The sequence below is a fragment of the Pezoporus wallicus genome, unplaced genomic scaffold, assembly GCF_028554395.1.
Source record: "Pezoporus wallicus isolate ANWC-B61680 ecotype Strahan unplaced genomic scaffold, APGP_CSIRO_Pwel_v1 scaffold_2584, whole genome shotgun sequence".
In the NCBI taxonomy this organism is placed as follows: Eukaryota; Metazoa; Chordata; class Aves; order Psittaciformes; family Psittacidae; genus Pezoporus; species Pezoporus wallicus.
In genome coordinates, this window is record NW_026642851.1 from 11,450,697 (window position 1) to 11,511,644 (window position 60,948).

The 60,948-nt window shown below is 42.5% G+C and overlaps 2 protein-coding genes across 2 annotated transcripts; one reads left to right on the top strand and one right to left on the bottom strand.

The window, feature by feature from the left end:
• Window positions 1-16,049: 16,049 nt before the first annotated feature.
• MAP3K8 (mitogen-activated protein kinase kinase kinase 8) lies at window positions 16,050-32,883 on the bottom strand. The gene is made up of 8 exons (XM_057432676.1): window positions 32,591-32,883; window positions 31,308-31,668; window positions 28,365-28,529; window positions 26,617-26,878; window positions 24,072-24,178; window positions 19,751-19,903; window positions 18,919-19,165; window positions 16,050-17,431 (listed from the first exon to the last, which is right to left on the bottom strand). The coding sequence occupies exons 2-8, from the start codon at window positions 31,641-31,643 to the stop codon at window positions 17,298-17,300; spliced, it is 1,404 nt and encodes a 467-aa protein (XP_057288659.1). The 5' UTR covers window positions 31,644-31,668; window positions 32,591-32,883; the 3' UTR covers window positions 16,050-17,297.
• Window positions 32,884-38,800: 5,917 nt separating this feature from the next.
• Window positions 38,801-52,662, top strand: MTPAP (mitochondrial poly(A) polymerase). The gene is made up of 9 exons (XM_057432640.1): window positions 38,801-38,987; window positions 41,328-41,500; window positions 42,042-42,275; window positions 42,613-42,837; window positions 46,595-46,806; window positions 48,711-48,937; window positions 50,155-50,247; window positions 50,347-50,420; window positions 51,787-52,662. Exons 1-9 carry the CDS (start codon window positions 38,816-38,818, stop codon window positions 52,123-52,125), a joined length of 1,749 nt encoding a protein of 582 aa, XP_057288623.1. The 5' UTR covers window positions 38,801-38,815; the 3' UTR covers window positions 52,126-52,662.
• The last annotated feature ends 8,286 nt before the right edge of the window (window positions 52,663-60,948 follow it).

Here is a 60,948-nt window from a genome sequence, read left to right on the forward strand (position 1 = left end):
GCTCAGCAGCACTGCAGCAGAAAGCTCTCCAGTTCCCTATCCCAGCGTGTTCACTGCCAAATTTATTCAGTCTTATTGTGAGATCGTTTTAAACTCAGATCCAGTCCCAGGCAGGAGCGAGATGGAGACGTGCTGTCCATGGGGATGGGAACAAGTGCCTGGGGCAGGGCAAAGAACCTCTTGTTCCAGCTTTGCAGCCTGGATCTGCTTGCATGACTCTACCTGTGCAAACCAAACCAGGCGAGGTGACAACCTGTGGCTGCTGCACAGCTGAGTGGAAGAACAGTGCCAATGAGATAGGGATGCTGTTGGGTTGGGGTTTTCTTTCATATATGTTTTATTTTTCATCTTGTGAATCTGGATCCTCCTGCTCCTACTGCACAAATAACTTTGTCATCTCTTAAAGGTTTTCTATTTAAGAAAATTCAGCTACAGTAGATGAAATTTGGTGAATTGACAAGTGCTTACCATTTTCTAATGAGAAGCTTAATGAGTTTAGTTTTGCCTAGCAGACATTGGCATGCTGTATAGTTCATGTCTCTCCTCTGGATCACATTAATTCTTGCACCTGATTACTTTGAAGGTTTGTTCTATATTTTGGGGCAGTAAAGCTGGAGTGCTCATAAAATGCTTGTAACACCAAGTTACTGGGACATTTATATTCCTAATATAGCCTGTGAAAGGGCGATCACACTCTGCTTGGGGATTTAAGCTGAGCATCACTGAAATCCTGTCCCTGTGTAGGTGAACACTGGTTAATGGTCCCTGGGGTAACTGATGGTTGCCAGCAGAAGAAAGAGTGACAAGGTGGCAGGCACTGTGCCCACTGGTAGCACATAACCCCTGTGTCCTCACAGCCATTGGTGCAGGCTCAAGGCACGGTTTGGACACAGGAAAGCAGGGATCTGGTTCAATGTGAGACCAACCCGCCAGTCCACCGAGGAAAAGTGGTTGCAATAGCCTTGCTTTCAGCTGGTCTGAAAATCCCTATCCCCTTTTTATCCGTATCCCCCTTTCCAGGGGATGAGACACAGGTCCCAGCCGTGCAGCTCCTGAACATATGGCTCTCGAAGGGGGCATCACTAGGTGGCGATAGAAGTTTTCAAACCGAGCTGGAGTACCCTTAGGATTTGGCCAAGGCCAAGGGATGTGGACCGAGCTTTAACTCCCCAAAACAGCTCTTGGCACAGGAGGAATGAAGCTGACTGTGGTATCACTGGGCCTGGAATCCACTAGATCTGTAAAAAGTCAGTCAGGGAGAGCAGGAAAGAGCTTAAATATTGGTTTAGAACTGCCCTGCACAGTGCCAGAATGATATCCTAACTTTCCCCTCCTATACATAACCCTGTGGGGCAGAAACTACAGCTTGGGCTGATGGTGGTCCTCTTTTAGACCCAGCCATCCCCTCCTTTCCCTCCTAGATGGGAATAAGACACATCATGCTACACCTACCTTTGTTTCAAGGCAAGAATCCAGCGTACTGGGCTGGAAATGCAGAGGCAGTTGCACAGCTGGAGGACCGCTGTCTGCCAGTGGGGCAATGCATACCCTTACGTCCCATTTCTCCTGCTGCAGTTCCTGAGCGTGGCTGAGTTATCTAAGTTTAGTCAACAGACCAGAATAATAACACTGAGGTACCCAGAGCAGCATTTGTCACATCATCCAGGAATAAAAGTGTCTGGGCTCACTCCCAGGCTGCATCACCCTGCCTTCTCACCAGCCAGACATCCCCATCCCCACAGCACTGCCCTGGCACACCTCCATCCTGTGCTCAGGCTGAGGTGGAATTTAATTCTATGCAAAAAGGGTAAGAAGGAAGAAATAAAAGACATAAAAAGAGGAAAGGCCAAGAAAAATTGTACTTAACTTTATGTAGAATAAAAGTCTTCTGCAAGGAAGTTGCTTGCTATTCTGTGTATTAAGCTACTCCCTGAGGAAGCTGTGGGAGGCATATCTCCCTATTACATGCTGCAAACATGATTAACTTGTTTTTCTGTATAAATGACCTCTGTGATTCAGTGTTGTGAGGCAAGCTGCTCAGAGTTTCACTTCCAGCTGAATTTAAAACAGGGGTTGAGCAAATTGTTGGTGTTTTCTGGCCCATGATGCAAAATTGTTAAGTCAGAAAAGAGTTAATTATCGAAACCACTTTGCAGTATTACTGAAGTTTCCAAAGCCAAGAATGTCTGTTTCTCAAGTGTTTCTGTTTGCCCTCTGCTCTGCTGCTGCTTGCTGTGCTCTGCTAGGGGAGCAGAGATGGCATCCCAAATGTAATGGCATCCCTGTGCCTCAGAGCAGGAACAGCAGAATCTTTTAGGACACTGAATCTTGTCCCCTGCTCCCCATAGCACATAATCTTCAACCTCATCTTCATGGGCTTGCAGGGACATATTCTGACAGGCTTTACATGTGCCCTTCAGTGCCCCAGATTTCCCCAATGACTCACGAAACGACACACCTCACTCAGGTCGCTTCTGGGAGTCAAGGATGAATGTATGCCCAGGCAGGGCCTGGTGGCCTCTCTGTAGCATGAAAATGAGTCCTCCCAGTGCCAGGGTGAAACCAAGGGCAAAATCACTTTGTCATGGGCTTCACATTCTCATAGCACCCTCTAAATGCCATGTCTATTTCACATAACCTGCAGCCCCACATCATGCAGTGAGGGTCTGGATGAAATTGAACCCTGTGAGATAGAAAGAAGAGGCCATTGTCTAGATGACAGACTTTTGGTTTCTATTAACTCTCAGTGAGAGGGCAGAGCATTTATCTGCACGGCCTTCCAAGTTTTCATCTCTCAATGGCTTTGTGAGCAGGAAAGCGCAGATGGGCACCAAGGCATCAAGAGCAGGAGTGACTCACCTGGGAGCCTGCAGCAGAGGAGGGAGTTTCACCAGGGCTGCACCCCCACACCAGCACCTGAACCACCTTTACAGTCATTTCCAGGAATAAGAGTCTCTCAGTGGAGCTGAAAGCAGAGAAGATTATTGCAAACACTGCTCAACCACTGCAAGGCTCAGTAGGCTGGACACTGACCTGCAGCACCCCGGGGAAATGCATGGGTGAGCATCTGCACTGCAGGGCAGACAACCTGGCATGTGCCATGTCAGCCTGGCATGATACCAGGTTTTTATCAGCACGGCTTTGGGTAAGGTTGGTGATCACAGATGACAGCCCCAACAGTGGCTCTGTTTTTCCCCATGAGTGGAAACCCAAACCACATACCCTCTCTACCCTCTGTCACTGTTCACAAACCAGGTGTTTTTCATGCTGTCAGACTGAGAGAGTTTTATGTTTTTTTCTGGTACCATTTCTCATTTCTCTTGGCAATCCAAGTGTGTTAGCACTCACCAAGCATCTAATTGGGATGTAGTTAATTGTTAGAAATCCTAGAATATTACAGAAGCCATTTAAAGCTCATTCCTGTGTTTCTAAGGTGATGTTTTGGAAAGAGAATAAAACCATGTTGCATCCTTCCCAGCACACTGCTTGAACTGGTAACAGGAGCTGAAAGGCAGGAGCAACATGAGAGGGGAGCAGGAAGAGGCACAGCCCAGTGGTGTGAGGACTGGCTGTGCAAGAGGAGCCATTGGTGGGGAAGCACGGAGGAGAGAGATGGCAAAGCCCTGGAGGCGCATCTGGAGTGGCTGCAAGAGCAAAGGGCTACCACTAAAGGCTAGGGATGGTGTAGCAAAAATTCACCCAACAGCTGGGATGGGCTCTTGCCAAGGCCAAGGATGTTATGGGGCACTCCCCATGGTGGCAAGAAGGTCAGGATTGCACCACCTGCTTCTCCTATCAGTGTAAACTGCTCACCAACCCCTGTTTACCCTGACACAACTCCGGCTGAGGTAGCAAGCAGTTTTCTGTGAAGACAAAGGGCTTGGGATCAAATGCCCCCCTTTCTGCTCTCTGCAAGGGGGATTTCCCTGGGAATTCCTCCCTGCAGGACACGTGCACCTGGAAAAAGGGAAAAGAAATTTCCCACAGATTCCAAAGCTGTGTTTTGGCCATTCATAGTCAATGTCAGGGATTCATATTTCATGTCTGTATCTGGATGGACAGCCTGCAGCCAGGCTGGAGGCAGATAACCTGGTCCTCACTCCTTGCCCTGGCAGAAATAACTGCAGTCACATCAGCTTCTTCCCTCCAGGCTCCACCAAAAGCTCAGACTGACCTGGGAAGTTTCAGCATTTTTTCCATTGGAAGTCCAAAGGAGTAAGTGTAATTCTCTTTCTCCCATCACTACCGTTTTTGTGTGTAGAGCTTCTGGTTTCCAGTTACCACTGAAAGCAGAAGCGAAAAGCAGCAAATAAAGCTGTTCTCAGGGTAATTCAAGTTCAAGCAAAGTCAGGAGGTTTTGGAAACAGAACAGGGGTGTTACGAGATAATTTGGTTTGTGCTTAGCTAAAGGAAACCCAAATTCTGACGCTTGCATATCTGTGTGAACCAGCCACATACTTTCTCCTCCTTCTGAAATACCCACTTTATGCCAGCATCCACAGCTCAGTTCCAGCTTTGCCAAGCAGAAGATATTAATGGGTAATAACGTTTTGCTGTTCAGTTAGAATTCCTGTCTGAAGGGCTCAAAATAACTGCAAAACTTTAATTTTGCCAAAGCAAGAGCTGAGAAACAGCAGATCTTCTGAACACAAGGCCTTACTCTACTTGCCCAAGCTTGTGCTCTGAGATAGAGCCCAACTACCTTATTTCCTTAAGTAGGTGATATTTCTTCACATTTTCCTCAACAAAGGGCTATATTTTGATATAGGTAGCAATTGTTGCTTTTTCGTAGCAATGACACCAAGTGAAGATCCAAAACTGCAAAGATCATCTGAAAGCAGTGAAAACCTATAGGTTTTTCTTTTTTAGACCAAAATGACCATGAGCAGCAATTCATACTGGACTAGGTCAATACAGCTATAGCAGGCAATGGAAGATGCTTAAAGTGCAGGTGGTGTCCAATGGAGTTTTCCAGCCACAGAAGAGGAGTGAAAAGTCCTGGCTGCACAGTGACAACAAAGAGATGTTTTAAGTCTATAAGGATGATTTGAGGATGTGAGACCTGAGGGAGGCATTCACAGCATGAAATCTATGTGGCTGAAAGACTAACCTTTGGGGGCTGGATCTGGTTCAGATGATCTTAGTCAATGCTTCAAGTTTAAAAAACACCCCAAACAACAAAATGACAAAACTATGAAACTTAGATCTGGGCAGGGAATTGTTCTTGTAGCCTATGACCCATTGTCAGAGTAACCTCCCATTCAGCTCCAAGTTTCACCTATTGAAAAAGCTTTCTTTGCTGTTCCTAGTCTTACTGGACAGGAAGAGAAAAGTAAGATAGCGTAGGAGATACAGGAAGTCTAGAGGGCAGGAGAATGTGCATCAAGAAGAAAGGAAGTAGTGGTGCTGATAAGGACAGTTATTAAGGAAGCATTGCAGTAAATGGGAGAACTGTGCCTGTTTCCGCTAAGAAGCATGGTGATGTCAGACAGAAGGAATGAGCAAGAAAATCCCTCCAGAAACAAGCGGATCATATAGAACTGCAGGCAGTCCAGGTAATAAAATGGAGGAGCATCTTGATTTTCCAGTGAAAGAAATGAAAACGGCTAGTACAGAGGTAACAGCAGCAGGAATGTCATCTGGGTTTGTAGGGTCAATAACGAGCAGAAAAGAAAATAGCACCAGGAGAGGGAGTGGAAAGCCGGCCTCACTTTGGGAACGGCAAAGAAAACAATTATCTGTGTAAAAGTCAATCTGTTGAACTGTTGTAACAAAGTTCTAGCAGGGCAGTGTTAAGAATCTGTGATAAACTCCTTAAGGTCAAGTTTGCACTGTGATAGCATTCTCCAGAGAGGGGGTAACAATGACAGTTTTGGAGACCAGCAGGGTTTTTCCTCACAGACTTAGGAGCTAAGGTGCAGGCCAGCGTGTGACACCCCTTCCTTCTCCCCTGAACCAGAGATCTGCCTGCCATGTGATTGCGGCACACGTACCCACATTGGCCAGGTGTATGGGTGGGCAGTGCCATTTGCCAGCTCTGGATGCATGACAGATGCACATGGGTCACGTAGGACGGAAAAAACACAGAGCCCTTAGCAGCCTGAGCAGCAGGCAATGGTCTGACAGGGCAGTTCCCTGACCAGGTAAAGTGTGGACAAGGTTACAGGCTACATGTTATGCAAACCTCCACCAAGCAGAAGATGCAGACACTGTTTGGAGAAACACCCCTCAAGAGAAAGAAAAAGGTGTGGAAAGGCTCCATCCCTAATAGGATGATGTTAGTAGCTGAGTGAAGGTTTCAGGTGTAAGCAGGAGCCTATAGAGGCTGGGAAAAGAGACTGAGCAGCCGAGGTTGTATCTCAGAATGCCAGGGTAAAGTAAGAGCCATCACGAGGCAAGGCAAATCAGTAAAAGGACATCAAAACAAACACAAAAAGTATGTGTTAAATTAAGTGGTGAAAGACCTCACTGCAGGAACATTTCCTCTTTTGTGCAAGGTCTGCTGCATGATGCTGCAGTGCCCAGGGGTGTTGCAAAACCCTGCAGGATTGTAGACATTTTCCAAGACAGTGTTTTTACTGCATCCTCTTAGTTTCTCCTTAGTTCCAGTTTTTCTCCAGTTTCTAAGAAAGTCTGGGCATAAAGTAAAAATAGAGAGCCTTTAGACATGATCAAGGCTGGCATCAGCTGATGAGGTGCTGGACTTCAGTTCCTATGTCCTTTTTAGGATCTGGCTCCAGATGCCTTCCTCCTTTAAGCTTTCAGGAAATCCCCAAACTAGAAGGGCTGAAAATAAAACTATCTCTGGTACTTCCGTACCAGAGTACAGAAAGGCACCTGAAAATGTAACAGAAAAAGAGCTTTTCCCTATATTCAGTTAAGTCTGAAAGTGTTTTTTAAAGTAAACTGTCCCCACTGCTCGCTCATTCCTACACTGATCTCATGCACGAGGAAACATCAGCCTGAGACGGACTTTTCCAAGAAAGTTGTCGAGGGGGTGCAGAATGGAAATGTGGAAGCAGCCACTTGCAGTGGGGGTCACCTCCTTTTCCCTGCCTTGACATGGGTTCATGGTGCCTGAGGAGGGTTGGAGCGCAGGATGGCTGAGTCACGGGGAAGGCAGGCAGAACACCAACACCTTGGTGCCCAAGGGTGCTCGCTCCAGCTACCAGGAGGGCAACAACCAGCAGCAGGGAGGGAAAGGGACAAAGCCTGGGTCTCACTGGTCTGTACAGGAGAAGGCTGAGAGAGACTGCAGTGACGTAAAGACACTGGATGAGCCAGATGAAGTCATAGGCAGGGATGATGCTCCGAGGGTGGCTACCACCATGGGGGCATCGGATGGAGCCGAGGCAGCGGCCAGCTCCTGTGCCCTTCAGACGGAGCACTTCCCAGTGCTACCAGCAGGGACAGGAGAGGACCCTCTGCTGCCGGTGCCCCAGCCCCGGGGTGCTCACAGTGCCTACAATGCACAGCCCTGCTCTCTGTGGTCCTATTGCACTCCTGCTTGCCGCAGAAGTCCACGTAGCTCATGTCCCTGCGGCCAGTTTTCACAGCTGGTATCACTCAGCCGTGACATTCAGGCCTTCTCATGTTTCTTCATCCACCGCTCCCGTTCCTCCTGCTCCAGGGAGTAGGGAGGGGCAGAAGAACTGGGGGAGTTTCTGTGAGGAGTCCTTTAGCTTGTGTTATGCAGAAAGTTAGACAAGATGATAAATTATCCCTTTCACTTTTAAGGTTTTCTAAGGTTCTGAACTTTTAAGGGTTGGTTGTTTTTGGGTGTTGTTTTTGTGTTGGTTTTTGGTTGTTTTTTTTTTGTTCTCTTTAAGAGTTTAAGGTTTTCCTGTCTATCTCACACATCTGCTCTGTAACTTTTGCCTCACACTAGAGCTTTCCCCTCTGCAGAGCTGGTCTGCAGCAAGGTCTGATCCCTGGGGCATCTCCACCAACCCTGCAGGGGCTCCACAAAGCCTCGCTGTGGTAAGCACCTCAAAGGCTGGGGAACCACAGCAGAGAAAGGCACAATACAGACTGAATGCTGTTGCCAAAATGCCCAGCCCCAGCCGGCGGGGAGCCGCATTCCCTCCCGCAGCCCCAGGGGCCACAGCTTCCCTCGCCATGAGTGAGGCAGGCTGCCGGCTCTGCCTCGCATGTGGACGCGGTGCTCTGCAGACATGAGCTCTTCCTTCCCACGCCCTGTGAAAGGTGAGACGGGCTTCAGCCACAAATAAATAAACATCATACCGTGCTTGGCTCTCAACAGCAAGGAAATAGACTGAGGGCTCCAGCACACATGGCTGAGAAACCACCTACCAACAGGGAAGGTATGCTGTCCCTGGCAGCACGCCCGTACAGTCAGTGGCGTGACACCGGGAGTCAGCTATGCGCCAGGAGTGAGTCTGTGGGAGTTGTGGAGGTTGTGAATAATCCCGCGTGCACCACCCCGGGATGGAAAGCTACGTGAAGCTCATCACTAACAGCAACATAGCTCCTTAAATAAAGATGGGGAATGCCTGTTGTCCCAGCAGATGAGGGACAGACGTGCTCCGTATGGGGTTTCTGAAGTGCATGCCTGGCACTACACTACCAGCTGCTGAGGAGGAGGTGGAGATAATTGTAAGGACCCTGTTGTAAATGAGTAGCTCTGAGCTCAAGTGTCTGAGTGACAGGAGGCAGCTCAGCTGCCGTGGCTGGGGCTGGAGCAGGAGCAGGCTCCCTGAATGCAGGCAGCTTTCCTGTTTTGCTGGCTAGATATCTCCCTGTAGGCTGCGTGGGATTTGGGAAGATGCAAGGCTAGAGGTATGAAAGCATCAACCTAGCAAAGCTGAGAGCAGGGTGGCACAAACCAGACTTGTTCCTTTACATAGAGGACAGGAGGGGTTTGAACTCAGAAGCACCAGCCTGCTCAGCAAGGTGCAGCAAGAGAGCTGCTAGCTAGTGTCCTGCAAAACAGACAAGAGTGTGCTCAATAAAGGCCTGGAAGAGACTTATTTCAAAGAAGAAAGAAATCTGTGTGCATATTATGGATAAATGCACTAGTCAAATGAATACGGTCAGACTACATCCCGTGTTTCTGGTCAGCTTCTGCATCCCCAGTGTCCTTTTGGTGCATGCATCATCCTACGGCTTTGACTCATGAGTTGGCAGGAGAAATGCTCTGGATTTACTGTCTCATGTCCTGAGAGGAGACGGGTGGAAATAAACTTGACTCTGCTCTGTATTACAGCAATACCACAGGGCTCCTGCAGGAGATACACTGGGTGCCATGCTCAGCAACAGCCTGTGGGTAGCACAGGACCCATTCGCACAAGGATCAGCTTCTCCTAGTGCCCGACACCTGAGCCAGACCAGCACTGCCAGCACACTGGCTCAGGGCAAGCACAGTGTACAAGCCACCTCGGCTCTTCAGCACGTTTTGGTGACAGTGCAGCTATGCCAAGTATTGTCCTCTGCTAAACACTTGTACCCTTCCAGGCTTCCTGCCTGGCTCCTTTCCCAGAAAATTTTCCCTCTTGGGCTGGCAGGAGAGAGGAGAATAACCCTCATATGACAGCACTGGTGCTTAGGTTGACTTTTCTGCTCAGAAAGCCACTAAGGTCCTGGTAGTCCTTCTCCCAGTGACCTTAGAGGAGAGGGGCCAGAAAATGACCAGGAGGGGGGAAGCATGGGGGGCCAGTGCTTCACAGCACATCAGAAGTTGCTTGGATAGGGGAAACTTCATTCCATAGTTTCTCCCAGGCACAAGGAATAACCTGGAAGAGCTGCAGGGACAGAGAGTAAAAGATACTGTGTCATGAGAAGGTGGAAATTATAAGAGCCATTCCCAAGACCTTGCAAGCCTGGGAAGAGAGGTGAGGAAAGCAAGGAGAGGAAGAGGAAGGGTCCCATTGCTCGGGGACTCCAGGTAGAGGTGAGGGTGCAGGCAGATACGGAAGCGAAATAAGGTTTACCTTTTCGTGACTGCCTTTTCATGCACCGGCCTCTGCTCTTTCATCCAAAACGTGTGTCAGTGGGAAACAGGATGCAGGGGTGGCTCAGCCTTCTCCTGCCGCCCGCCACCCCTCAAGGTTCAATTCCACATGGAGCAGGAGGTATCTCTAATTGCAGGGTGGACTGAAAAGCCTTACTCAGTTATTTGTGTTGTCCCACTCAAACTTTAAAAACATGTCCCTCTATCTGTAAAAATACCAACTTAAAAAGGCAACTGACCTTATAAATCACTTGAAATCATGCATGCAATCTTATGCACCCAGTTGGTTTGATTGTGTTTTCAAAACTCTGGTCTAAAACTGTTATGTCACTGCAAGTGCATGACTTCAGAATAATCACAGCCTCACAAGACTTGGAAAAAGAGCACCCAGCCTGGAGTGTTACAAAGATGAGTCAGCCTCAACAGGCCAATGTTTAATAGCTGGACATGTTTCCCTGGTGTCTAACCTCTGCCTTATTTCATAATCTTTCAGGGGGAGAGGTGATGTTCCCTGAGATGACATTTGCAAATAGAACACAGACAATACCAGTCTGGAGAAGATGATCTGTCTTCATGGCTTCTGGTACTAATTGCTTCTGCAAGAAGCGTGACTCTCCCATGATGACTTTTCACCTACCAGCACTATGCAGTTCACTAAAACTACTTCTTAAATATAAATAAGACCTTTTCTGATTAAAAAGGCACAATGAAGTACTGTAATCATCATTACTGCAATATCTTGAAGAACAGTATCTACTGAAATATGAAGGCTGGGCATGCAAGCCATTAAAATCTAAGAGAAGGCAAATTCCAGCTTAAAACAGCTGGAGTTAGCTGAAGTTTGTAAGGAGCTGAAGTTTGCAAGGAGCACTACATTTCCTTGCCTAAATGTAGAATTTTCCTCCATTCCCCAGGCAGCTGGGGGATGCAAGGTCTCTATTGCTGATTGTCTCCAGCAGGCATACTTACCATGCTGGTTTCATCTCCTACATGTCCTAACAAGTGGTCTGGAGGCATGCATAGAAAGTGGCTCTTGCCCAAGAGCTGCTTATGGAGGGGTTTGGTGGGTGGTCCCTCCTGTCCTCTGGCATGCCGGAGCACAAGGTGTGCTGGAATGCCTGCTGACAGGCACATGAGCTAATTCTGGCTTCAGGTGTCTGAATGTGCATTGCTACCCAAGCGCCTGCCTGTTAAATTAGCGCTGGAAGTCACCCGCCGCTTCATCACGGGCGAAGGAATGCTTCTGGCCCCGCTTACTGACTCCACAGGGTGCAGGAGGAAACACCACGCCTCTCTGTGAGATGTGCACGCCCAGAGACACACCTTGGAGCCTCCTCCTTCCAGGTCATTTCTGAATTCTTGTAAAATCTGCACTTATTCATGTGTGCTACAGGGGAGGATGAGAGAAGATGCCACAGTTAATACTGGAGCCTTGCTGCAAGGCTGGAAAACACAACTAACTGGTGTAGTAGCTGCATAAGAATGCAGAAAGGGAGCCAGGTCTTCCTGAACATTTTTATCATTATTTGGGCCACTTCCCTTCCGTGAAATTTTGCTCTTTTGGCAAGATGAGCTATTGATGTGTTGCAGCCAAATACGTTCTCATATTTCTGGGGAGGAGTCAACCTAACTTCAAATGATACTCCTTGATTGCCTGAAAAGATCTTTTCTTATGCAGGAAATGGTTCAGTTTTCCCTGAAAATAACACAGTGTGCACATGAAAACGCCGATTGGCTAACTGCCTGAGACAGTGAAACTTGGGTCTCTGTTCTTTCAAAACCACGTACATTCAAAGCCACATGGATGCAGCATACGTGTCCCTCCACTACAGATCTGCAGGTTGAGCAGGGAGCCCGTTATACCAGAAATTATTGCACAGCATTTTCGGGCTATTTTTCATGCACATCCCTTAGTGGGAGCCTTTACTGGCATCCCTGGTGCCCTGGTATTGCCATCTCTGCATGCCAGAAGGCACAGCCATAGTCCTTACAGGGCTCACCTGGTGGATGCTCCAGGTGTCCAGGTTGTCTCTGGGTCACCAGGTGAATGGGAGCACAGCACCACTGGGCTGCTTGCATCCCTGCAGTGTGGCCATGCTCCTGGCCCTGCAGCAGGGTGTGCTGTGCACATGGTGACTTGCAGGGACCAGACAACATTGCATAGGGAGAGCAAAAGCTTATGGGATAGGTGGGAGGCCGGCATGGGTGATGAGGACACCAAGTTTGGCTTGGAAACTACTACCAGTATGGGCAAAAATAATGCACAACCGCTCAGTGGTTGAGGGAGTGTTTACAGCAATGGTGGATAAAGGATCCTGAAGCAGCACCTGTAGTGATGGTGTGGTACAGGCTTTTCTCAGGGTTAGCTCTCCCGTAAGCGTACATGTACCAGGACCATACACAGCAGCTCCTCCTCAGCTGCAGCTTAGACAAGCAAGGGGGGAGCTGTCAAAGGGAAAAGACAAGCAAGGGGGGAGCTGTCAAAAGGAAAAGACCTATCCTGGGAATTTATACACCAGTTTTGAAGACTTCCTCTTTGGAAAAACTGTGGGTTCCCTTTCTCTTCCCTTCTTCTTTTTTCTTTTTTCTTATCTTTTTTTCCTTTCATTTTCTCTTTTTTCTTCTTTTCTTTTTTCCCTTTTCCTTTCTCTTTTCTCCTTTTTTCTTTGTATTTTCTTTTTTTGTTTCTTTTCTCCTTTTATTTTCTTTTTTTGCCTTTCCTCTCCTTCTTTTTTTTTTCCTTTTTCTTTTTCTGGGGGGTGGGGGGCAAGAAGAAATGTTGACCTTGGCTTACTGTGAGCATGAGTCGAGAAGGCAGCCCCTTGCATTTGATAAGCTCCCAGGCTGCACACTGGTTCCCTGGCACTTGGACTATAGAGGGTTGACGGACACCTTCCTGCCAGCCCCTCCTCTGAGTCTCTGCACTCATCTTGCCAAGTCCCTCCCTGACTGTCTTTCATATCCATCCCTCACCCTTATTTGGGTGTGTACGACTTCAGCACGTGACTTGCTGTCATCATCACCAGGAGGGATTTTAAACTTTTCAAACCTCCATTTGTTTGACTTCTTCATGTTGGCAAAACTATAGTTGGTGTCATAGCGTGCAAGTGGGGCACGGTCCCTCTGTGCATGGACATCCTCCATCTGAAACTGACTCCTACTGGAACAAGGTTCACACCTGACACCAGATTTATGTGCGAACATGGCCCTGCTCTTGCATGTAGCTTTGACCAGGATCAGCTACACACACCCATTTTCTCTTGCACACCTCACTGTGGAGCATCGCCAGCCCTCCTCCGTGTGTCAGCCTCCCTCGTGACAAACCCACCTTGTCCTAGGCACGCTCAGATGGACCCTGCGTCTGTGCCACCCCAGTGAGTCACCGTGCCCCAGTATCGGTCAGCAGGGCTATGTCTGGTGGCCAACCAGTGCACCAGCATGAGTGCACCCATGGGACCATAATGAGCCACTCCCAAGGTCTGGCTGGATTTTTTGGGCGTTGCTGAGTTGGTCAGCACGCAGTGTTTATGAAGGACTTGTTTTCCCTTTGCCCAAATAATTAGCTTTGGATGGTGACAGTTTTAGGAATGGGCCTTGCTAGGCCTTTTCTGTAAGGAAAATAAAAGGATGTTTGGGATCCAAATAGCGCTTTGGTGGTGGTTTACTGGGAAGTCCTTCCTTCCTGGGCATGGCATGCAAAGCAAAGTGTAGAAAGCAAAGTCTTCACCCCAGCACTTCTCAACCAAACTGCTTGGTCTTCCCAGCTGCTGCAGAGGTCACACCTCTAGCATCCATTCCCCAGTTGCTTCTTTGATTCTGCCATTTAGCCAGAAGAGCAACACAACATTTTCCCCAAGGTCCCAACAAAGGGACTACAGCTTGGCCAAGGGCCTCCCTCCCCATCCTCACCAGCACCACACGCAGGGAATGTCTGACAGACTGCTCTGTACTTCTACTGCAGCTCCTCTCAAACTTCCATTTGGGTTTACAGGGAAGCTCATTTAACCTCCAGGCAATGAAACTTCTTCTGGTTGCTCTTCCCAGTCTCTTCTGTCCAATGACATTTTTGCAGGATTAGAAAAACAAGGGCCTGAGTTTAGGAGCTAAGAACCCTCCAGGGACCAGGCAGCGAGTGAAACCCTCTCTCTTGCAGGAGGCATGAGGGAGGATGGTAGCAGGGGGACAAAGAAGCAGCAGCTACAAGAAAATATGAAATAAAGAGACTTTGACTTCCCTGTCTGCCCCCATGTGTTTTCAAAGGCACGACCTAAACTGGACCTTCCTTCATGAACAGAGTGGGGAGCTCAGCACGTCTTCAATCTCCAGACCCTCTGTAGGCTGCTTACACCAGGAAGCCCTGCAGAGAAGCATGGTGGTGGGCTTAGTGTCAGGGTCACAGGGTGATCTGAGGACAGGAAACCTGCTAAGCCCAGCCCATGGGGAGGAAAGGCACCTCTAGCTCCCCCATTACATCAGTTACTGCAAGCAATGGGTTTCTCCACACACTTGTATTTTCCTTTGCCGTTAGCGCGACTCACAGTATTTCCCCAAGAGAAAACGAAACTACACACCAGAAACCACCAGAGACAAACCACTTGCAAAATCCCACAGTTTAGCACAGATCAGCCATTTCCCTGGGGCTTGTGCTGGCAGGGTTTTCCCCCCATCCCTTTTCATTCCTCCCACCTCTCCAGCCTCAATTGCCCCAATTACACAGCTGCTCAGGCGACCAGATCAGAAAAACAATCTTCCCCCATCCAGGTTATTTCTAACCCAGTTCATTGCCCTGACCTTGTTCCCCAAGCAGTGGCACAAACAGGTGAATTTACACAATGCAGGGATTAAGTACTGTAGGACACACTTGAGGGATGTGATATTCTCACATACGATTTATTGCTCCAGAGAGAAATCCTTGCTTAGCTGCAGCCTGAGGCTCACCTGAAAAATAGCCCTCAGCTGTTAGAAAGCTCACAGAGCTGGCAGCAATGCTTGGTGTTCAGTGTACCTGAACAGCTACTTGTTGATTGTGTACCAGTCCTCTGAAGTGGTATTAACATAAAGCCTCATACTGTTTAGGCCTGTGGATATACCTAGGAAGAGCTAGACTTGGCTGGTTCACTCAGCCGAAACTTATCACCCATATCTGGCAATACATAAACTGCAATTACGTAGATAACCTGGTCACTTATTGCATAGTGTGAAGATATATAACAGCCATATACTGAGAACGAGTATTAAACAGCAAGCCTGTCCCTATATGCAGGTTCCCATGCTGAATCATTTCACTGGGTGGGGGAGAGCAACATGGCATTAAAGCACAAAAAAATAAAAGAAGAAAAATTAGTGTAATATTTTTCAATGGTCAAAGCCCCATAGCAGCCTGTAGTTTCGACATGGATCTCATTGGGAGTATTTAGGCACTTGATAAGTATCTGGATAACATCCAGCCACTATATGGTGGGGATTATCAACTTCATTTTATAGAAGGGAAACTGGGGAAGAGATTTTAAACCCATCTCCAGTTACCTGAAATGCTGCATCTCACTAATTCTACAATCTCATTAAAGATCAAAAGCCATCAGCAAAACATCAGAAGATTGAACCCAGATCTCTCAGGGCAAAGGTGAGCATCCATACCATTTGGTCATGTTTTCTTTCAGTCAGCTACACTAAAAGTCTGATCCCCAAATATCCTGATCACTACAGCCAGTACAAAGAGGGTTCCCTACACAGCTCTCCTCAGAGTAGCTAGTTATCTAGAGATTTTGTACAAAGTACTGGAGCACGTAGGTTATTCCCAGCAGGATTTTTTTGCAGCAATTAACATCAGCACTGAAGTGCTGCATGCACACAACCACTGGTCAACATCCAGGTGGTCCAGAAGGAGTGTTGAGGTCTGAGAAAGAGACCTCAGAAACACTTACCTGTCACCAAAGTCCAAAATCCATCAACACTGACCTTCATGTAACTCCTCAGTATGTGGAACAATGCATGCAGTGTACCTGAGCCACAGAAGGGGAGGCTGGAATAAACAGTCACAGCCCCATGCTGTTTTCATAGATGAAAGAAGAGTCACCACTTCTCAAGGCACTAGGCTAGATTTATTCCTTTGACCATATCAGTATCAAACTAGAAATTATCTCTTTAAGATCATGTGTTAGAAAGGAGCCGCATTAAATAATAAACATACGAAAAAGAGACTGTGCTTCAGAAAAGATTCAGTGTACAACATACATAGTATGCCATTTTAACACAAATGCTTATAAAGAGTCATCCTAAGCATCAAAGAGAGTTTTATAAAAGTTTACGTTCTCATCCCATGGGATGTACAGAACTATGCAGTTTACATAGTTTTACTATTATCCAAAACATCGTGTTTCAAATGCACGAGGCACAGCAACAACAATATAATTCCATTTCCATAGGAACATGAACACAGCCTGTCACTAGTGACATGCTTTCCAAACCATAGCACTCAGCAGTTATACACGTGTACAATTTTAAAGTATTAAAAAGCAAGAGTCCGGAGCCTGCCCACTGTTACCAATATGGAATAACATTCGATCTACCTTTGAGAACTACCCAGGATATCCTTGCAGTACCTGTAACATAGAAATTGGGTTGAGTCGCTGTTGTGCTTTGTCAGGGCAAGCTTGCTGTGCTATTCCCAAAACTAACCACTACAGAATTCCCTCCACCCATAAAGAGGGGGACAACACCCTGTTTAGCTCCAACAGCCCAGGGAAGATGCAAAGTCAAAACACATCAGTAACCAAGTGACATTTTGGCTCCAGAGATATATGACAGAAATTAGTTCAGCATAAAGGAGGCCCTGATTTCCACTAAGCATGACCAGAGACCGGCCCAGTCTCAAAGACAGAACAAGACTGAACCACTCTTTGACTGGTTACATCATGGACTTTTTTTTCTTTTGGAAGGTTCTCTAAGGACAGCTCAGAGAGACTGAATCTTACATCCCACATGCTCAATTGTTACTATCTTTCCATGGCAGTATTTGCAAGCATATATTGTAAGTTTTATGAAAGTGCGAGTCACAGCACAAGAAGATATCCCAGACGAAGATGTTCCCAGCAGTGTTCTTTTTGCCATCTTCTTGTTGGTCAACCAGCAGATGCATAAATGCTTGGGATCAGCTTATCAGAGCCCCTAAGGGTTTAGCTTAATAATCTGTGCAATTAAACACTATTCACATTTGACAGCCTACAATGGCAATATTTTTATGTACAAATTTGAAAATCAAGTCTTAAAATCAAGTTTTAAGAGGTAGAGGTCCATTTCTGACCTGCCAATATAAAATGTTCCTGGGTCAGTCGTATTCCAAGGCTGGTGGTCCCCTAACAATATTGAAGTAACCAGCTAGAGCTCCAAGATCTATGTAGAGTGATCTTTGCCTCTTTAGCAGGTCTGACTCTTCCATGCTCCCGGTACACAACGAGGAATCTGAAAACAAAAGAGATGAAGGATGCTATTATTGCACAAATAAGCTACATTAGTTCAATTTCATGGCTGTAGATATTACATTGGCTTAAAAAGCTTCATTTTAAGGACAACATGGCATAAACCTCATATAAAATAAAATAAAAGATAACAAATCAACCCACAGCTCTAGGCCAAAGAAAGGTAAGCAGTTTGCTACTGAAGAGAGCAAGTGTGTTCAACTATTTAAAAAACCAACTCCATCAGCTGGGACAGCTATTCAGAGCTTCCTTCTCCTCTGAGCAATAGTTCTAAAGAAGAGCTTGGTGGAGGGAAAAAACTGCTAACTTTCTGCCAGCTGAGAATTCCCCTTCACTACAGGGCAATTTTCCTCTAAACAGATGACATCCTCTCTGCATGTGATGATACAGAATATAGGACCCATCAGTCTCGGATTATTTTCTTTTTCTTTTAAATCAAGGTCTGAAGAAACCAGACCTGGTTTGCAACAGCAGAACTCCCCTAAATACTCATATAATGAGTGTTCTGGAATCTCAGGCATCTAAAGTTCCAGTTTAATGGTCAAATATTCTTTCATCTTCAAAAGAATTAATTCAGATGGCCTGAGACAGTCAAAGGATTATGCACCCACAAGGCAAAATTCAGAAGGAGCAATGCCATTCTAGATGCAAAGGCTGTGATCGATTTAAATGTTAAGTGGATTTGTTGCAACACTTATGCATTATGGCACTCGAAACTTCACACAAGTATCTTTTCAAATCAAATCACAATCAAATAAACCACTTGTCTGGGGTCAGTTTTTAAATGCCTTTTGTCAGGACCCTCCTAGTGTATTTATAAGCAAGAAAAGCATTTTTGAAGTCTGTTAGCAGGTTACTGGCACTAAATATCCCTTGGGCTTGATATTATCTAAGGACACACTGAGTTTCTTAACTGACTCATGTCTTATCCTTCATAAAGCACTTATTAATGCATAAGGCGAACCATGTTCTAGCCTACAGTCATTTTTGTCTTTTAAAACAAAGAGCTTGTACTACTGACACTCAGCAACATTACAGTTAGGGTTTTACATGTGCCTTTTTCTGTAAGGAGGTAAAAAGTGTTGGATTTGGTCCTGATGGTGGTTGTTGGACCTTTTGTTGTTGTTAACAAATCGCTATTATCAATAAAACATCTCTAGTACTGTGGCAAATTAAGGCAATTTGGCACAACAACCTTCAATTCCCGAAGTGCCCTGAATGACTGCCAGGGTTTTTAATGAGCCAGCCCTTCCGGAGCTGCAGAATTCAGGCTAAGTTCTTCCTCTGTTGAAGTCAATGGGTGTTTTACATAACACTTAATAAGCTCTGGATCTGATCTCATCTGATTGGGATTTTTATTTGTCTCTTTCCAGAAGCTTTTGGAGTTTCGTTTGGTTCTAAACATTCACTCAAATCAAGTTTTGACACAAAATCTACAAAGCACAAGCTAAGTAAGCCCAATATCATTACCTGTAATGTTTTCTGGCAACTGCAGCTCCTTCCTTGCAAGTAGTCTTTTTCGTTCAAACAATGCCGAGTCCAGACTCTGGCACCGCGGCTGTTCTTCTGGGGGTGGGTGTAAAGCTTCGTGCTTCAGTAAGTCTGCTGCAGACAGCCTGTGATTAGGATTCCTTTCTAGAGCTGCTTCTAGCATCAACCTCATGGCAGTGCTGCAGTCTTCAGCAATGTCCTCTAAAGGGGGGGCTTGCTTGTGTATCTGTTGGGGCAAAAAAAAAAGAAGACCACTGAAACAGTTATTCCAAAAACAATGAAAGAGGAAGTCACAGATAACCACATGAGCAGCCTGGGAATTCCCTGCTTACAGCTACTCATCACCTCCCTAAGTTGCACTGATCAATTAGAACAGAACATGGAAGTGCACAAAATCCATTTTTTCAAAATCAGATTTTATCATAAATCTAAAAACTCAAAGCAACTCCAAGCAAGCCTAAAATCCCATGCAAGGCAAATTCACCAGGTTTCTGTACCACACTGGAAGAACCAGAGAAGCAAATCTGTCAGTTTTTATCTGCACCTTCTAAGCAAGTAGAACACAGTGGGCTTGTTTCAATCAAGGGTTGCACTAACCCTGTTCTTGCAGTAAACCCAAAGCTGTATGTTGTGATTCAAACCAACTCAGCCTCTGTCTTCCCCTAAATGATCAAAACCCATTTCTTCACTCCCTCCCATGAAGCAAAAAAAGGATGATATCATCTCTCTGACAGTTTTTATATGACTGGAGCTTTCCCAACAAGAGTACAGAAAACTGAAACCAAGCTATGGCTTCGCTAAGGACACTTACAATATAGAGGTAAGATGGATATGCAGAACGAGGATATCTGTTCACCCAGGGTGGGATGCCAGTTTGCATATGAATAATGGTAGCTCCCATGCTGTAGATGTCCGCTTTTGTTGTGTGGCCTCTGCAAAGGATAACTTCAGGGCTCATGTAGATCTGTGAAGAACAGTCAAAAGAAAAGATTAATTGATAGGGTAAAACAACAAGCAAAGACAAACCGTGATATTTTGTGATCCAGGAAACTCCCCCCTGAAGGGGTGCATCCCAGTAGTGCCTGCAGCCTAAAGATGAAGCACCATCTGAGGAGTAAGAGTTTTCTGCTCTGCACATTACCACAACCACAGAGATTTTGTGGTCTGGCACCTGGACAAACTCCCTGGTTTGCCCTCCCCAGACAGGCCACAGCTCAGTGGCTATGGGGCTTAGCTGAGCTGTGAGAGATTGAGATTCAAGCCATGGCTCTGCTTCATTCAGTGGAGTAGCAGGAACCTCATCACTCCACAGCAAAAGGAGGTGCCTGAATTGTCAGTTTTGTTTTGTGGGTCTCTGCTGGGACTGCTCCATTCTGCTTGAACAACATGGATATGTACTAGGCTAAAAAGGAAGGGTGACCCCCACTGCTAGCCACCTAGCTGGGCGCAGAAGTCCACATCCCAAATCCCTGTTACACTGGGTACTACACAGCACGTCTGAGCAGAACTGACAGATGTATACTTTTCTTTCTTCCTTAGTCTTCTCTTCTCCTCTCCACCCCTTAGCCAATAACCTGCATGTTGGGCCATTACCCTAAGAAACGGGATGGTGAGAAAAAAGCCAGGTCTAAGGCTACACATTAAAATGAAAAGCTAGGTCTGTTAAGTCCTGCTGCATGCCCTTTCCACCAGGTGACTCCCAGAGCAGCTATTAAAGCAAGCATCCCTCTTCCATCCTTTTTTTTTTTTTTTCAAACCAAAAATTCTGATCTTGTCTAAACCAAAATACAGTTTCCATCCAAACATTGCACTGAAATGTTAGGATTTGTCAAGACCCTGTAGAAGGATCTGTTGGGAAGCTCCTGCCAGCTCCAGAAAGCTCGGAGTGTAGCTGGATTAGAACCAGACAGGCAGGATGCAGAAGGCACACCCCTTGGCTGGCAGGAGCTGCCCACACCACTCTGCCACCACCGAGGGAGTAAGTAGGTTTCAATGCAACATGGGCACAGCCCACAACACACTAGGTTAGCAAGCCGTCCTATTTGCTTCTGGTTTCTACTTTTCCCTCACCCAGTTTCCCTCTAAAGGAGCCAAACAGAACTTTTAATTAGTTCAAGTCATCATGGCACAAAGAATCAGGTTAAAAGCCATTAACTGACATAAGAGCAGGAAGTTAAGTCACCACCACACGGTTCGACTACTTATTACTACAGAGGATGGCTGTAGGGCTCATGCAAATTCCAAGGAATATTTCCCAGTAAATCACGTACCATTATCTGCAAAGAGAGCTTCTGACTGAAAGTGTGTGCAAAGGTTCAGCAGGGACCTACAGCTGCTACTTATTCCTATCCATTGCTTTCCTCAGGCCTAAAACAGAATAAGTATATCTGCACTTGCCACCTTTAAGTCTCATAAGGAGCAAATAACAGAATTTCTCTTCTTGTACAGCCATCAGCAAATAAAGTGCTACTTGAGTGAAATCTATATAAACAAAAAGCAGCTGCTTTCTTGAAGAAAAGAGGATGCTGAAACAAGAACCTGTCTGCAGTTACAGTCAGTGTAAAAATGCTCAAGATGCACCTTGATTGCACAGGGACAAAAAGCAAAAATGAGATGTGCACCAAAGCTGTGATTTCAGACTGATTTAAGCTGGCCTAAGACTGTTGTCAACCAAGGTAGGCAGCCCAAGCTCTGGATACCTTCCCATTCTAACTCCTTCCTACTGCTGGGCTGGCACTTGTTTGCCAGTCAGACCAGAGACACAACCCAGCTAAAAACCAGCCCTCCACTTCACGCTAGTTTAGCATTCCTGCAAATGAACCACACCTTCCACATTCAACAAAGCTTAGCAGGCAACTTTTTCGTCCCCTCAAATAGTTGTAACTGAAGCTTATGTTTTAACATAAGCTTATGTGATATTTAAACAAAGAAACAGAAGCATAGCAGAAAGTGTAGCAAATGCCTAGAAAAACTATTTCCTGCAGAGCAATTTCATCACAACCATGGTACATTGTGCTGCATGCCTTGTACACACACTGTTCATGAAGCCCAGGTTTGTCACTCTAGACCAACCAAACAAAATATCTTTCAGTCATTCTGTCCAGAATTTCAACAATTCATTTTAATAAACACAAAGAAGATTCACTACATTCAGACCTTCCATGCTATATAGAAGCAAATAAAAATCCTAAACCCCCAGAGGAAAATATGCACAGGAGAAAGATAACTCCAACTGCCACTTCCTTTGTGGACACAAGTCCCTGCTGGTACCAGACCTAAGTGAAACCAGCCAGTTCATGGGCATGATGCTGCATGGCAGTAATGGAGCCCTAGCAAGGGGTTGCACAACTACATGCAGGCACAGCACTCCTGGACAACTGCAACACTTCTTAAGGCTGCATAACAGAGGGTGAAAAACTCAAGAAGACTTTGGAGAGTCAAGATCTTACTTTGAAAAAAATCAGTGTTATCAGACTACAAAGAGGATGTTTGTAGGTGACTGGATTAGGCACTCCACTAAACTGAACACAGGCAATGGGGAGAGGAAGATGCCTAGGAGGAAGCCTGTGAAAACCTTTAGATTAGCATTCTTCACGTTCCTGTGAGCCTGTGGTATTTGAAATACTCCTTTCCCATCACTCTTTCTGAAACCTTACTCTGGCCTGTGATGCTGCAGCAGCTGGCAGGATTGCTGGTTCTGAGGAATGAACACCTCTCCCCTGAGACAGCAAACACCAAGCACCACTATGTTTCAGGGTCGTGAGGATTACCTGCTCAGTTCTGAAGGCATGAGTGCATGTGCTCAACAATACAGAATAATTTTCTTCCTACTAAATGAAGAACTAAGTGTTTTTCACAGCTGTTCTTACCAACATGAACTTGGCCTGTCCTCCAACAGACAGGAGTGGATCATCAGCAGCCCACTCCACAAACCTGGATATTTCCTGTTTATATACATCTCTGTCCTTGGGAAATACCCTACCAGGGCTTCCAACTCATTTCCACCGTTTTTCTTATTCTTAACAGCACACAAAACCCCCTTAAACAAACAAAAAACCCCACCCAAACCAAAATAAAACCCCATGAAGCACATATATTAAATGCCTGAAAGTATGTTGCCTCCAGTACAGTAAGCATTTTAAGCTCTTAACTCCCCTGGACAGAAAAACAGTGAAAACAAATGTTCAAGTATTTTCCCAAATATTGAAAAAAATAAGCCTGACATTCTGTGAAATCCTGGTTTATCCCACCCTTCCAAGGAGTGAAATGTGCTTCATCAGTTATACAAGTATCTCCTCTAAACACATGCCTATGCTGTGGAAGACTATCTGAGTGGTAGGCACCAACATTTCATGTAAACAAACTCCTCAGGCAAGGGAGAGCATGCAAAGCCACATCTGCAACAGCTATCCAAGTTAATTGTTGCTGCTTGGTTGTTTGCTTAAAGCTTCAACCCTGGGAACACCTTGACATGACTGCAGCTCAAGTAGCATGAGGGACCTCTGTGCATGTTCAGCATCAAAGTCATTGAGAACATTTAAAATTGCCCCACCTTCATCAATGTAATGCCTAAGCAAGTTTACCAGATAATCATCAGCCATGCCATACATAACCCCTGAAGAACAAGAGGGTTACATTTAGATAGGGAACGGAGCTTAGAAATGCTAAGGGATGAAATCCAGAGGTCTGTAGTTTCTGTGGTTTCAAAGAAGGAGTCATAATACTGTGTTGAGCAGGCCACCCCAGTCCATATCTCCAAAGAAATCCTTGCTAGAGGAAAGAATAAATTCCTGTTTGAAGTGTCTCTGACCAGCAGCTGATCCACTACAAGCAACTCTCCTCAGGGTACTGTTCTTTTGACTTCAGTGACCCCCAGTCTCAATTTGACTTGATTTAATAATCACTAACGAATGGGACTGCAGTGAAGGTGACATGGCTTTTCAAGTGTAACACCAGATTCTCCATTCAGCAAGTTGAAAATAAAAATATAATTAGGATTACATTAGTGTTTGTTTGTAACTTTTTGGTAAATTTATTATAAAACTATTTTGCCCAAGCTCCAAATTTGAGCCCAAGCATCACAACAGTGGGAGTAATACAGCAGAACGGCTTTTGTTCCACCAGCTCCTTACCTCTGTTCCTCTGAGGTCTTTGGGATAGTAAATGTCTTCAGTCATTTGAACACTTAGGCCAAAATCCACCAAAACAGCCTTAGTTGACATAAAGACAATGTTGCTTGCTAAAAGAAAATTAAAAAAAAAAAGTCAATATTTAAGTTTCTAGCATGTTCCACATTTACTTTACAATATGCCTGTTTCACTTGGATGTTGGCCTGAAAAGAGAGATTAGCACAACCTATCTCTATAACCGACAGTCCTTCTCCTAGCTAAAACCAGTCTGTTAGTGATTGGGTCCAATTTTAAATTGTATCTTATATAAAACAAACTGGACTGGTTTATGTAAAAGCATAATCAATGTTTGGTCATTTTCCTAGCTATTAAAAAGAGAGAGAAAGAGAGAGAAAATGGCTAAGGTAAGAACAAAGGTGGAAGACAGGTAGGCCCCTCAGCACAAGACTTGCTCTGAAGATGTTTAATGTTCTTCAAGGTAGAGAGCATGCTGTGCAGCTCTGGCTATAAACAACATAACTGTTGATCACCAAGACGTTTCTCTAACACTAACGATTTAAATGAAGACAGAAGTAGAGAGTAACAAAGGCCCCTCTACAGCAGCCACACCAGTCTCTTGCACTGCAGTCAGTGAGAGCAGCTCAGTGTGATGACAGAGGACAGACTATGGCTGCAAGAGTAAAACAAGAGGGACAGTTTCGAACTCCCACTGAATTGCTGCAGCATCTAGGTGCTTAATTCACTTTCCTTCATAAAACTCTGCCTAAGGCACAACTTTGTACTCAGAGGCCTTCTTTGAAGTTGTATTTCTGATCAAATATTTATGAAGGTAGTGCTCTGCATAAGCCTTGAAAAATTCTTGTTTGCTGTTTCAGAAGAAGTGGACAAGTGAAGTCTCCAAGTTAAACAACAGAAACACATTTTCTCCCAGAAGCTGTGGGTCATTTTCCACCTTGACAGCATCCACACACCATCCAGTGGAAAGATGCAGGCTTGATTTCAGCAGTACCTGAAGCAATCCTTCACATAGCTGCCTCGTTACCAGTGCTACAAAACTGCATAAATAAATATGTAATTTTAGGGATACCTTTGAAGATAAGGATTTTAAACACCACATAAAGGATAAGACAGAGGGCCACACTGCCACAGCACAGCAAACTCTGCTGCCTGTTTGGCACTGTTCCCAGCCCAAGCTTTGGCTGGTTTTGGACTGAAGTTTTCCCCATCAAACACCCTCGTGATTTAAGTGTTTTCCAGCCAAGGGTTAACATAAGTGTCAGCACTGAACTGCCACTAAGAGCCAACAGAAAATTATCCTCCCCTTCCTTCAGCGCAATCTTTCTCTCAGTAAAATCCCTACCTCCTCCTGCGTCAGCAGGACAGAGACTCCATAGTAGCAGCTGATGAAGTAAGGAATAGATAAGAGATGTTTGGGAAACAGCCTTTCCTATTGATTTTGCATGTTGAGGGAAAACCCTTGAGCAGAGGACATCTCACCAGATAGTAAAGAAGAAAAAGGCTGAAAAAAAGTGGAACACACATCCACCATGTTTAAGAACAGGCTGGTTCTCCTCTACACTATTTAGATGTAGTGGGTTGGGTTTTTGCTGGTTTGTTTTTTAAACCTTTTAATTAATGTCATTGTTACTGACAATTACAATACACCCATAAAAAAGACTCTTACTACAAGAAAGCAAGCACAACTAATGGAAAAATTAAGCAATTTTATAGTTGTCAGAATCTCAAAGACTTACATCAAAAGAACTGACCTACATTAATTAAAAAAACCAAACAACAAAACGGAGCCAAAAATTTAGCAATTCCTGATAATCATGTTCTGACAACTATTTATTGTAACAGTTCAGTTTGAATATTTCTATTTTAAACCCTCAAGTTTAGCAAAAATTAACTCAGAAGAGATAAATCTTCGTTAGAAACACTGTTACTAAAAAGGCAGAATTTATCTGTGTGCAGGGGGAGGTGGAGCTGGGAGAAAAAGTATGTCATATCAAATGTAATACATTAAAATTTTAAAGCAATTAATGTATTTAATTTAGGTTTAGTATCAATATCAATTGGTAATACCCAGAGCTTTTTAAAAGTAAATGTACTAAAATTTGCAGCAACTGTCGAAAGACAATGACAGTACAAATTATGTATTTAGCTCCAAAGTGCCTCAAACTGAAGAAAAGTTATGTTTCATGCAGAAACATAAAACCTAAAAAATGGTGCAAGTGGAAGGCATGCATGGAAACAGTCAGGATGAATTTACATGAAAAGAGGGAAACTTCTGGCTTAATACAGGTTAATAATTTTGTTCATTTTCATTAGGTTTTTATTTCAAATTGAGTTTCAGAAAAGAAAGGCAAAGGAACTATGACTTTCGAGCCATGCTCTCCCCTGCACTGAATTAATAAATAGTGTAAAAAACAATTATGTCCAGAATCCTCCCAGAGATACAAGGATACGTGCTCCAGCTCAGTCCCAGGCTCTCCACCACAGTCCGAGCCCAGCCTAGACCAGAAAGCACCCCAAAGAACACACATACGTTTGATATCATGGTGGATAATCCTCTTGGAGTGGAGAAAGTCAAGTCCTTTCAGAATATGCTTTGTCACCCAAATGATTTCAAATTCTCTCATAGGACCACAACTCTCCAGCTTTTCCATGACAGATCCTCCCTCTCCAGCTTCCATAAAGAGATGGATCGTCTCATCCCACAAAATAGCACCGTATAATTCAGCAATGTTTTCATGACGGAAACATGCCTGTATTTCAACATCCGAGGGTTTGAACTGTTCCACTGGGACCTAGGACATTGAAACAAAGCCAGACAAAACGAACTCAATAAGCACGTTATCCATACTTAACACTAGTTATCCTACAGATTAAAATGGAAGAAGGAAGCAAAGCACTTCCATCCATTTGCTAAAATACAGAACTTTATTTTGATCCTGTGACCTGTTCTTCCTTTCCACTTGAGATACATCCTGTTTAAAGTTGAGAGAGTTTTTTGGAATCACGCCCAAATAAAAAGTGCAATCTTCCAGAAAAAGCAGTGTAGCAAGAGTTATTCCCGTCAAAATCTGGTGGTTATGCAAAAGCTCTATGCAAACTTCCTGGTGAAAGAGATAAAAAATCCCTCTGCTTTTTCCATTAGCTTTGTGCTGTCTCATCTGCTTTACCAGAGCTATATATGTGACCCGTGAATCAGTGCTTGCAGCATCCAGCACAGTCTACAGACTAACCATACTCAGGACTTTCCTGACCTTGATTCAATCCTTATCAGCACTGATTTATGGCTTTATGAAACCTGCTTGAAAGCAAGCACCCAGCAGCACAATATTTCTTTACCAACAGCAGATTGCTAACACAATAAAAGCCGTGTTTACTTATAAGCAGAAGGGCTGCTACCGCTCTTTTTATTTTCTTTCCCTCAACCCTGTGGTTGTGAACCAAATAGAATGCTAATATTTTTAATTGCAATGAGAAATACTCTTTGTATATTCAGGAACATTAGGGTGCTTTAATTCTGCAGTTGGTTATACAGGAGCAGCAAACTAAATCTGCCCCCATATGGATGCATTGGCTGCAAGGGAAGTACATACACAACTGCCTCCTCAACTCTTTCACACACAAAAGTAATACAGGTGTTTAGGCACATGCTGGGGGATACAGAGTAATGTCCCAGATGAACTCGTACTGGCCCTAAATATTTACTGCTCAATTCAGAGTACTATGTTCAAAGGTAAAGTTGAAAGAAAACACTGGCTTGCTTAAAAATTGGGGGGTGCTCAGCAGTTTTCTTGAGATATCTCTCAACCTTAAGCTCAGTCAGGACCCAAAACACAATGAGAACTGCATGTAAGCTGAGGTCTCAGAGACATTAATGGCACTGGAGTAAAGGAAACTTAAGCCTAAGGACCTCAGTTAAAGTACAAGATCCTAAAACTTTCTGCAGCCACGGGGTTTTGCTATCACCTTCAGCAGAGACGTGATCTCATGCTGGTATTTTACCACTGTGAGTATAGTAGGACTAGTAGAAATTCTTCTACCCCCACACTGCAGCCCATGTGGCAGTTACACATACTTCCAGATACTTTCAAAATGCAGAAACTTTTGCAGCCTCAGAGCCAGAAAATTAAAACATTAATTTTTCCTACCTTGTGTAGGGGAACAAAACCAAATTGATTATCAGCCTAACAGTGGAATTTGATGCAGACATGCTTGAAAATATAGTGTATGTACTATGTCATACAATATTTGCTCAGAGATAAAACTACTGAACTAACATACCAGTTTGCATGCCATTCGTTTCTTGGTTTCTCTATCTTGGGCTAAGTACACCTTCCCAAAAGCTCCCCGAGGAATAAAATCAGAGCCAATGTTCCTGTAAGTTAGCTTCCATGGAAACAGGAGCACATCTGAGTCAATTTGGTAGCGCCCGTTCTTGGGTGTGATCTGTGAGTTAAATTAAAAACAACAAAAAACCCCACAATGAAATTAAAACTACTTCAAGCCTAATTAATTTTATACATGTAGTGGAAAAGAAAACAATATAACACATATATGTGCATGATGCATGTGATCTGTTCAGCAGTCTTTATTTAGAAACACCAAATGGGAACAGCATGTGAGGTGCGGCATTCATTCACAGCCCAAGCATCCATGTTTCTCTCCAGTGACTAACTTACAAAGTGTAAGTTGCAATTAATTGTCTTGAAACAACAACAACAGCTGCTGGGTTAATGAAATTACCCACCTCTTGTTATTAGATTTACCTGCACATGTTTGCCCTTCCTGTAATCTGCTAACTTGTTATGCCACATACCTGTTACTCACAGGCTATCTTATACAATGTGAGCAAGAGTTTCAGCATTTCCCAATATCACATGTACTGCTAGGGGAACACATTTTCATTTTCCATCTTGTATCAGAGTTTCTACTGTTTAGTAAAAGAAGTCTGTAAAGAAGTCTGCCAGAGTTTTATCAACCACCTTCTCCTAGTTTTATACTGTTGTTGAAATAAAAGGAGCATGAGTCATACTGTCTGCTTTTGGTAGGTAGTGTTGGGAGCTTTGGTTCTCTGTACTGTCAACAAGGGAAGGAGGGCTGGTCCAAGAGCAACTCACAGCATCTAAGCCAGTATCTTGCTCTAAATCTTCCTCTGAAACAGCTCCCTCCCTCCGCACATGACAGAGAGACCAAACTCCCTAACTACAGCCATGTGAGTACTGCCTTATGTTTGATGTTATTTCTTCAACCTCTTAATATTCTCTAAGGTAAAGAACTAGTAACGTTTCCTATGAAAACACTTCTAATTTATTTAGGGATTATTTATTTAGGGAGTATTGTCAGTATCTGGGAATATGATTAACCTATTTACTGCTACTTTATCAAGATTCTTGAAGACATGTAGAAGCACATCAAAGATATTTATCACTTCACATCTGTCACATGGCCTCACATACTCAGCTCTTCAACTACTCTTTTTAAGATAACAGCATATTAGTAGATTATTTGGTTTAGATTTCTTTTTAAGATGTAACACAATATTTCTGTGCTTTAACACAATTTAATCTTCATGATTTTCAGTTGAGAAAGTATCTTCTTGACTACCAAAACTGTCAGTTGTAACTAGTATCTACATGAACTGAGTTAATTCTTTGAAGTTCATAATTTTGTGGAGGGTAAGTTCTTAACTGTTGGGCCAGAGGGGTATATTTAAGAAAAAGTATTTTGCTTAGGATATACAGAATGAGCCTCCCCTCTACTTATCAGAACCAAGGGAAAGATGCTAGCAATCCGTACATCCCACCTGCTTGCTTCTGCATTTCAAGGGGTTGAGACCAGCTAATCCACATGGGTTACACCTATCCTGGAAAGTAACACAGATGGAGTGGATTGGATTCACAGAACAAGAAAGCAGTGACCAGCACACCATTCACATTTCCTGGAGGCTTTTAGGACTAGTCCCTAGCCTGGTCTCACAGATTGCGTGCTCATCTGTGGCTGTAGTGTATCCACCAGTTTAGTTTTAACTGAAAGAAATCCAGCTTGTGCACTCCAAGACTTCGTGACACGAGCCATGGGTCAGTGGGGGTCACCAAGCAAACAGAAACACTCCTGATCCTAACTAAAATGCTGTAGATATTTACAATGTAGATGCACCTGCTGGAAACCATGTACGGGTAATGCCCTGCCTCCAATCCTCAGTTGCTTAATGGGATCATGTGCACCTAATTGTACTTGGTTCATACCAATTGCATGTAGAAACAACATGCAAAAAAAACAACCATGAGTACGTAGAACAGTGTCTATCCTATGTATAGGAAACATTTAATATTACTAAGTGTCCTTTCAATGTTACAGAGTTTAAAAGTGACGGTTTTGCAATACTGCAATGCTTTCTTCAAAGAGGGACAAAGCAGTACCCTGTGCTACTTCACACCCAAGTAATCAGTATGCCTCAAGCAACCAATGTTCACATATAAAACATATTACATGCAAGATATTTAAGATTATAGATGCAGAATATCTTAAGAAAATAAAGCAGCAGCAGAAGCATATATGAATAAGCTTCCATTTCATAACTGATTATTTCCAGCACAACTGTTTCTAAATAGAAGTCCAATGATGCTAATGTCTACAGATGCTTGTAGAACACAAATCATTTTAGGGGGAAAATTAACATCTCTCAAACTATTGCACTCATACTTTAATTTCGCAGTGTGTGATATTATGCAATATTGTAATTCCAAAAGTCACTGTTGATACTATATGCTTTTTCTCCTTACTTTGTTGTATTTTACATTTTGTGCAATTAGAATGAACTCAGTAAGTATACCAAAATAGATCCTAGAACTTTATTTGGAAGTTTTGCATAGTCAACTCTTTTTACTGCATAAGGCATTGGAAAATCCTTACCATCTCCCAAACCTGCAAGCCATCATAGTTGTGGTTTTTGCTTTTTTACTGCATGTTGGGAAATTTTTTCTATTCTCTAGGGATATGAAGAGGCAACATAGAGTGGCACTTGCTGAACAACAGACCTTTCTTCATAGCTGCCTGAGACTGTAGGGGCTAGACTTGATGTCCTCAGAGAACCCCTCCAGTCCCAGGGCTGCCCACAGAACCACAGCCTGACTGTTACTCCCAGGACTGAAGATGAACTTTGTTTAGATTCATTAAAAACTTCTAAGGTCTACTAATTTTCATATAAAAAGAAAAGAGACATACCATATTCAAGAGGATTCCAGATTCTTGCTGTCTGCATCCTTTAAATTGTTTTGCAGTGTTAGACACCTGATTTGCAAATGCAAGCAGGTCTTCCACAGTCCCGTATTTGACAGATGACATCAAAGAAACCTCCCTTTCACAAAACAGTAAAGATTCTGCACTTTCTTCATTCTGATTTGCTTCTTCACACATTGCAATTAAGCTGTCTTCATAGACTGCAAGGTCTCCAGCTGGATAAAGGTTTTCCATGATGTCTATCACCTCAGACATATTTAAATTAGTTAGCAACAAGTCAATCTCCTCTTTGCTATCACTACCCGTGCTCATATACTCCATTACTGTTCACTTTGCAAAACCACTCCTGAAAAAAAAGGAAAGAAACAAACCTGAAAACACTTTTCACCTAAATTTGTTTTAGTAAAGTAAGAGTGAAAAGAAGTGATCAGGGTGATAAGTGATAATTCAGCATTATACAGTTAGGTTTAAAATTATTATTAAAAAAAACCCAAACCTGTAATTAGTAGCCTGCGTGAAGAGGAAATGGAGGAAAAAAAAGTCTTTGGCAGTGAAATCTTATTTAGAATTTATTAGGGAACCTATCCTGTCATTCATTCTTGGAATTTACGTTGATAAAGCTTTTTGTTAGTGGAACTGGACAGTAAAGAGCACAAACTGGTTATATTTTGCTGGATATGCAAAAATGAAGTAGCATCCTCAATACAAATGAATGAATTTATTATTTGGAAATGAATGACAGAAAGAGACACAAACATACTCAATTAGTTTATCCCCAAGTTTTTATGAGCAATTTATGTAATGTGTCCAGAATGGGGAGAAGGTCATGGAGTAAAAACACTCCACTAGTAACAAGCGGCTGTTAATATCATTGCTTAAAGCACAAGTAAATCACCACCTGACATACGCAATCCATCTTTTTCACAAAAACTGATCTAGAACTAGACTGGAACTGAAACTTTCACCAGTTTCAGAAGAAAGTCAGAAACTGAGTTATAACAGCAACGACTTTTTGAAACAGTTTTCAGCAGATTGTCCCGCCTTAATAGTCCTAAAAATAACTTCTTAAGATAAATCTTGACCATTTTGCTGCAGTCGATTTTCACTACAAGAAACTGGGTTCAACATCCCAAAAAGTCCCTTCCCATCCCAGGTTCCTACTTTAAGTCAGAGAGAGTTACTCTATTCAAGTTAAAAACATATGCATGGTCAGTAATTAAAATACTTACATAAATAGTTTTCAACACGTAAATGTCTAGAGCACTTACCTTGTATTTATCCTGGTTACATCACACAAAACCATCAAAACCACCTCAATATAATCCCTAAAGTTGTCATGTTTCTTGAACCTGTGTTTACCACTGATGACAATTTCACAGCGTTCTGTAGCAGTCTATTAAAAAAAGCAAAACAAATAAAACCATGGCATACTAGTTCAAGCAGAAGGACTGGTTTACACTCATACAATCATTTGCTTCACAGGCTTCATGGAAAGAAAAACTAGTAATCACAAGGCTGAGATAACAGGGGATTTTTCTGCAGAAAAAGATGACACCTCAAAAAAGAATCATCATCCAGATTTCCAAGTAGTAGTGAAAAATATTTTTTCCACGGCTAGGTCTTGAGTTTTAGTCTCCCTGCCTCATGCTTGCTAACAGTAAAGAAGAGAAGGATCTCTTCTTCCTCTAGCAGAGCCAAGCAGATCATGCCCTATTTAGAGAGCTCTCACTTCCCTTTTTCATAATCCACTGCAACCATCTATTTTGGGTTAAAGATAACAACCATACAAAAAGCTAATTAAAAAAAAAACAAAAACAAAACCAACCAAACAAAAAACCAAACAAGAAACAAACCCAAAACCAAAAAGAAACCAAAAAGAAAACAGAAAAGAAAAGCAGCAATCATAGCCTATTTATCTCAAGGACAAACGGCAAACTCGGTCCCCTGAGGCCATGAAGCAATGCCGGTTACCCAGGTACAGTTTCTGGTTATGATTATTATCTTTCTAACCCTCCCCACAAGGATGTGGAAGCTTTGTGGCACGTATTTCTCATGGGTTAGAGTATTTACGTCAGCTCTAACGTTGAAGAAAACCAAGTAAAATGACGCATCGGACTTGGAAAAGAAACTCAGACCATGTGCTGCGAGTTCGAAAGGCAGGACAGGACAGCTCAGCAGATGCAGCACAGGAAAAGGCAAGTGGAGTGCCTGTGATGCAACACGCTCCTTTCCAAACCCCCAGAGGTGACAGTGGCAGAGCAGCACTGTGCCCCTCCCTGTCCCCCCAAGAGAGACACAGCGACTTTCATCAGCACTCCACCAGCTCACCCAAGCCTCCTGTCAACTTGACAGCAGCCCGGTGGGAAACCTTGTGGTCACTAGCACTACTCAAGCAGGGAGACTCAGGTTTTATACCTGGGATGCTGAGAGAGGTCAGTTTTTTCCAACCTACACAAGATGAAATAGATACTTGGGGTGTTTTCTAACCTCTAGCATCCAACCTTCCTGCTCTATACCCAGTCTAAAAGCTGTTGACAAGTCATTTCAGAGTGTTTACTCTTCATTGTAAAGGAGATTTCTGGGTTTCCCCACAGCAGTACTTTTATTCATTACCCACCCCCCCCCTTTTTTTTTTTAAGGTGCTGAATTATTGGGGGTCGAGAGAAAAGAAACAGTACAGTCATAAAAGGAACTGAGAGACTGCAAGTGTGAAGTCAGGTAAAGTTAGAAACTAGTCCCAAGGGACTTTCTAGAGAAAAACACGACCCCCTAGATGCTTGGGTCTTTTGTGAATAAAGACAAGCATGTACCACAATTAAACTAATTCACTCTCTGATAACCTTTTCATGCATGAGGCATCTGTACAGTTTAAACCAAATGCAACTTTCTGTAAATGCCAGCTCTTCTCTGTTCCTCAAAGTGTTCCAAAACTACATCACGATACTAACAATACTCTTGATAGTGTCACTATTACCCCAAAAGCTCTGAATAACAAGAAAAAGTGATTACAACCCATGCATTCTTAGTTCTGTGCTTTTAGTGCTTAAGAAAAGCTGCAGAACCCTCATTCACATCTGCAACTACCTGAAAGGAGATTGTAGCAAGGTGCACATCAGTCTGTTCTCCGAAGTAATACAGGGCAAGAGGAAATGGTCAAGTTGCACGAGGAGAAGTTTAGACTGGATATTAGGAAAGATTTCTTCACTAAGAGGCTTGTCAAGCACTGGAACAGGCTGTCCAGTGAAGTGGTTGAGTCACCAAGATGTGTACATGTGGCACAGTTTAGTGCTAGACTTGGCAGTGTTAGGTTAACGGTTGGACTCTATGATCTTAAGGATCTTTTCCAACCTTAACGATTCTACATTTTCCCTGTATATAGCAAATTTTAAACACTAAATGTTGACACAAGAGCAGTGACTAGACTTTGCAAAACTGATTTTTTAAATTATGCAGCAATTTATGCATTAAATTTTCACCACCAGCAAAAAAAGGTGTCCATTTGCTAACAGGGCCATCCTTCATTTTTATCCCTAAAATCCTGTACTAAAACCTGTACTGAGGACCCAAGTAATATTCTAAATTACAATACAGGTACATACAGAAATTATATCACTAAGTATGCTTTACTTAGGTTCTCAGTTAAAAAAAACTGTTCTTACCTACAGTGGAAAAATAAAACTAAATATAAGCACTTAAGTCAGTTTCTAAAGCACAAGACTCTTGCTCCAGTTCTGCCATTATTTCAACATTGCCACATGAGTAATTTGCAAGCCAAAGGTTTACTTCTCTATTTATCACAAGTAGCTTTTCCTTAAACCCTATTTTTTCTTTTTTTTTTTTTTTTTTTTTTCCTTCTGAGAAGTGTGTTGCTTGACAGCATCCTTACATCCACCATATCGAATGAACAGTAACTGGACACCAGCCTTCTGAGATCCTGGGGGATTTTTGTGTGTCAAGAATCAAGAAGGCAAAAAAACCCAAACAAAACCTACAATAAAATCAACCAAATACCACCCTCCCCCCCAAAAAAAAAATACCCTCCTCATCCTTTGCCTCCCCCCCCCCAAAAAAAAACCAAACCCAAAAAACTAAAACATCAAAGCACCAAAAACCACAAATCCAACTGATCAAAAGCTGCACCGACTGGCTTAATACGATCCTACACCCATAATAAAGATTTCTTGTGCTGCTTTTAGGGGATAATTTAAAAAAAAAATGAATGGCAAATAATTGTCCATAAGCGATGAAAACAAGTTACTATTCGCTTTTACTAAAAGCTACCGACAGACATTAAGAACCACAGTCCCTTCGGAAAAAAAAAAAAGGGGGGGGGGGGGGGGGGGGGAAGAAAAAGCTCTGCTATTAAGAAACAAGAATTATCAACAATTTCAACTTCTACATCATCGCAGTTTTTCACTCGTGCTACAGAAAAGTGTTCGTGCGCTCCCTCCCCGTCCGCTGCCTGCGCAGACCCCGGGAACAGCAGCACAGGTGCTGCGGATCAAACGGCTACAGCGCAAACACGGTGCACTGCGAGCGGAGGACATTCAGAAGCCTCCCCAGCCCTATTCCCGCACTTCCATCCCTGCTGCCAGCCGGCCGAGCGGGGAAGTAGCCCAGCTGTCTCCTCACCGGCACCGCAGTTCCGTCCCTTCCCATCCTGCCGGCGCTGTCCCAGGGCTTCTCCCGCCTGACCCGAGGCCCCACTGCCCCAAGCCCGTTCCGGCTTACCCGCGGGACGCCAGAAGCCGTTCAGTCAGTCCGTCCGTCCGTCCGTCCGTCCGTCCGTCCGTCCGTCCGCACGCCGTGAGCGCCGGGCGCTCTCGGCCGGATCCCGCGGGGAACTCCCGGAGGCGGGGAACTCCCGGAGACGGGGAGGGCGCAGGTGGCACCGCCCGCTCCACGTCGAGGGCGGGGGACCGGGACGGCCCCGGCCGAGGTTTCTATTTCGGCTTCCTGGAAGGGAGGAGCTGCACCGCCCTGCTCTGGGCGCCGCCACGACGCTACCAGAGCCCCGGTGCCATCCGTGAGCCCCTCGGTCTCCCCTGTCACGGGCGCATCTAGGGGGATCCTGCCAGCTCCCTACGCACACCGAGTTCAAGCATTATTAACGACTGGCTTGATGACCTTTAAGGTCTTTTCCAACATAGCTGATTCTATGGTTACAGGAATAAAAATTCAGCTGAAACTGGTGGAATACAGGACAACAACGTGAAGGATTTGTTAGCGGCGGTGGGATTGAAATGCTCTGGGGACAGCAGTGTAAACTTGGTAATTGCTAAAATTGGGCAGGATTATATTTTATTTCTCATCCAAAAGGTAGTAACTCCTGCAAGGACTGCACTGCCCAGCTGTTCCTCTTCACCGAATTAGCTTTTAAGGAGAGAAGTGACACCTCTGGATCACCAAACCCAGTTGCCGCAGCACTAGGAGCAGATGATGTGAACCTGCCTCAAGGTCTCATGAGACAGAAGCTGTATTTTCTGTTTATTATCTGCACTATAATGAGTATTTGCTTACTGAAGTTGGTGGCAAAACTTTCATTTTAAAGCTTCAGAACACTCTCCTTAGGCTCCAGTGTTTATTATCAGTACATACAACTCCTTTTCTGTTTCCATTACCTAGACACACCGATTCCCTTGTTTAAAGGTTGCACATTTGTTACGTGCCTTGTGCTGTTCAAAACTGCCCAAAGTATGGCACAAATGACATTCTGAAATGTGTAGGGAACTAGACAGGCTCACTAGCTGATTTTGTTTCCCTTAGCATCACAACTTAGCATGTGGAATACTGCTAGCAGTGTTAAGATCTGTTCACACAAGGTTTCTTCTCCAAAATACACAGATGATAAACACATCGGCAAACCTCCATAAAGAAATACATATCTATGTTGAGTTGGACCTTGCCCAGTTGCACTAACTACTCTGTACATTTACTAAGAAACACCTGTGAAAAAATGCAAGCAAGCTTAAGATCATTGAAATAAAACCAGAGGAAGGAAATTGAAGGCGACTAAGGAAGCAGGCAGGCTACAGGAGAGGTAAAAAGGAGAGAGGCCAGGCCTAGAAGAAGGCAGAATTGGGAGCACCTTGAATGTGAAAGGTTAAAGCTGAGCAAACACATTCTTACACACAGCACCTCTCAAGCTAGGAAACCTTCGGTATCCTCTTTGAGGAATTTGCTTGGGTTATTAGTGTTCCTAAACCCACAATTAATTTTAATGAATCCATTTTCCTTTTTTTAGACCAGCTTCAAAGGGAAAAAGAGGAGGAGTTTCTCTCCACATCACTGCATTTACAAAGGGCAAGTCATAGGATTCCAGAGGAAACTCACCATGGAAAGATGGAGGAAACACAGGTTTCTGCTCCATGGCATGTGTATGTAGGGTATAAACTGAAATGCAGTATTTAAAAAGCAATCTACTCAGATTCAGGATCATCCTAGGATACAAACCCGAGGTAGGTCATAGCAATTACTTACAGACCCTGACTTACTAGGAGGCTCCCAAGGGTACAGCTCTGCAGTGAAGACGTGCTAACACACAAAAGAGCCACACAGCCCAGCCTAACATACAATACACATATGACCCTAAGTTTTTTAAGAAATCACTATTTTTAAATACTAACAAAAATGACATTTTCATCAGTCCATACCTGGGAACCATACTGTAGGCTACTTCCTGGGTGCCCTGCAGCTCTGTGACCTAACCACTGCATTTCTGATCCTGCAGAACATGCATACTGCCTTCTCTATAGTAACTCCCTTTTCTCACCCCTGCCATGGGACCGGACAAATCACAAAATGGTTTGGGTTGGAACAGACCTTCTAGATCATCCAGTTCCAACCACCTGCCATGGGCAGGGACACAGATTGCTCAAAGCCCCATCCTGGCCTTGATCACTGCCAGGGATGGGGCAGATAATTATGTATTTATTATTAAGAAACAAACTCTTTATTTGGTCCATTTCAATAATTAAGCCCTAATACATTTCTTGACTGCACTTAGAGCTATCCCCAGTAGCTATCACTAGTGTTTCCCCTTCTTCAACAGCCAGTCAGCTGAAACCTGCATTCAGCCCCTATCACTTCGGCCATCGGCCCCTTCAGGTTCACCTCGATGCCCCCCTTGGCTGGCGGGGGTCCTGTGAGGGGCGACCGCAGGCCCTGTCAGATGAGCACGCAGGAGGCGTATCCCGCTCTGTGGGGCAGAGCAGCTGCCCGTACCCACACGCCTTGGGCCTGGGCTGGGCTGGGCTGGGCTGGGCTGGGCTGGGCTGGGCTGGCCGGTTAGTTTGCTCCCTCATGCCAAAGCAGGCAGCTGCCTGCTTTTACACGCCTTGGTGGTGACAACAGCCACAAACGTCGTGCCGGTACCCCAGGGGCAGCCCGGGAGTCCGGGAGCCGCTCCGCTCCAGACGAAGGAAGGTTGAGCCTCACCGACCGCCGTCCAAGGCAGAGCGAGCGCCTGCGCAGAGGCTGCGGCCGGCCCGATAATGGCGCACCGCGCGGGCAGGCGGGCGCTGTCCGTGCTTCTGAGCCACCTGCGCCTCCCCGGCCCGGCGGCGACTGGCGGCTGTGCGGGATGCGGGCAGGCCCGGCCCGGCTCCTCCGGCGCTGCGGTGCAGAAGGCGCCGCAGGCGGCCGGCCCCGAGGAGGCGGGTGAAGGTAGGGGTCGCCGGGCCGTAGCACGTTCCCCTCAGGGTGTCGCCGGTACGGCTGTGCCTCCCGGGGGGCGATGAGGTCAGGAGAGGGCGCAGGGAGCGGACTGTCTGCCTATCGTGTCTGCGGCGGGCAGTTCGGCCTCGGGAGAGGCGCCTGGGTAGTGCCGGCGTCCCAGGCTTCAGTACTTTCTCAGGGCCCCGGAGTCCCTGCAGTGACAGCGGCATCCCGCGAGAGCTGTGTTGGCCTGTGCTTTCCCGGCCGTAGCGCCAGGGTGCAGCCTGGAGGGCCAGAACCTGCCAGCGTTGTCTGGGACTTGGTTTATTAAACGTAGAAATGCGCTAGAGGTGAATGAATTTCCTCGTCTACTCCACTCTTGTGAGACGCTGAGTACTACGTTCCGCTGTGGGCCCCCAACATAAAAGGCACGTGGACCTGTTGGAGTGTGTCCAAATTTTGGTTAATATTCTTTTTTTGGACCTGGTTTGCTACATGACTATGTGTATACTTGCATTAGCATCATCATGCAGAGGGCAGCGTTAGAGTATCTACGAGCACCATGTGGAGAAGGGTGTCGTTTCTTGCAGCAGGAGTGCTGATGTATACCTGTTTAAAATGACTGTAAAACTTTGGCACTAACTGGAAATGTTGTATGGAACAGAGGAAGAAAGCGAAATGGACCATCTCTCTTGCATTTAAAATGCTTACAACCACCTTTTGGATGTGATCATCTGTACCTGTGCTGTGCTTAGACTGTGCAGATGACAGCGGAGCCAGGAAAAGATGTGAGAGGACATCATCTGCCATAGTAACTAAGCACGTACAGGCAGTAAATCAGGCAGGAGTCACATGGGCAATCTGGCATAATGCAGAGAGGTGTGGGAGTGAGAAGATCCAGGTTCATCTCCTGATAGTGGTACTCATCCACATAATTTGTCCTTTCTGCATAAGAGTCACTTCATAGTGCTTTGCCCCTGAGGAAAATAGGATATTTAGCATCTTCATAAAGTGCTTTTTTGGTTTTCTAATGAAAAATGCTATATACAACTAAGCTATCAAAACAGCTATGTTGGTTCATATTTACAAGACTATGTAAGAGCTCAATACATTTGTAAAATAAACTCAGAATGGTTAGGGTTGGAAAGGACCTTAAGATCACCCAGCTCCAACTCCCCTGCCATGGGCAGGGACATCTTCCACGTTGCTCAAAGCCCTGTCCAACCTGGCCTTGAATACTGCCAGGATGGGGCAGCCACAACTTCTCTGGGCAACCTGTGGCAGTGTCTTACCACTCTCAGTAAAGAATTTTGTCTTTAACCTAAATCTCCCATTTAAGTTTGATTTTTATTTTTTTTTAATAATAATAAATACCAACAAATGTCATTAGGTGATAGTTAAGTTTTTTGTGAGGTCACATATCCCATGGGTTCCTCAAAATCAAGACCATAGAATAGAGTGGTCTGCTGAGTCCTCCTGTATCAGACAGTAGCTGCAGGGAAGTAACTGCTTGTTCTCCAGTCTGACTTACAAATGGCAATATTAACACACAGCAGCTTTACAGGCTGTAGTAATGTGCTGTGGTCAGTAGATTAGTTTGAGAGTTATGCAGGCAAGTGATTATTATCTCAAATTTCAGGATATGTCCCCTTTTCATGTATGCAGTCAAGAAAAAAGTGTCTGTGTTCCGCATGTCTCATTTCCATGTCAATTCTGTGGGCTGTCAGCAGCAATGTAGATTCCCAGTAGTGTGGCAAGATATGACTGATCTGTGGGTTTATTGTAGTAGAGCAGATGAAAGTATAGTATTAAATGAAAACTTTGAGTAGGAGTTTACTGTAAAAGAAGGTGACGAGTTGTAGAAATAAGCCAATGTTGAATTGTTCTGAAGGTGAAAGTGCTGGTTTTGTGGTAGCCGAGAGAGATTATCTTTCCAGCATAGCTTGCCAAAGGTCTAGCTCTGCCTCATATGCTAGCTGGTATTTCTAGACTCGTATGTAGAGTCTGACTCTGCATGCCGACTTTTGATGGTGAACAGCAAATCAAAGGAGAGAAAATATTCCTTGTATGATCAAGCTTCCTGTGGCATCAAGGGAAGTCAGTATTGTTTTCTTCCTGTATTTGCTATTCCTTGTTCTTACAAATGTATACATTTGTGACAGACATACACTAATGTTTGTATTTTTCACTCATTCTTGGTTGCTTTTTCTTTTGCTGTGACCCTCTCAGAGAGCCAGGACAAACCTTTGGCCAGTTGTTCAATCCAGAGAAAGAGACTAAGTGTACTAAAATCAGTTTTAAATCTTTCTCTTTATATACAAGACTCTTGATGCTCATTTCTTCTCATAGGTGCTGAAGTCAGTACCAGAAAGAAGACATTTGCTGAGGTCCAAAGAGAACGATTGGAGCAAGCAGAACGGACTGTTTTAATTAAGTGCCCACCAAAACTGAATGAAAAAAAATTATTGCAGTATTTATCCAGTCATGGAAACATTAAAAGTCATTTCTTTTTTGAAAATCGGGTAAGTAATAAAGTAAAGTAAAATTTAGACGTAGACAAAAACAAATGCCAGCATTTAGTCAAGGCTTCATACATGCAAGTTAAGAAAATGATCTATAATTAATATACTAAATTAATTTTTTATGTTTCTTAATGTTGCTGGGCAACAGATTTTTAGTCATAAATCAGCTAAGCAACACTTAAGGCATAGTTAGCAACCTGTTTTACACTAAACCTTTGAAACTTTCACATAGCACTGCACTGTGCGTTGTTCTGACTACAGTGATAACTCTCTTTTATGTGCTTCCTAAGTGTTGCAGTTGTGAAGATAAATAGATATTAGAACTTTTATGTTTAGTGCTTACTGCCAAGAATAGCATATCTAAAATATTTCTGACCTCTTGTGAAGAAGTGCCTAAAAATTGTTGAGGTACAAGGCCTCTCATTCAGCTTCAGGACTGTCATAAAACTGTCTCAATACTCCCAGAAACATCTAAATAATATCAGTTCAGGTCTTGTATGCATTTATCTAACCCTGTCTGTTTCCATTTGTCATGTTTTAGGGTATCCATGCTTTAATAGAATTTTCGGAAAAGAACAGTATAGCCTCGTTGCAGGATGCCATTGGAGTCCCAAATGCTGCAGAGTATCACGTTGTTCCATTTAAATCTAGACTTTTTACTTTCATGCTGAAAAACCCAGTTAGTCAAGCTGCTGAAGAGACACCGCTTCACCTCTCTCCTCAGTCTCACATTCCAGTGAAAGAGCTTATTGAGAAGCTTTGTCATGCAGACAGTGTAAGTAGAGGTTTCTCGATCTCTTTCAATGAGAAATGAACCATGCTTAATTCAGATTTGCAAGCAGTCATGTGCTACTTACAAAACAATTTATTTCTATTTTGTAAAAAAACAAAAAAAAAAGCAACCCCTCTTAGGATTTTGTGTGAGTGGTTCTCTTTCATTGAAATATGTGGATGAAATTAGGAATTGCGAAAATATTTTTTTCTGTATGAAATAAGCACATTTGAGATTAAAAAAAATCTTCCAGTTGCAGTGATGTTAAGTAGATGTAAATGTATGGTAGTAGACAGAAGATGCGTGATTTTATATTTAAAGTATTTATTTTCTCACCTAGATAAGCAGTCAGATGTACATCCTACTGAATGAGTATCAGCTTACAGATGAAAATATCAAGCTCCGATATCTAGTCTGTTCCCTGGTTCAGGATTTTGCACGTGCGTATTTTCCAGACAGCACAGTAAAGCCATTTGGCTCTTCAGTCAACACCTTTGGCAAATTGGGATGTGATGTGGACATGTTTCTGGACTTCCGTGATACACAAAAGCATGCTGCAGAAATGGTAAGATTATGCTGTGCATCTTCAACCTATTGGATTTCTTCAACAGAGCAGCTCATTTGCTGTTTCACACACAGAAATCAGTTTGTTTATAGTTAGATTTTACATGACTTCATACTATAGACTGTGAACAAGTTTATTTGAATGTTTGGATTTGAAGACTTTCAAAAGCTGGATGTGACATGAAAGACATCTTCCTTGCAATAGGAAGAAAATGATTTGGTGTTTACGTAGACTGTACTGGTAGGGTGTATTTCCCTGTGAAAAAGGCCCTCATTATCTGAAACAAATGCAGTGTCAGACCTTCCATTCTACTGTTGTGGTTTCATCCTCATGGATGAAGGTGATGGGCTTCATCCGTGCTCTTTTAAAGCTTGGCTTTGATTTTTAGGGTTTTCACGGGTGCTGAATGGGTAATTAACTAAGTGATTCTGGCATTTTGAAAACTTTTTATTTGTATGATGATAGATAGTTGGGGAAAAACTAGCTTTGTTTTTCTTAAAAAAAAAAAATCACAATAGGCTTAAGCTTTCGAAGATTAAAAATTCACTCAGCTTTTCTGTACAACTTGTATATTGCTACATATGTTACTTTTAAAGAAACACCCCTTCAAACATACATAGTATTTAATGCTATTACAGTGATCAGACACAGTGAAAGCAAAATGTCAGCTGAAGAGTTCACACACACATTGTGTGTGAATTGTTAAAATCTAGGAACCCTTTACATTTAAACAGTAAAGTTGCCTCTTAAATTTTGCAGGAAAAATCTTAAGAGTATAAAATTACCATTTTCATAGAACCATAGAATAGTTAGGGTTGGAAAGGACCTTAAGATCATCTAGTTCCAACCCCTCTACCATGGGCAGGGACGCCTCACATTAAACCATGCCACCCAAGGCTTCATCCAACCTGGCACTGAACACCGCCAGGGATGGAGCATTCACAACCTCCCTGGGCACCCCATTCCAGTGCCTCACCATCCTAACAGTAAAGAATTTCTTCCTTATATCCAGCCTAAACTTCCCCTGTTTAAGTTTTAACCCGTTACCCCTTGTCCTATCACTACAGTCTCTAATGAAGAGTCCCTCCCCAGCATCCCTATAGGCAACCTTCAGATACTGGAAGGCTGCTATGAGGTCTCCATGCAGCCTTCTCTTCTCCAGGCTGAAGAGCCCCAACTTTCTCAGCCTATGCTTTCAAAGCATATTTTGTAACTAGCTGTTTTCTTTTGTATTCATCCCCTGTTGAAATAGAAGTTCTGTTGCGAACTTTATTGTTACTTGATGATGGACAAGTTTACTAGCAGTTGTGATTACTTGCGGATAGTTCACAGGCTCATTACTACGGGGATGCTGCAGCAAGAAGCCAGCAGGGATACTAGCTGAGTGTGTGCTTTCAGATTACATGGTAGGTTAATAGGCTGTGTGGCACACTGATACTCCGTGTGGTGCAGCAAAGCTTTTGTCTTGTGTGCAGGCACAGACTATATGCACTGAAGATGATGATCTTATTGGTTTTGTTGACATTTTAGAGTGTTAAAACATGGATACATCTGCTGCATCAATGTGAAAGTATGTAAAATAAGGAACATTAGAGCATCACTGACGGCCTCAGCTTTGGCCAGCGGCTGGAGCTGGCTAGAACTATCCCTGTCCAACACTAGGAGCAGCTTCTGGTGGCTTCTTGAAGAAGCCAACCCAGCAGTTACCCTACTACCAAAACCTTGCCATGTAAACCTGGTGCTAACATTGATCCCATAGCCTGTGATGGGCAACAGACAATATTTCAGAAGAAGGCAAAAGTCTCATATAGTTGGCAGTGTGATTTGTAGGGAGAGCAATATTCTCCCTGGCAAATTGTGTGACTAGTATATGTAACTTGACAGTCTTAGAACAAGTGAAGACAAGGGGAGGTGGCTTTAGTTATAAGATGATAGAGCAGCAGCGAAATGGGTATCCTCTGATTTTTGCTTTACTGCAGCCTTTTAGGAGGTATCAGCAATGGTACCAGGCATTTCAGTGCCTATTTACATTAAATAACATTATTTTTAGTCTTATGGTAAACTGATTTCTAATCGTGAATTTAAAAAGCAGCAAAAGTGGGAGCATTCTTTACCAAGATTATCAATGCAATGTTTGACCGTGGGTATGGCATTTTGAACATGTGGGCAGTTTGGGATATTAGTGAATGGCAAAACAAGAGTTCTGTGATATTTTTAAAGTAACAATTTCTGTGTTAAAACAGTTATGCTTCTTGCTTAAGGTACTGTATCAATTTACCCCCAAGTAATAGTTTATGTACATTTGCTGTTCTGGGTGACATGGCAAGAATAGGTGGAGAACCTATTGGGGCAAGTGTATCAGTACTTCATCCTGCCCAGCTGACACCAAAGCTATGTGAGAAGGTCCTGTCAATGATTAAGAGTACCTATTTTATCATTACAAAAAAAAAAAAAAGAAGTCTTTATTCAGCTTCTGAGAGATATTGAGCTGCTGTTTGGAAGGTACGTTGTGATTTTTGTCACAAACAAAAAGGTCCAAAAACCAGCACACCTACATGTTGTCAGAGTTCTCGTCTTTTTCTTTCTTGTTACCTGCCTCAATGCTAATAATTACAGGCTTTTTTCACTTTGAGCCAGCCCTGCTGTAGCATGCATACACAGCTATATGGATGAGGGACCTCTGTCCTGGTATGGTCAAACACATAGGCTGTCTGGAGAACTGTTGGCAAGAGCAGTCCACCTCAGTGGCTGCTGGAGCAATTCAGAAATTCAGCACCTAAATTAACTTTATGGGAAAGGTGCCAAGATCCTTAACTTCTTAATTATTTCTCCTGTCTGTGAGCCCATGTTTCTTTTGCACTAACCTGGTGACAACAAAAGTAACCTCCCCTGTGTCTCAGAGGACTAGTTAGGTCTTTGTGTAATGCTGTTTGTAGAGGGTACATTTCACTCATGATGTGTCTTAAGGCAGGTAATAAATCAGTGTCAGCTATTGAATTAGCAAGCAAAATTAGCTGAGGCGTCTTACAAACGTAGAGGGACTATAAAGAGAAGAGAGATTTCACAGGTATGAAGTTATTTTACTGAGATACACACTACAAATATGACAGTTCAAAATACAAAGACCTACAGGATGTTATCAGAATACATCTTTACAGGTGTTTTTGTTTGTCATAAAAACTATGTGTAGTGAAGTGATTGGTTTAGGTCTTACAGAAGCTTATCTTCATTTTGAAGGATTAAGTTATTTGTATGTTTGGGTTTTTTTTAATCATTTTTTTTAAATGAAGAAGATACTGTCCTTTACACTGATATTTGATTCACTAATAATGCATTGTTCTTTGAGGATTTGAAATGGAATTACTGGTGGTTTGAAATTAAGGGTGTTCTGGTTGTTGTTTGCCTCTCTAATTTCACTGTATGCTCCTCTTTTCAATCAGATTGCATATGCTCTCAGGAATTCCAGAATTACTTGTAGGCAATAGTGATATGTAGTAGTATTATACTGTAAAGTTACTTGTTCAGATGAGGGCAAATTGATTACTATTAATCTGGAAAAATTGAATCACTGAAAAAGAATATAAAAAATAATGCAATGTGTTTTTACCTTTTTCAAAGTTCTGCACGTTGCCTTGAATAATTCTTGTCTATCTATCTTTAATTGAAACTCTTTTGCAAACAGTTGTAGTCTATCACAAGTATTCTTAAATGTCTCTGGTTCCAGGACTAACACTTTACTTTTAAAATTCTGTGTTAGAAAAAAGGTCCCTTTGACATGGAGTATCAAATGAAAAGATTACCGTCTGAAAGATTAGCAACCCAGAAAATTCTCTCCGTGATTGGTGATTGCCTTGATAATTTTGGTCCTGGATGTGTGAGTGTACAGAAGATACTCAATGCTCGCTGCCCACTGGTGAAATTTTCCCATCAACCGACAGGATTCCAGTGTGATCTGTCAGTGAGCAACAGGTGAGACAGTTTTAAAAAGTTTAGAAAGAATACTAATGTTCTGAAAACCTGTAATGAAAATTGTTTTGTCTGCTCATTTCTGTGTTGTTAACAGAAGTGAATGTTGGCTCTGAAAGTAAAAAGGATATATTTGACTTCATAGAGCTTAGGTTTTGATGTAGTTAAGGTATCTTTCTCTAGCATAGGAAATACTTGCTGGCTGAAACTGAAGACTTGAAAACCACTCTATACAGTAAAGTTGACTAATAAGGAATTGAAAGAAGGCAGTACTTGTTAGTTATTACTTCCCTTCATTTATATGGGCATATGCACTGTCTTCTTTCGATTAGTTTTCAGATTAAGCAGCTCTGTTGTGTTAGTTTTCAGTTGTTTGGCTTCTAGTTATTTTGGTGTCCTTTTTTTCTTAAGGGTCTGCATACACCTGTTTGCTGGCAAGGTATCTTGAATGCTAAATTAACTTGCTGAACGTCTGAAAGGAGAATCTCAAGTGTGGCTGTCGTTTCGGACCTTTCACCACAATGCCCAATAGAGGGAGCAGGCTTCTTAGAAATATCTCTCTTTGCATCTGTTTTTCCTCTTACAGCTTGCCCTCGTTTGGTTGATAGTAAAACATATTATTTGGTTTGTTGTCACTTATTTATTAAGAAGTAGCCACCACAATCCAGAATACATCCATAACACTGGTTTAAGTGTACCATAATAAAAAATGAGTAACTAACTTTTTCGTTGTTGTTAGGGAATAGTAGAATGTGAGTGATTATCTTCCAGAATACATTTCATGAGAATTTTAGTGCAGATTTTGTGATCTGTCTACATGAGATACAGTCAGATCCTAGCCTGAATTTTCTGAATTACCCTAAGTTCCGTTTCATAATATGCAGGAGTTGTTAAGGCAGTACTGAACAAATGTCTTGCAATAAAATTACTTTTGTATAGGCAGCCAGAGTGAAAGTCAGCATTTACTTGTAATTCTCTGCTGACAGTTTGGCTGGTTGGGACCGCATGTGTTGTCCTGTTATCATTTGGAGTAATACCAAACCTCTGGACACAAGGAAGCATTTTCAGAGTTGAAGTTTTAGAAGTTCAGGTGCTGTAAAACTTTGACATGGTAAATTTCCCCAAAATGCCATGGTGGATTTTTAGAATAATTCAGTGCAAGATTAGGAGTAAAAACTCCTGCAGCTGTAGTTCAACAAGTACTTTAAACTGAACTCAAAATAAGTTTTGCTCTCACTCGTGCTTCCATTTTTCTTCTACTTTTTCTTGCCCTCCCGTTTCTACACTACATGAATGTCTATATGACCATATGATGAAGCAAATAAAAATCTGATCCATCTAAAGACCTTTATTCTTCCAGATTCATAGGGCTTTCTAGCAGGACCAAATATGAGTAATTTGAAAATTGGCTTGTTTTGCAGATTTCATTGTATCTCTGCACTTCACGTATTTTTCAATACATTGTTAGGGTAGAGGTAGCGTCTAATGTACCTCAAAGGCAATTGTGGCTAAATTGTGGTTTTTGCCTTCATTATGTATAGTTTCATTCCTGAGTACTTGATGGAACTTTCTTGTTTCTTTCTTTCTTTTTTCTTGTTTGGTTTGGTTTTTGTTTATTTGTTTAACTCACATTGTGATGTGGAACAAGGAAACAGTGCAAATGCAGTATTGTTATTTACGATATACAACAAGTATACAACTGTATACTTACTACTATGGAAAATTACCCAATATTTCATCCTGGACAATTTCAGGCATTCTCCTCTATTTTTTAAATGCATAAAAGTTAAATGTGTTTTCTTATGGAAACCCTACTGATGCTGTAGGGCTGAACAATGAATACTGCATTTGGTACTTCACAGTTCTCTCCTTATTTACATGTCTCTTACTCTTCATTCCTTCTTCAGCATCGCTATAAAAAGTTCAGAACTCTTGTACATCTATGGCTGTCTGGATTCCCGTGTAAGAGCACTAGTGTTCAGTGTACGATGTTGGGCTCGTGTTCATGGACTTACAAATAGTATTCCTGGCACCTGGATTACAAACTTCTCTCTGACCATGATGGTCATGTTTTTTCTGCAAAGGAGATCACCACCTATCATTCCAACACTAGATCAACTTAAAGAACTGGCAGGTAAGGACAGCTGTTTATGTGTTTATTGCAGTGACTTTCACGTTTATTTTCTCTAAAGTGATGAATAAACTCAAGCAATTTCTTTATGTCCTCAAATACTAATGCATACTATGTGTGCCTTATGTTTAAGAGAATATACAAGTTTTAGATGTATTTTTTTGTGAAAATAATACATTTTAAAGGCAAAAAATCCATTTTCAATACACTACTAAATTCTGTTTAGAGGGGTTAGGCTTGTTCTGTGCCTCAGATAATTAAGAGCTCATTTATTTGCTCAGTGCTTCCATGCTAGCTCTTTTTTTATTTTCTATTTTGCTTGTTTTATAAGACTTGTAGTGTCTCAGATGTCTCTGCAGTTGTTAAGAATTTTGTGCAGACTGATGTATATTGTTTTATAGATGCCAAATGTTTAAAAGAAAGTCTATATTTTTTCCTCACAATTTAGAATATCCTTGAGACTGTCTAGGTTGTCTGCAAATAATTTTTTTTATCTTCCCAAACAAGCTGTTCCAGCTATTTCATACATAGCTTTCAGGGCATATTATGTTCAGTAAATCTTAGAAAAGCATAGAAAATGATATTTCAAGTTCTTGATTCCTCACTCATGCCTTCTGGTTGTTGACATGCTTCTCTGGAAGCTTTTGAGTGCTCTGAGTGGAGAAAAAGGTCTGTGTCCAGTTGCTTTAAAATCAGTTTAAACATTCCATTAGAATTCTATAGATTTTTTTTTTTTCTTTTTAATACATAAGCCAAAGCACTTGCCCTGAAATTTTACAAGAATATTCCTAAATCTTTTAAATTTTTCAAAAAAAAGACAATGGACACTTTGGGACTGATTTTTTTTAAACCTTTACAGTTATTAGCCTCAGAGATTTGTGCTGTTTAGTGCGTGTTAAAGCTCTGTATGCAGAGGTATCAGGCTTGTTAAGTAACTTAAGAGATACAAAGATATCCTATACCTCATTCCTGTAGGCTTTTAAAAATATGGCATTTACTCATGCTTCTTTTCTTTTGCCTGTCCATGTACTTTTTTCTTTTAAATCTTTAACCACTTAGATGGAATTTTAACCTGAAAGTTCACTCGTGAACTCCTAATTTGATGTATTTAATACAATAGCATTCATCAAATTCAGTCATGTCTGTTACCTGAATTTTATTAAACACAATGGCATTTTATTATTTATCACTTACAATTATGCCCATGATTTTTGTTTCAGATCAAAAAGACAAGCTTGTAATTGGAGGATATGATTGCTCATTTGTTAGTGACTTAAGCAAGATTAAATGTACAAATAATACAGAAACACTTGGTAGGTAAATTGTCATCAACATTTTAAAATTGTTTTTTATGAGTATGTTGAAAATAAACTTTTCATGTTACTGATGGCTGTTGTTTTTCTTTCCCTTAGATGTATTGTTGGGTGACTTTTTTGAATATTATGGAAACTTTGATTTCAGAAGGAATTCCATAAATCTTCGAAAGGTGAATGAATTTTAATTTCTCATCAGTATCAACTGAATTTCTTTGCTTGCCATTTGACAAACTACATATGCTAAGCAGGAGTTTCTGTCATTTTTAATTGCATGTACAAAGTCCATTTACATTGGTTGTATCCAAAACCAGAGTCCTTCATGTGAAGGAGGAAGGTTTTCCTCTCAAAGCCTTATCACTTATAGCACCGTTAAGGACATTTGCAGTCTCATTACTTGGGTATGTTGGAAAGCACAAACTCTGATGTTTGGTTTTTCATGAAAAAGCCTGTATGGTTTTTCATGAAAACCCTGTAATAAAATTGGCAGTTTTAAAAATAGAAGCTATTTTGCTGCATATATAACTAGCTGCCTTAACTTCCTTCCACCTGTTCCTGCTGGTGTTACAAGAGTTTCAGTTTTGTGTTGCTGTGTGGTCATTTGTGTTCTGTTTCCTAAATGGGCACTATGGATTACTGGCATTAAGAGATCTTTTTGCTGCTGGTGCTTTATCTTAGAAACTGATTTATTAAGCTGGGGAACTTTTTTTTGCCATTAAGCCTTAAAAAAAGGCAAGCAAAAAATATATACATGTTGAAGCCTGAGCTTCTCAGGGCAAATGTCTGTGCTGCTGATGTTTTTCTGTTTAACTAGTCAGTCCTCTTGGCCCTAGGCTAGTGTATCTAGCATGTACATGGTCACTTCCTGGACTAGCAGTAGCTCATAGATTCCTGCTACAGCTTGTGGTGGAAGGTCTGAAGAGATTCCGTAATACGGAGTACTGATAAGCACTGAGATGGAAGTGTGTTTAAATAGCAAACTACATAGTTGTCAGCGACTTGCCCAAAAGTGCTCATGACCTGAATACCTCTGTACTTAAAAGACAAACTAAATGGGGAGGAATTTCAGCCAAAGTAATAATCCTGTTTTGTTATACTAGCTCCTAATGAGTACTGAAAGAGGAGTGGTTTGAACAGTTTAAGTGCTTGTAGTAGTTTACTACACTGGGCTATGCAGGTTAATATGACACACTCATGCTGCTCATACACAAATGGAGCTAGGAGTAGGAAACTGCAGTGAGTGAGGTCTGAGCTTTGTGGAAAAGCAAACAGGAGAACAGCCAAAAAGGCTAAGCTGTAGTTGTGTGTTCTTTACCTTGAAGGAAATCTAAGCTGAATGCGGCAAGGAAAACCACCACTAAGAGGATTCGGAGAACAGGAGTCATACAGTCAGGTTGACAGGAAATTTAACTTGATTAATAATAACTGGGATTTTTTTGCAAAAAGTTCTCTACTAGGTCAAAATACTTGTAATGCTAATGTAATAAGTGATTTGTTTTTTGCTCAGCAACTTTGGCTTTTTCTTTACACTGTCTGCAGGGAAAGGAAGTAAATAAACCTGAATCATCTCCTCTTTATATCTGGAATCCCTTTGAACAAGACCTTAATATTAGCAAGAATGTTAATCAGCCACAGCTGGAGAAATTTATAGCTATGGCCAGAGAAAGTGCCTGGATTTTACGGAAGGAAGAGAAAGCTCAGCAACTGATCAATAAAGAGCCTTGGGGACTGGCAGCCCTACTGATACCCTTTGGAAAAAGTAATTCCAACAAGACGAAGGATAGGATGAAAGGAATAGGAAGTGAAACAATCAGAAGCCTCTTGGACTCTTTAAGGTTAAATAATCCAAACAATCTACAAAAAGCAGTGGGAAAGTGACTTTCAGCACAGAAACACAGCAGCTAATATTCTGTTTTAGGAATTGAAGGTGACACACAGTCTGAAGAACATTACTTTTAATATTTCTATTATGGTGAAATGGAGAGTAAAATTACCTCTGTTTTCCATTGTGATGCTTTTTGTACAGGTCTGCTTGCTTTCTGTACATTTTTCTCCTTGCTGTTCACTTTTCCATCTGTTTTATGAATGAAGAGCATTCAAATGAAAGTTTTACAGATACATTTTGGAAGTAGTCTTCAGTTGGGCCCTGTTTAAAAAAAGACTGAGAGGAACAGCATGGGAAGAAGCCTTTGGGAATTCTGTTGGCTAACATACAAATGATTTGCTAAATAAAAGCTCAAGAAACAACCACCTTTCATTAAAACCTCAGTGTGAAAGATTAATGTGCTAAAACCATTGCTTCCAATCCAGTCATGTTTTGGAAATCAGTAAAACCGAAGCGCATGTATCTGTTTTTGCAGTTGTTTTCCATTCATGTAGATAGTGCCAGAACAAAATAAAGAGAATGGAATTAGATAGTAGGGTTAGCTGTTTCTTAAAACATTGCTCTTCAAGGGTAGTGCAACTGTTCTGTGGTAGAAAAGTGGTTTTGTTCTTGTATTTACCACTGGATTTCAAATTTCTTCAGTCAGCTCTTTTGTTGTCTATACCATAGGACTGGTTCCCACCCACACTTGTATATACACTCATGTTTCTCATCTTGCCTTCAGCTTCACTTTAAACCTGTCTTTCAGGTTCAGGCAGGGGCTTTTGCATGTCCTTCTTGCCTCATCACTGTCCTCAAAAGTTGCTGCCTATTAGACAACACCAAAATCCTACTTTGCAGAAGGATTTATTCCCTGCAGAGATTTATAGGGAATCAGGTATCATGCTGGAGTCCTGTTCCCAGGCTTGCTGTATTTTTCAGATACTCATCTAAATGACAGTTGTCTGCCTTCTAGATCAGTTGGTCCAGTGAGAGTCAGTCCTTCTCATTGACTTAAAGCATTGAGTTCTCTGTCCATCTGCCACAAAAGTGTTTTAGGAGGAAGGGGGAGAGGGAAGGGAAGAAAGTCAGGTAAGTGGAGAGCAGATGTGATGGTAAGCAAATGTCACATAGATTTTCCAGGTACATTTGTGAGTATTCTACCTGTCCAGTTTGAGAGCCACTCATGCATTGAAACTAAATGGCAATAATGATAACTCTACAGATGATTGTCTTTATTCTTAACAAATTCTGTACAAGAAATAGCTGTAACTTGCAGATTATCATACAGATGCAACATGGATGTTTATGAGCACTTTCATTTTCAGTGTGTTCAGATTCTTTTATGTTGCAGTAGTATATGATACTGTGTAGACTTTCTTTCTAATGGTGTAGTCTGGAGAGTTTAGAAGCGTGTTTTCTCTTTTCCCTGAGGTGTTATTTGTTGGAAATACTGTGGGCAGTAACGCGTACTGGAAAAGTACTTGTAAAAACTGGGCAAGGAAAAGTACTTCCCAGCAGTTGGCAGACTAAAGTGTTAGGCTTGGAGATCAATTTCATACTAGTTTGTTTGGAGTTTAAACTAATATTCATGTGTTCATTTCTGATTCAGAAGTGTTTCCTTGAATGATGAGTGACTTGGTCATTATCTTGGTCACAGGAATTAATTCTTGTATTAATATCTTCAAGATTGAGCTTTGAATTTCAGACTTAGTTTTCTACCTAAATCCTGGTGCTAGTGTGTGAACTTCTTTTTGGTGGCTGGTGTGATAACTTGTTACTGGTGCTAACCCAAAGCTTTTAATGGGAAGCTTGCCACATGCTGTAAAGAGCCTGTTGCTACCTTAATCTTTACAGAACCTAGAGACAGACATTTTTGCTGTCTCTCAGGGCAAAGGGCTCTGAAGCTTTTTGAAGTTTTTCAAAGGCTAGGGCAGTACTCGAATACTGGTGAGTTTTCTTTTTTCCAACTAAACAAAATGGATAATACTACAGTGCAATAATAAGACAATGAGTTACTGGGGACAGAAGCATACAGCAGAGCTGTGGCAGTGTACATCTACTTGCAGTATATTCATGGTGGTTCACCCTAATTGAGATTTTTGTAAGAAATTTGACAACTAGACACAAGATGCTTGTAGTCAAATACCAGTAAACTTTGTATTTTGGTTACACAGCTGAGCCGCACTGAAGCACTTGCTTCACTTGTAAATATGTATAGGTGTTAAAGCTGCTTAGTATTCCTTGAAAGGCAGGGCAGAATATGGTTACTCTGTGTGCATCGCCTTTCAGCATCACTTTTCTGTTTAGACTGACTGTCCCTTTTGGGAATAGTTCTGAACCCTTGTTAAGGCCGCAGGCCAATTTCTGAAAAGGAAAATGAAAAAAGAAGCCAAAAGCAGTGTTGTAGCAATGGAAATGCATGGGTGAATGGTTCAGATGTCTGCAGGTCCAGGGAGCTGGAGACTAGCTGCTTAGTGAAGCCTAGAGACTTTGAGGAGGAGGTGTCATTGGTATAAATAAGCCCAGTGGGCAGTTTTCATAGAGGAGGCTGCTACCAGGAGTGGGGAGCCGACCCTAAGCTCCCCTAGAACATGAGCTATGTCTGGGAAAAGAGCTGTGTGACACTGGTGGAACTGAAGCCATTTATGGCAAGAGAACCGGCCTGAGGAGGACCAAGATTTGCGGGGGTGTATTCAGCAAATCAAAAGAGATGGTGTGATTATAATATCCTGAGGGCAGCAGCCTTATCATACTGAGGATGGCTAGAAACAATCAATATGGGTCTGTCAGTAAAAACAAGGTTTGGGTATTTGTCAAGAAAGGCCTGTGGTGTTGCGGTTTGGACTTAAGAACTCATTCACATGGTCCAAAACCTTAAAAATGTCTCAGCAAGAGTCAGTAAGTTTTAGTTGCTTCCCAAATGCAGGGTAGGCTGCTGGGGAGGCTGCATGTAAGTAACATCAGTGAATCACACATTTTTGTCTCTCTGCCCCTTCCCCTTGCTGGGAATGTTTTTTAGTGCAGTCTCACATTCCCTGGCGCATAAGTGGTTAGGGAAAGTGAAAACATTTAGAAGTTCCTTGCCCTGAGAAAATGCTCTTTGGGACCATGACTTCAAGTTAACATTTGTTGCCAGTGATGTTTTTTTTTGTTGTTTTTTTTTTGTTGGTTTTTTTGTTGTTTTTTTTTTGTCCCACATGCATGATACTCGTAAGAGTTGCAGGAATGAATTCTGCTGCAACTGCCAGTGCTCCATCTTTCTGCTCTAGCTTCCTGGGAATCTGCAGCCTTTGTCTACACTTGGCTGTTGGGTTAGTATCTGTGTGTGATGCTCATGGATAAGACACAGTCATAAAGCAGACTTCTTGGTTGGTAGCAGATGCTCTATTCTTCTGCCTCAATTTCAAATCTACGGATCCTGCATGAGATTCTGTCCTTTAGACTTTGGATAATTCAGGTTCAAAAAGACCTTTGGACTTAGTCCAGAGATCTCTAGAGAATCAGCTGCGAGACTAGACCAGATTCTTCAGGGCTTTCTCTATTCAATGCTTGAAAATCTCCACGTATAGAGACTGCACAGCCTCTTTGGGTAACCTGTTCCAGTGCTTGGCTGTCCTCACCACCCCAATGGGCTGCTCTGTTATACACTGCCACATACTTGTCACTCTTGGTGGCTTCTTTTCTGATCCTAACCCACACTCTCAGTCAGACTGCCATCCATCACAAATGTTCAAGCTGCTTCTTAATGTGAAGAGACCCCCAAGTCTTCCTGTCTTCCTTCCCTGTCTCTCCTATGGAGCCTATATCCATCCATCACAGTGCTCCCACCATACGTGAGCTATCCCACCACATCTGTTGTTCCAACAGTGCTGCGGTAACAGCATGAAAGAGCTCTAGTTCCTCCTGTTTGTTCCAGGCTGCCATACATTCATGTCTATTACTCTGAGGTGGGTACCTGTTCATCCTTTTCTACTGTTCTTGAGGTACCTTTTGTTTCTATCAACTTGTATCTTTTGCTCTCAACCAATGTCCACTGTTGCCTCACTTAACCGTGAGTTATAACTGTTCTCTCATATTGGTCCTAACTGAAAACTTTGATATGGCCACTGCCCTTACCCAGCTGACAAATTCCCCATGACATTCAGATCTGGCCTAAAAATTTCTAAAAGGATCTGAAGGAAAATACGAGGTTGCGAGTTCCAGATTGGCACTGCAGAAAAGCAGCAGGAAATGTATTTGTGCCACTGCAGGGGAGTACAGTGGAAACATCTGCGCTATCCTCTGCTGAAGCACACAGCACAATGCAGAGATACTTGTGCAGGTGTGGAAGCAACAAGGTCCTGGAGACACAGCACTGCACCCCAAGGGCACTAGTGTGGACCAGGACTCTGCTACCTAGCAGAGCTTGTCAGCTTGGATCTGGCACGTTGCTAGTACTGTGTTACTTCTGGGTCCAGAGCAGTTGGGCTCTCAGCTGCAATGTAGTTGTACTCCATCCTTGTGCTGGGTCTGTGGTCATCAAGGAAACATGTTCTTCCAACAGCATGTCTTTGTTCTTGCAGATTTATTTCAAAGTTCAATTTCATTTATACTCTGTGGGGATGTGGGCTGCTTTTTGTATTTGTACCTTTGGAAAAAAAGAAAGTTAGACAAAACCTTTATTTAAATAATTTTGCCAGCAAACTAGTTAAAGGTCCATGCCAAGTTCAGCTGAAGCAAGTTTAGGATTTCCAGCCTTGGCTGCTTTGGAGATCTAACGAAACAACAATTAGGAAGTTTTTCAAAGTGAAATCATCCTGTGCACTGGAAAGTTCTCTATTCCAAATGCATGCTTTGTCTTGCTTTTTGGAAAATTACCACCAAGGTTCTATTCTAGTAGAAAATTCTTTTACATGTCACAGATAATTTGGGGTCAGTTTGTTTAAAACAAGGGTTAGGATTTATACAAGGCCAACCTGTGCCTGGAGATAAAATCTCTTTCTCCATAAATCCTCTTAGTTGAAAGTCTTGATTTACTGCTTTTGCAGACCTGTTTCTATTACTTTCTTTAAGTAAAGGGTTGTTTTGCTTTCTTTTGCACGACCTTCATGCAAAAGGTTTTCCCCCTCCCCATTGTCTTTTAACCATCCCTCATCTGCTCTGTAAAATTCAGCCCATAGTATTTTGTGGAGCAACAGTGAATGCAGCTGCATTCAAGAAATGGGTAGTTTTAAAAATGTGGCTCTCGCACTGCAATGTAACTTTTTTCAACTGCTTCATTTCTTGTGTAGATTGAGTCTCCATACTGCCTTTTCCATGGCTTGTAGAGGGATCAATTAGCTCAGCTTGATGGGCCTCACCTATACTGAGCATGTATCTTTAGGAAGTCTGTTCATCAGAGACATCTTTAACACAGTCTGTAGCACTAGAAAGTAGCAGTTCCCTGAAATTTTTTTGAGATGCTTTACCCTTCAAAATAATTTGTTTCTCCTGTTGTTATGGTGAAAACTATGTTCAATTTGTTTCACAGAGAGACTTCAGAGATAGATAGGGTTTTGTTCCCATGCTGAGCTCTCTTGTGCATACAGATTTGTAGTCAGTGCAAACATTGCAGACCTGTAAAGGAATCTTGTATGGAACAACTCCCAGGATATGTCTTCTAGGTATTATCCTCATAGCCTGACGGGGGAGGTAAGAGCCCCATGAATTACAAAGTTACAGCCTCCTATTTGAGTTGCTGATTCCACAGGATGGAACAATTCCCATAATTCTGTATTGCTTTTTCTCGTGTTGGACACAGCAAAAAATCTGCTTTCCTGCAGAGAAAAGGTACATATGTTAGAAGTTGGATTGTTAGGTTGAAAAACAGGATTAGTTAAATTCTTCTTGAGTATTTACATCTGAAGTTTGGTTTTCTAAAATCCTTCTCTAGGAGCTATTGCTAGAGCTTCTCAAGATGAGAAGAAAGTACTAGAAGCATACACAAAAGCTTCATATTTAAAGTAATTCGATAAATAGTAATTACTAGTACATTACTTATAAAAAATAATGATACAGTGGAAAGTAATACATCTAACAATGCAGCAATAACAAGGAACACTGCACTGTCTCTCTTTGAAATGGTTTTCCTCCCCTCATTTTCTGTAGTCCTCCCAATGGTGCACTATTCTGTAAAATGATGGGATTTGGAAGAGCATACTCAATGGAAATCACAATATCGAGTACATGGGAGGGTGAGTGTTTAGCCACTGCAGTAAATAAATATGAAGCTTTAGTGACTCTGTCATGAAATGAGATTCAGGGATTTTGTGACTCCAAAAATATAATATAGAGAATTGCTCTGTGGATCTTTAGGTGGTTCATACTTCTTCCTTTTGAAAATTATCTTTGGACACCTATCAAACGAGGGTTTGCTATAATGCCTTGATATCTGAACTTGCAAAGTAATGTCTCATTTGAAATGCCCATGATCTGTTTTGATGAGACACTAAAGATCTCTGCTATTACAGTTCTGCACTAAAATCCATGTTTAAGAGGGTTTGCATTGCAGTTGGCTGAGGAATGTGGAATATTATCATTTTCAGTTATCCTAAAAATGCAAATGCTTACAGATAGCAACAGACTTTCACACTGCTCCCACTTAGGCTGTATGATTTCTGTTCCTCTTTTTACTGTAGACAGTTTTTTCAATCTTTGAAACCTTTTGCAGCGATTAATTTTGTATTTCTTCTAGGAGATAAATGAAGTAAAAAACCTCTTCTGTATTTGTTTAGTAAGTCACTGTTCCATTGTGCTGTTGAAGTCATTGACGAGATAAAGAATAGAGTACCTGTCATTTTCCCTGGGCAGAGGTTTGTAGCATAATGAAATGGGGATGGATTTTGTAGAGCAATGGTTTTGAATTGTTGATCTCTGAATTCTCAGTGTCCAGGGAACTATGTCCAAAGAGATCACCAAAAAAAAGGAAGGAAAACCAAACCCTGAGAAAGCCAACCTGATGTCAGCCAGCTTCAATTCACCCAACAGAGGCTTGTGACTTTGGGGATTTTCCAAACAAACAAAGGTCAGACCAAATGCTGTTGAGTCATGGCTGGAGAAGTAGCATTTCTTGCATTCCAGCATCCCTTTATGATTAATAATTTGTTTAAGTCAGTGGTAGTCTCGGAAGAGTATGTCTCTCTCACTTACAAAACATGGATACTAATGAAGAGAGCAGAAATAATATTCTGGATGTCTGACAAACTCTGAAAGCTATCTCTTTATGGGGAGAGAAGAAATATTTTCTAGCAGGATATCTAAAGTTTCTGAACCCTGCCTTGCCAAAAACTTGCCTTTATCCTTATAAATTATAAAGGGGGAATATGGGCATCTCAGTTTGTCTTGATTTAATTTTATCCCACACGTATAGGGTTACAGGTATGTGGCAGTTAGGCATAAGTGATAGGATTTTATGCTCCAAATGCTGGTAAGAGAGAAGCTTCAGATCACATAGGTTAATGCAGGTTTGATTCAAAGACACCTAGCCCAAATCTCCTCCACTTTTTTAGACCCCTCCCACCATTGCAGCAGAGGACTATAAATATTAACTACTGCCAGCTGCTCGCTCTCAGTAGGTATGCCTCTCCCTGGAGTTAATCTTTCTGTTTCAGGGGGGACCTTTTGTTACCAAGCTGACCCAGGGACTTCTGAAGTCTGAGAAGTCAAAGAGCTGTTTTTCACCCACATGTCCCATTCCTGTCAAGTTTTTATTCTCCTGCAATAACAGCAGGACACAACTCTAAAATTCTTCTCTGACACGAGAAGAGTGGACAGTGATGTTATAAGAATGGTCATTTCTATTACTCAGATTTGTGCAATTTATGTTGTTGGGAGGGGGGCGCGGGTTTTTGTTTAGCATCTTTATTTCTTTTTTCAAAAAAGACTGATGAAATAATTATCTCCCCCCCCCTTCCCCGAGTTTGATAAGCTAGAGCTCTCAGAGCTGTGCTTCACTTGCTCCCATGTTTGTCCTGGCAAAGAACAAAATTTAAAGCTGAGCCTTTTTCTGCTGGGTGTTTTTCTTTTCTGCACTAAACACAAAATATGCAGTTGGTGTCATGAGAACAGTAGGTGCAGGATTCAACTGATGCTTCCCAGCAGAAAGCTGTCTTGCCAAGCCATTAAGGAGGCACGACAATGATCCATTTCGGTGATAACACAGCAGGAACCCGAGTCTGATTGTTTGCTATGTAGGTCACAATGGGGTATGTTGGCATCTCTGTTTGCAGACTTTACAAAGAAGTCTGGGAATGGAAAGCATGACAGGAAAAACCCTATCCTGATACTGCTTAAATTGTTCTGCTGGCAGAGGTAGGCTATGAACAAGTTTGCTGTCAAATACTTGCTGTCTAGCTGTCATAGCTGGACACTGTCTGAATATGAGGTTTAATTTTTCAGATTAAACAACTCATTTACTCTTTAGTCAAGCTCTGTGAATAAAGGCTGGGTCTTTGTCAAGGAGGAGTCCCTTAGAAATACTCAGTCATGATCTGCTAGCATGAGTTCCTGACAGCAATTTATGTTCATGTAGGTATTTAGTGTACTTAAGAGTTAGGGGAAATCAGCAGGTAACTTGGTTAGCTCAGGACTATTCTTGCAGCCCTGTCTTGTAATGTCTGTAATAGGGCTTTAGAAACTTGTTCACCAGTCAGTCTGGGTTTTGCCTATTCAGTCAACATGGGCTTTGAGATTGGCATAAGATGAAGTTGTTGGGAACACAATTTTGTCTAATGCATTACAACATATTTTTGGACACCCCAGTGCACATCATGATGACATGTCTTCTTCTGAGAGTCTACCAGCTCTCTCCTTATGTG

What these genes read in the sequence shown, in the direction of transcription:
- MAP3K8 (XM_057432676.1), bottom strand. Translation starts at nt 31,643, where the DNA reads ATGGAGTATATGAGCACGGGTAGTGATAGCAAAGAGGAGATTGACTTG. An exon ending in AAGACCTCAGAGGAACAGAG is followed by an intron (nt 19,904 to 24,071) that starts GTAAGGAGCTGG and finishes TGTTCTTCACAG; the next exon opens with ATCTACATGAGCCCTGAAGT. An exon ending in GTTGCCAGAAAACATTACAG is followed by an intron (nt 17,432 to 18,918) that starts GTAATGATATTG and finishes TTTTGTTTTCAG; the next exon opens with ATTCCTCGTTGTGTACCGGG.
- MTPAP (XM_057432640.1), top strand. Translation starts at nt 38,816, where the DNA reads ATGGCGCACCGCGCGGGCAGGCGGGCGCTGTCCGTGCTTCTGAGCCAC. An exon ending in ATTTCTTTTTTGAAAATCGG is followed by an intron (nt 41,501 to 42,041) that starts GTAAGTAATAAA and finishes GTCATGTTTTAG; the next exon opens with GGTATCCATGCTTTAATAGA. An exon ending in AAAAGCATGCTGCAGAAATG is followed by an intron (nt 42,838 to 46,594) that starts GTAAGATTATGC and finishes ATTCTGTGTTAG; the next exon opens with AAAAAAGGTCCCTTTGACAT.